Source organism: Coptis chinensis, chromosome 8 (genome assembly GCF_015680905.1).
Source record: "Coptis chinensis isolate HL-2020 chromosome 8, ASM1568090v1, whole genome shotgun sequence".
Classification (NCBI taxonomy): Eukaryota; Viridiplantae; Streptophyta; class Magnoliopsida; order Ranunculales; family Ranunculaceae; genus Coptis; species Coptis chinensis.
Genome location: NC_141463.1, coordinates 55,851,842 through 55,923,930, shown reverse-complemented (window position 1 = coordinate 55,923,930; position 72,089 = coordinate 55,851,842). Strand labels below are relative to the sequence as shown.

At 38.0% G+C, this 72,089-nt stretch overlaps 3 protein-coding genes and 1 pseudogene across 4 annotated transcripts; 3 read left to right on the top strand and 1 right to left on the bottom strand.

Moving 5' to 3' along the window:
- Positions 1-37,566: 37,566 nt before the first annotated feature.
- On the top strand, positions 37,567-39,787 carry TET6 (tetraspanin6). Its single transcript, XM_086579884.1, has 3 exons — positions 37,567-38,435; positions 38,768-39,084; positions 39,521-39,787. Exons 1-3 carry the CDS (start codon positions 37,944-37,946, stop codon positions 39,558-39,560), a joined length of 849 nt encoding a protein of 282 aa, XP_086436010.1. The 5' UTR covers positions 37,567-37,943; the 3' UTR covers positions 39,561-39,787.
- A 2,760-nt stretch (positions 39,788-42,547) lies between these two features.
- Positions 42,548-44,237, bottom strand: LOC147482028 (uncharacterized). Of its 2 annotated transcripts, XM_086580634.1 has the most exons (4): positions 44,025-44,237; positions 43,830-43,911; positions 43,225-43,756; positions 42,548-43,136 (listed from the first exon to the last, which is right to left on the bottom strand). In XM_086580634.1, exons 1-4 carry the CDS (start codon positions 44,050-44,052, stop codon positions 42,843-42,845), a joined length of 936 nt encoding a protein of 311 aa, XP_086436760.1. In that variant the 5' UTR covers positions 44,053-44,237; the 3' UTR covers positions 42,548-42,842. The 2 variants fall into 2 exon arrangements, with proteins under 2 accessions (XP_086436760.1, XP_086436759.1); XM_086580633.1 differs by lacking the exon at positions 44,025-44,237 and having other exon boundaries at positions 43,830-44,011.
- Positions 44,238-56,848: 12,611 nt separating this feature from the next.
- On the top strand, positions 56,849-57,856 carry LOC147482027 (indole-3-pyruvate monooxygenase YUCCA2 pseudogene; annotated as a pseudogene).
- A 5,324-nt stretch (positions 57,857-63,180) lies between these two features.
- LOC147482026 (uncharacterized) lies at positions 63,181-63,618 on the top strand. Its single transcript, XM_086579166.1, has one exon. The coding sequence runs from the start codon at positions 63,181-63,183 to the stop codon at positions 63,616-63,618; it is 438 nt and encodes a 145-aa protein (XP_086435292.1).
- Positions 63,619-72,089: the final 8,471 nt, after the last annotated feature.

Here is a 72,089-nt window from a genome sequence, read left to right as displayed (position 1 = left end):
TCTCTGGCCCGAAACATGGATCCAAGCCCATGCACGATTTTTGGATCTGAACATATAAAAACCAAAGCTTAGCTTTTTGTTAATGGTAGATAGTTAGGTTAGAAAATAAATTAGGTTAGGATAAGAACAGTAGCCATTAAACCTTAGTTCTAGATCTAGTTTTTTACAGTCATTCAATTAGTAGTTTAGAATCATATTTAGTTTTTAGAATAAAGTATTAGTTCTTCATTTCAATTTAGATTATTGCTTAAATTCTTATTTAGATTTAGTTGTCTTAAATTTATAATTAGTTATTCACAATCTTACTTCTAAATTAGTTTTAATTTCAGTTTAATTTAATTATGTCTTATTGTTATTATTGTTCTTGTGTTGGGAATCGTAGAATAGAAATTTCACATAACACATTACTCTCACACATTGTTCTTTGTGTCGAGTAGTTGAATTCCAATTAAGTCTTGAGGGTTTAAGAGTGGAACGAATCCTGACTCTCTTATATTACTTCATTATTGAGAGTAGGAATATTGATATAAATACGTATTTACGTAAATTGATTATTTGTGTTTACGCATAGATAGTTAGAATACGTAAAATCACTTTTATCAAATGGCGCCGCTGCAATCTTAATCTCGTTCAAGACAAGAATTCAATTGCTTGAATCCAAGGGGCAATCCCCCATTCTCTACCCACCCACCCTTTTAATTTTTTATTCTTATTTCTTGAATTTTCGAACCGCTTTGTTTGCTTCGCATAGGGGCATGGATTCACAGAGAAAAACACTGTGGTGAAGGTATTTCTAAATTTTTGAAAATTCTGAAAATTTTCATACATAATATTTAATGTGTTTTTGATTTACTGAAATATTTTCAGATTTTTCAAAGTTGTTTTACCTTGTGAAAAAAATACGATCTTTACAGTGCTGCATTTCAGTTTTCACACCGTATGTTCTTGACAAACAGACGAGTAAGATTACTTAGGGAGTTCTAAAAATTCTATAATTTTTACAGGAGTATCTATCCTAAGTCAGGAGTTTGTAGTAAAAATTTGACGAGTTTTTGATTTGTTTTGACCTCCTAAATAGTAGAGTATTTCCAGTGTGTTTCTGCAGTGTTGCAAACACTTAATATCTAGAACACCAGCCAATAAGGAGAGGTTGTAGAACTCCAATTGCTCTAAATTTTTTACAGGAACAAGTAGGATCTGTCAGGAGTCTCCAGTAAAAATTTGGAAATTTTTGGCTTTGTTTTGATGGGTTAACCATTCGGTTGTTTGTATTGTGTCCGAAAACTGTTTCGCAAACTTTGCAGGGCAGTAGAGGGACTTTCATAGCTCCGATTGATCTGAAATTTTACAGGCTACTTGATCGTCTTAGCAACTTACTGTAAAAATTTCAAATTTTTTGGAGTACGATAAAAGGCCTAAAATTAAAAACCCGAGTGACCCGGCCCCAAAACACTAGACATTCGAAAACCCCGAGCGACTCGCTGCTTCAAACAGAGGGCACCCAAGGCCCGAAGGAAAATTCAAAGATGAACAACCCAATTTTCACAGGTTAGTTCAAATTTCTATTTCTTCAAGTTACTCAGTGTTTCTAACTTTTAAATACACCGAGATCGCTGCAGATACAAGACGCTTATTCAAACGCCAGTAGCAAGGAGGCATTCAGTACTCCTTCTTCCTTCCACGCCTCTTTTGTTAGAGGAGTTTTAATTCTAGTATAATCAGGCCTATCTAGAATTTCACACACTACACTTGCATCAATGGCTAAAGAACAAGAGACTCCTCTCTCGATTTTTATAAAGCCCTAAACGATGGCCCTAAGTCGCATCGTTCTTTGCATCTAATTAGGGGATTTTTGAATCTCCCCTAATATATTTAACTTGTTACCGGTTTTCATGGTTTAGACCACGAGAAGCCTTACCAAAGACACGCGTAGGATAAACCAAGTTCTCACTACATTCCATCATCCTAGTGTAAGTCCAGATCAAGTTAAACTTAGGGTGTTTCCTTTCACCCTAGCCGACAAAGGCGGCGTCTTGGTTAACGCCCAAACGCCAAACTCGTGGACTCATGGGCTCAACTTGTTCAATTGTTCATGGAACAGTTTTACCCACCATGAAGACAGATGAAATGCTTCACAAGATTCATTTCTTCCACTATAATCCTCATGAATCCTTTTCGAGGCCGGAATCATTTCATCGATCTTCTCATTGAATGCCCAAGATCATAATCTTGCGAAAAGACACGCTTTGTTCGTGCTTTCTTCAAGGGGCTTTCACATTATCATAAGGAGGTTCTAGATATCATGGTAGGGGTAGTTTTCTTAGTAAAGGAGCCTTGGAAGCTTATAAATTCTTAGAAGATCAATCTAAGAAGAACAACAATTGGGGAGGAAACGATTCCTCCCGCTCCTCTCTTCTTCTCTTGAGGTTAAACATGATCCCGAAGCTTAAAACTCTTTATCGATGCCCTCACTAAAAGGTAGATGCCATCTCTGTTCAACAACAACCCACTCTAGTCATGAACATTAACTTTACTCGTTGTAATGTCTGTTGTAGTCTTGAGCATTCCGACTTCTATTGTCCTCTTGTTTATGCACAAACACCACCACAACCATCACACTTCAACCAGTTAACTCAACATCAAGGACAAGGGAACTTAGGTGACAGAGAATAGAGGTTTAGTACCCATAACCCTTAACTATCAACATCAAGACATGAACGCCAACAAGCTTTTAATTCCAATACAACCATCTACGGACAAAGTAGTAGTGACCTTGTTGGAGAAACAAAATCAAATTATGCAACAAAACTCCAACTTGATGAAAGATCAGCATGATCAAAACTCAAATATGATGAAACAAACGATGCAAATGATGCAGTCTTTGTGCCAAAAGGTTATTGACATGTCTTCTAACCAAAATAATAACCAAACCGGCGTGTTTCCAAGTCAAGCAAAGGCCTAATCCTAAGTTAACAAACACCGCCGAAAATAAAAAGTATTCAGTGTAATGGTAATATAAACCAAGGGGACCTACAGCAAATACTACCCTTCGTTCAGGTAAAGTAGTTGATAACCAAGTGACTATGCCTAAAGATCACCCGCAAACTATAAATGATACCATACCAAATACTGTCATAGAAATTGAAGACCCTACACCTGTAGAGGTCCAATATGGAAACCTAGTTGGAAAGTGATAAAAGATAAAGCAACGGTTAACAAATATATTCCCCCCCATATTAGGTATATGGATAAAACACCGCATGAACAACTAGATTTTCCTGTAGAAGGTGAAGTTAAGTCTATTGAGAGTTTTGTATATCACATTAGTGCTTCAACGATGTCGTCCCTACACTAGTACATATCCCTCTTATGGAAGAAGACAAAGATCACAATTTTGACTCTTTAAACATAACTGAACTAGAGAAAGAATTTTCAACCCTGCCTTCTGACCATAGAAGAGATAGACTAAACCTCACAATAGACGAGATAGAAGAATTCCTCAAAGATGGAGATGAATACCATAATTATATGGATGCGAACAACCTAGATGAGGAATTTGACGAGTTTCTAAGAGCCTGTGATGATCCACCTTCTCAAGCACTACCTAGAGCACCACCCTACCACCATCCACCTGAGTTAATCCCTCATAAAATCCAATCATTCTTTCCACCCTTTTCTTCTAACACTTATCCACATTCCAAGTATTTTCCAAAACCATTCATTTACTCACGATCATTCACTTGGACACCTTCTTATTCAACTAAGTTGCATCGTAGAAAGTTTTGGAGCTTGATTCTGTTTGGTGGTGCATTCCATGTTTACTATTTATGGAAAGATGCACAATTTTTTAGATTATTGATATATGGGAAACTGCATGTAAATACATATATATCACTTTAAGTCTGAATCTGACTTTTAAAGACCCACGTTTTAAAACAAATTTTTACAAACCTGTTTTCAAAAATTTGTTTGGGGGTGGGGTGTTTGGTTTTTCCATGCTTGATCACTAAACTTCCTATTCTTATCCCCACCTTGCTCCCTTTAAGAGTAGCTAGATTTCTCCTTGTTTGTTGTTTTGATGTTGTTTTTTATTATTTTTAGTAGATAGGATGTTACGTTGTTAAATTCCGTAGTTAACTTTGAATTTGGTAGTTAAATGTTGTTTGAATTTCAATTTTAATATAATGTTGTTCTTTTCAAATTGTGCATGGATTTTATTGTTAATCCCACCTTCCCGAATTGTTTGGGGGTGGTATTATTTATTCTATCATGATTTGTAGAAGATCCTCCATTTTAGAGTTTGTTTTGCAGTGAAGGTTAAGAATATTGTCATAATTGGCATACCTATGATTAGATGTGGTGGTAGGATGAAATCTAAGAGAGTTTAGAAGTTATTAGTCTAAATCCAAAGATAAAAGATATTAGGGTTGTTATAGAATCAAGAATATGAGTTGTTTCCGTTTTGGTTCGAAAATTTTATTGTTTTCGAAATTGCCTTTAAAGCTTTTTGGCAACCTACCGATTCGTTTTAACAATTCAAAACCTATAAAAACTTCATTCATTCTACACTCACAACCCGCACTACACCTAACTTCCATATCTCACCTTTCACTCCCACGTTTCCCGTTATTCTTCACCATTTTCACAAATCAGCACCTCGGAGCGCACCTGCGCCCTAGCCATTTTCTGAAATTTTACACCGGCGCACACCTAAGTTTAAGTTGAGCGACCGCGCCCAAAACACTGTAAGTCAAAACACCGAGGTGCACTGCGCTTCAAGTGGAGCGACTGGCATACCGACTTCCGTAGACCAGGAAATTTCCAGTTTTTTGCGGGTTGTTCCCGGGTGATTTTCAGCTGTTCCAGAGCGTAGTTTTGAGATGACGTCTCCTACAATAATACCGGAACAGTCTTTCGAAGATTTGTTTCAAAGCACTAGTTATGGTGCTTGGTTTCGCGAGGTGATCACACACGTAGGCTAGGAACCGCTTATGGTTCTTGCTAGCATTTGTTCTTGGACTTGCCATGCCCGCTGAAATACAAGACCCATGATACTATTGGGTAGATAATATGCATGTCTACACTTATGACTTTTTGCATGAGGCTTATGGGGCAGGCATTTTCCGTATCGAGGACCAAGGGGAATATAACGTCGCCCTTGGTAGCCTGTCCATGAACATAGGAACTGTTATGTTTTGGATCATGCTAAACATTTTAGGGGAATGACGTTTTTTCTTCTGTGAATGATGCCACTTGCAGTGTCTTCCTTGCTTTAGCCACGGGATGTATGTGCCATGACCTTCCCAGAACCTTGATGTCTAGTTTAGCACGAGCCCATAGCATGAGGCATAAGTATCTTCTTATGCCTGTTTTTAGTTTGTCAGATTATGCTATGTTTCTTCCCTATTTTTTGTGCCCATTTCACGGATTGGGCTGGAGTCGAAATTGTGAGACCCACCAATTGTATTATCCGATCTTTCCGTGCAATGACTTGGCAAGGGTGGAGGATACAACCTCATCAGGTTGCACCTTACACCCCATCCGACCAAGTGGCGCTTAATAGGTTAGCAATCATAGATGATAAATGGCGTGAAGCATGGCAAATTATCATGGCATGGCAGGACGCGAAGGAACCTCACTTCTTTATGGAAGAGGAGGATGACGAGTAAACGCTGGAGTGCAGGTAAGTTTTTAGTTTCAGTTAGTGTCTGTTTATGTCCCAAGCAATTTTTTTCTTGTTAACCCCATAATGGATGAAACTCTTATAGAGTTGCGTCAGTTTTCTTTTCTATATTAGTATGTTATAACCTTGTTTTGCAGATGTTCCAGAATTTCACGTGTTTCCATGGTATTTTTCCTACCCTCTCTATTTAAATACTTTGAGGACAAAGCATGTTTCTTGTTTGGGGGTGGGCATAGAAACACGTGTAATTAAGGCATCTGTTAAGATATAGATATGTATAATATGCATTTGTTTTCAAGTTAAAAATTTTAAAAATATAAATAAATAAATTTATGCTATACACTTAGGAATATTGGTATTGTTTTCTTTCTCTATGCTCTTAACAATCTAGAAGTCTCACGTAGCTTTTGCATCAGAATAATTGTTAGAAACTTAGGTTAATATGTAGGTAATAATCTTTGCATCTATCTATAAATATATTACATGAGTATCTATGATTGTTAGCAGTAAGTTTCTGAAATCTAGGCTAGAGTACTTATTCTACAAATCTGTGTGAGAATATAGCCTAAAAGCCTTATATGAGTTTAAACATTTGAGAAATGACACAAGGGAGAAGTCAAAACGGATAGAGAAATCACCGCCCACTTGCTTGATCACTATGCCATATCCTAAGCGAGAATTTAGGCCCTCTTTAGATCGATATAGCCAGAAATTCAAACCAATGAATTATTTTCCGCTAGTAAGCCCCTCCGAGCCTTTCTTTAGCCTTCCATAAACCACAATTCCTTTACCCCTGTTACAAAAACAAAACAAAATAAAAAATTCAACTTACCCAATCTAGAATAAGTCTAAGAATAGAATGAGTGAAGAAAGAAGAAGAGAAAACCCGTGTAAACAAAAATTAGTTAGTTGCTTGAGGAAAAGAAAAGAAGTTCCATCCAAGGAAAAAAAAAATAGAAATAAATAAAAACTCCAAAAAATAGAATAAAAGGGAGTCAAAAGCCAAAGAAAAGAAAAAGAAAAATATGGCTAAGGATGGAAACAAAGTATAGAAGCAAAAAGAAAATAACAAGGTTTTTCTAAGTTACATAATATGAAGACTCTATTATCTCGGACTTGTCCTTTTGAATATCCATTTCCTTCCTTCTTAAACCATCTCCTAATCCCCAGAACACCTAATAAAGACCTCTAGCTCAATTAGGAATAGGTTAGTGTGATAGTAAGTGGCAGATGTGTTTGATCGACTCCGGCTTCCTTGTTTGTCATTGAGATTGTAAGGTAAAGTGTGCCCACTGCTCACTGGAGTAGCAAAACTTGAGCGGAAAAATCAGAGTGATTTTTGTCTTGACTTTTATGTGAGGACCTACTTAAGGACACTATTCCGAGTTTTCAGAAACGGACCTGCTAAGCATTTCATAGCATTACTCATTGTATATATGTTTATTCGTAGATGATTGATTATTATGCATATATTAGCTTAGGTTTCGACATGATTATTCTGTATTCATTGCTAGTGAGATGTATAGATAATTGGGACATAAATAAGGAAATAATAATTTTATTTCTTAGTCGTTGTAGTATAGATGAAGTTTGTGAGTACCTTCACTGGAAAACTCTCACGAGACTATAACTCGTCCACTAGAGAATTCCTAGTGGTTTAAGGCCTTGTTGCAAATGGTCAATGCAATCGCACTCAGCGAAACGAGAGTAGTTAGAACTCCATTTTTGGTCACTTATTCTAATTTCTCATATTTGCTTGAGGACAAGCAAAATGCTGTTTGAGGGTGGTTTGATAAGAGCCTAAAACTGTAGTTTTAACCCCTTAACAATTGTACTTTTAGACCAATTATGTGAATAATAAGTAAGAGTTAATACTGATTACGTATTTTTATGCATTCCAGGCTTCAAAGTCCATTATGTGCAGAAATGTGTCACTTTAGCGAGATAAAGGAGCAAAGGTCGGTTGCTAAGGAGTTCTGTGATTAAAGGCCAATTTTCAAGAAGACAAAGCCTTTGTAAAGCCCGGTCAAAAGATGAAAAGTCAAAGTCCACGCGGGCAGAAACAGTGCACAAAGTCAACAGAACTTCCGAAGACCATATCTTTGGACTTAGACCTTGGAATTGGGCCTACCTTACGTCAAAACGACTGGCTCAGAAAGAGCTTTCCAATGGTCTAAGCCTTGGCCCAATCAGAGGAGCAGAAATGGACGAAAAGTCTATCGAAGTCAACTGCAGCTGAAGAGGCCTTTTTGGACTGAAAGTATTAGGTATTGGGCCTGATTCTCTGGCCCGAAACATGGATCCAAGCCCATGCACGATTTTTGGATTTGAACATATAAAAACCAAAGCTTAGCTTTTTGTTAATGGTAGATAGTTAGGTTAGAAAATAAATTAGGTTAGGATAAGAAAACTAGCCATTAAACCTTAGTTCTAGATCTTGTTTTTGACATTCATTCAATTAGTAGTTTAGAATCATATTTAGTTTTTAGAATAAAGTATTAGTTCTTCATTTCAATTTAGATTATTGCTTAAATTCTTATTTAGATTTAGTTGTCTTAAATTCATAATTAGTTATTCACAATCTTACTTCTAAATTAGTTTTAATTTCAGTTTAATTTAATTATGTCTTATTGTTATTATTGTTCTTGTGTTGGGAATCGTAGAATAGAAATTTCACATAACACATTACTCTCACACATTGTTCTTTGTGTCGAGTAGTTGAATTCTAATTAAGTCTTGAGGGTTTAAGAGTGGAACGAATCCTGACTCTCTTATATTACTTCATTATTGAGAGTAGGAATATTGATATAAACACGTATTTACGTAAATTGATTGTTTGTGTTTACGCATAGATAGTTAGAATACGTAAAATCACTTTTATCAGTATGCCAAACCGACAGACAATGTTGTTCCAAATGAACTTTCTGACGTCCGGCCAGTTCTCGAATGAAGATAAGGGGAACTACCTCTATCCACTTGGCGAAGTAATCCGTCACGACAAATAAGAATCTGACATTGTCGAGGGCGGGTGGCAAGGGTCCTACAATGTTAGTTCCTCACTGCGTAAATAGCCAGGGGTTGGCCAATGGATGCAGCTCTATCGCGGGAGCATGGAAAAGCGGAGCATGTCGCTGACACTTTTCACATTTACGAACAAAAACTTGTGCATCCTTTTGTATGTATGGCCAAAAGTATCCTTGGCTTAGGATCTTGAAAGCGAGTGTTCTGCCCCAAGCGTGGTTGCCACAAATTCCTTTGTGAACCTCTCGCATGACCTGTTCAGCGAGGTCTGGGGAGAGACATCATAGGTGAGGTCCCAAGAATGACTTATTGTAAAGATCATCCCCAATGAGGGTGAATCTTGGTACCTTTGCAAGCAAGTGTCTAGCCATGTTCCTATCCTCTGGAAGTGTCCCGTCCTTGAGGTAAGACTTGTATGGATCCATCCAGCTTGGTGTGGTGACTGGAATAACACAACCTGTTGTAACAGTGGGTGCATGGATGCATGCTAGGTTTGTCTTGGAACTCTATAGGGATGGAGCAAGACTCATTGTTGCCCAACATTGAGGCAATATATGCCAGCATATCTGCGTGTCGATTTTCTGATCGAGGCAGCTGATAAAATTGAATATTCTCAAACTTACTCTGGAGACCCCTTACCAGTTCCAGGTATTTAGCCATTCGTTCATCTCTGGCCTCGTAACCTCCATCAACTTGAAACACAACTAGCTATGAGTTACTAAAAACTGTGAGGTGTGTTAAGCCCAGGTCGAGAGCCATTGTGAGGCCAGCAAGAGTCACCTCATACTCTGCTTCATTGTTAGAGGCATTCAAACCTAACCGAATGGATTTCTCCAGTCGCATATTGTTAGGAGTAACTAACACAGCTCCAACTCCTGCGCCTCTATCATTTAAAGATACATCCACAAATAGTCGCCACCTGGAGCATGGCTCCCAAAGGTCTGGACGCATACTTGGGGATTCTGGTAGGATACCATCATCTGAACTGGGGATTGTTAAGTCGTACCCAGTGTAGGTTATTGGGAAATCTCCCAAGAATTCTGCTAGTGCCTGACCCTTCTCTGAGATTCATGGGACGTAGATTATATTATACTCTGACAGTTGCACGGACCACTTAGCTTTCGTTCTTGATCTGTTTGGTCTTTCCAGAACTGATCGTAACTGGTATTTTGAGATTACTCTGATTGTGTGGGACTGGAAATATGGTCGTAATTTCTCTGCCACAAAAACGGGGCTAAAGCGACTTGTTCGAGTTTAAGGTACCTTGTTTCTGCCGGTAGGAGCGCTCAACTCAAGAAATATACAAGCTTTTCAACCTTCTTTTCATCCACACGTATTAGTATAGAATTGATACCATAGTCAGATGAAGAGAGATAAAGGCCTAAAACTTCTCCCTCAACTGGTTTGGAAAGTATCGGTGGTGACCCCAGGTACGTTTTGAGCTAATCAAATACTTTTTGGCAATCTTATGTCCATGCAAATGAGGTATTTTTTCGTAGTAATTGGAACAGAGGTATGCATTTATCTGAACTCTTGGAAATGAACCTGTTCAGAGCTGCTAACCTGCTTGTGACTTTTTGAACATTTTTCATGTTTTTAGGTGAATGCATTTCTATAAGCCCCCGGATCTGATCTAGGCTTGCCTCGATTCCTCGCTTAGTTACCATATACCCTCAAAACTTCCCTGATGAGACAGCAAAAGCGTATTTTGCTGGGTTGAGTTTCATGTGATACTTTCACAAAATATCAAAAGCACGTTTCAGGTGGGAGAGGTGATCTCCACGTCTCAGGATTTTGATCAAGAGATCATCTACATACACTTCTACAATATCGCTTATCAATCCCTCGAACATCTTGTTTACCAAACATTGGTACATGGCACCCGCATTTCTCAGTTCGAACAACATGACCTGATAATAGTACAGGCCATCCTCGGTTGTGAAACTAGCATGCTTGTGGTCTTCCTTATGCAATGGGATCTGGTTGTAGCCAGATGACCCATCTGTGAAGGATAACAATTCATGTCCAGCCGTTGTATCCACTAACATGTCAATTCGTGGCAGAGGGTAACTGTCTTTTAGACACACGCACTTCAGATTCGAAAAGTTGATACATATTCTCCATGATTCATTTTTTTTACATACTAGGACAATGTTAGAAATCCAGGTGGGAAAATAGATTTCCCTAACAAAATTAGTTGTTTTACGCTTTTCAACTTCGGCTTTCACTGCTTTGGATCTGTCAGCACCTATTTTTCTTGGTTTCTGTTTGACTACTACTGTGTCACTACAGACATTTAGCCGGTGGCATGCCACATGGGGGTAAATTCCTGGTATTTCTTTGAATGGCCAAGAAAATACGTCCTTGTGCTCTCAAAGGAAATGTATTAGAGCCTGGTGCTCTTCAAAACTCAACAAGGTGCTGATGAAAGTGGGTTTAGTTGAGCTTCCTCCCACAATTTCCACTTATTCTAACGGCTCCAGTGAGGGGGGGATCCTCCCTCTCTCTTGGGACTGGGTCCGGGAGAGGGGGATCCATCTATAATTGCTATTTGGCGAGTTGCCTCACCTCCATTGGTTCGGAAGGGAGTAGGGACTGCTTTGTCACCAGAACGTAACAAGTTTTGGTAGCCACCTGATCTCCTTGGATTGTCTCAATTTTCCCATTATGAGGGAATTTTAGACATTGGTGATAGGTGATAGGAACAGCATGGAGTCTATACAGCCAGGTCCTGCCCAGGATCATATGATAAGGTGTGTTAGCTTTTACCACAACAAAATTTATGATGAGGGTTACCAGACAAGTAGCTACGGGTAGCTAGACCTCCCCAACTATTAGGGCTTTGTCTCAGTTGAATCCATACAGGTTGGAGTTGGTGGGGACCATCTCTGAGTCAGGAATCTGCAAATTTTTGAATGCGTCATAGTATAACACATCTGCTGAACTTCCTGGATCAACCAATATGAGATGCAAATCTCAGTCTCCAAAAGAAAGTGTAAGAACCAGAGCGTCCTCATGAGGACTCTAGATACTGAGACAGTCTGCTTTAGTGAACAAAATGAGTGGATCTTTGTGGGGTAACGCATTGACTTGAGCACAATGCGTAGTTAATTCATTGTTCATGATCCTCATTTGCTTGGCAATGCGCACTTAATATTGTGCGCTTTGTTCTGTAACCTGTCCACTTCGCTTGCTTGCTTTTCCTAAAATCATGTTTATCTGGACACGACCATTGAGTGGTCCAGTATTTGGGGGATCCTGAATTGACGTGTTGATCTCCTCAGGTTGTACTGCATTCGCCTGCTCGTGTGCTACAAATTGCTTCAAGTACCCCCTCTCAATCAGATAATGTAGTTCATTTTTTCAGGGTTCTACGTATAGGCCCTGGTACTGTGACCCTTACTCTTGTGGAACTTGCAGTAAGTCCGCTGGTCTCTAGTACCCAAGGAGCCTGGCTTAAGAGGAGTTGGCTATTTGAGGTAGCTCTGGTTTTTGATCGAGTCCAGGACCTCGCCTGGCATTTTGTTTAGAGGAGCGAAGTTTTTGTCCATCAAGGGAAGATGTCACACCCCGATTTTCGACAAAATCGGAAAAACAATATTTGCTCCCGACTTTTAAACTTTCGAGGGGTGCAACCATTCCTAACTTTTTCTCATAACACACACTACCGTTTTAAATTCAAAACATTGTAAACCAATAATAATTTTTCATTAAAATAAAAACTCTTATTACAATAATTCATATCTATGAGTAAATTACAAACTTCCTTCAATAATTCTTCACTGAACGCAAACCACCATCCACACAGCAAGCAACTTTCCTCAACATTAATCCCGTAAAGACTTATCGACTACGTTCATATATAGGAACGCATCCGATAAGCAAACATGCAAATTGGATCAGCATTATAAAAATGCTGGTGTGGGTAGTCTAAAAACATACCGCATATATATAGTCCATACGACATTTAGTTCCTCAACTGAGGTGCTTTAACTCCCAATAATAAAAATCATATCGATATGTACATACAACATGTAAGGCAGTTAGTTCCTCCACTGAGGCACCTTAACTTCCCACTAACCACACAACAAACCATACACATAATAAATAAGGCATGTAGTTCCTCCATTGAGGCGCCTTAGCTTCCCAACAATAATACAAAGGCATTTAGTTTCTCCACCGAGGCGCCTTAGGTTCTAACTAAACTAATAACCAGCCAAGCATATTCTATACTTACCGCATTGCATGCTCAATTACAGAGTGGGTCGTCTCTACACAAGTAATTAGTTTGACACACCCTTCTACAAAACCATATACAATCATATATTTAAAGATATATCATTAACTAACATATTACCATAATTATATTATTTGATGCTTTCTTTGCGTGTCCCTAGAATCACGTCGTATCTATGTCTTACCTAGTTTCCCTGGCTACAACAATCGCTACCCAACGCTGAACATGTACATCCACATGCCTCCCCTCACATAGTGGACCACTCCATGCGCAATTACCCTGAGCGGGATGCCGCACACCAGGTAACCCTCACACGGACTCATTACGTGAGTAATGCCACTATTTGGCATAAAATATCGCACGTCTCATTTTGAATTTGCGAACAAGATAATCAAGCCATTATTCGACTACACCAGAAGGGCCATTCAGATTCACTGAAACGCTAGAAGGGCCAATCAAATTACTTATGCCAGAAGGGCCATTCAGATTTACTGAAACGCCAGAAGGGCCAATCAAATTACTTACTCCACAAGGGTCATTCACATGAGTTGTGGTAACGAGGTTCCAGGATTTTCGTTACGTAATTTATTTGAGTATCATACGTTCATGTCTCAAAATAATTCTTGTTCTATCTCATGCCAGTATACTTAATTGTACTGAAGCTCAACATTTCTCGTTATAATAAAATCCACATTATCATGTGCCAATACTATTCATTGCACGATATCCAAGCATCTCTATATTAAATCTCAAAACTTATTATTTTACGTGCCAATCATATATTGCACTACACCATATGGAATATCTCAAGCCTTCATAAATGCTACAACTCATTTAAGTAAACTCATAATAGTAATCAATAATATAATGTATTCGTTCAATATATTTATGTGAACTCAATTCCCCATCAAAGGCACGCATTATTTCCATTTGTGCACAATATAAATAGTAAATAAATAATCAAAATATATGTCCATTCTACCAATGTCAAAATGAAATGACTTTAAAAAGAAAGAACAACTCAAGTCCAAATATCATGCATAATTACTCGAGTCCAAATCACAAGTCAAGTCAAACTGATCAACCGTCAAAAGCCCAGTACTAAAGTCCATGAATCTAAGTCCTGTATGTAGTTTAATTATCATAAAAACGTATATATCTAAGTCTTATAAGAATTCCCATCTTGTTACGTGCCAATATTTATATACTTTACACACTACTCACGTCAAATCTTAATTAGATAATGACAAACAAGGTTATACAATTTTCGACAACATTTTATTATTACATTTGTCCATAAAATTAAATATGCGAAAATCTATAAAAAGTCAACATTCCATAGTCAACGGTCAATGGTCAACGATCAATGTCAAAGTCAACATGCCATTTCCATGTTCAACAGGTTCATGGTCATAGCCATGGTTTATGGCTAAGGTAAAGGTGCATGGCTCATGGGCTCATGGCTAAGGTCATGGTTCGGACCCAACTAGCCAAGCGCATGACTCAAACAAAAGATTCAAATAATGTTAACCGGATCCACATAACTAAACATAAAAGCCAAACCAGAAACCGGCCTAAAAACAGATTTAGCCCAACTAGAAATATCTAATAGAAACAGATCCACTTAAAACAATAATGACCCAGCCCACAAAAATAAAAGGAAACCGGCCCATGTAAACAAAATTAGAAGTGGCCCCAACAAACAATTCAAAAAAATAGAACCGGCCCAAACTCAAAAGAAAAAAGAACTGGCCCAACAACAAACTAATGTTTAGGCCTAAAAACAAAAGAATAGATTTTTGGCCCAAAGCCCAACTAAGGGCACAAAGTTGTTGTCTTCCTCACCAGCGCTCTCCTCCTCTACCAGCTCGAGTTCCGACCACCAACTCTCCTCTTCCTTCCCCTCTCTTCCCTGCAGTTTTGATCCTGATGAAAAACCCCGCCACTTTAATACACACAAAACTCTAATACATAAACTTCGAAAATCACTCCCCAACCAATATCCGACCGCCATTAATGCCTCCTTCCAGCTTTCAATCAACACTCAAACCTTCACCACCACCAATCATCCATCAACCAACCCATAACACAATACAATAGTTCAAATATACTATACACATACAGCAATAATATCACAGTTCAAAATAGTATACAGGGACAGGACGATGTTTGGGGCTCACACCTCCATTGACACTCCTTCAAGCTTCAACAGCCCCATCCAATCGACTAACAACCAATATCAAATGTTTAACCCAAGACATTAACCAACAAATTCAAAACCATAACCAATAAGAGTTCAAACAAAACATGCAGGGGACGATTTCTTTATTTTGGGCTCGTGACACCATTAACACACATATCCGAGTTTCAGCAGTTCAAAGTTCAGAGTTTCAACAGTTTCGTTCAACAAATCAATATAGCAACAGTGAACCATTTTTAATTATTCGATAGTACAGCACAATAACTACAAAAGAAATAAACAGAGAAAAATACAAAGCAAAAACCTTTGACAATAAAGCTATTTCTGGACACACGTGAAATAGAAAAACAAAATAACTACTCACATTAATTAAAAGCTCCACGAATCCCTCATAGTCCAAATCGTTGCGCTCCCACTCTCTAGCAAGCGAGCTTTTATCTCCGCCTCCATTTTATTTTATTTTTATCCAAAAATCCCTATTCTCTGGAAAAATATGAATATATATACCTGGGTTTGAAACCTAAGCCCAACACAGACTCGGGCCCAGAAATCAGGTCCACATATCCCAAATCCAATCCAACAAATTTTAAATAAAAAATAAATAAATTTAATAAATAAATACATATTAAAAATACGGGCGTTATAGAAAAGCTTCTTCAGCTCCTTCCGTCCGTGGCTTCTTTTGTGGTTTTCCATCCCCATTGCTGGCTAAATTTTGGTACTGCCCTCTTGGCGTTCATCCCTTTGATAGGGATTCAACCCTTTGGCGACCACGATGGTGGTCTCTCTTTGGCTTTTGAGGTGAAGAGTTCCCGGTCCCCTTTGGTGGGACCAGAGGGGTTGCCCGATTAGCCTTCTTTGCTACCTAACATCTGTTTAGGACATTCTCCTCCCACCCTACATGAGTTTCAACCCTGTCTAGGAGTTCTTCCAAATCACGGGGTGGTTTCTGGAGAGAGACCCGAATAAGGCGTTGTTTTCGTCCAACCCTTGTTTAAAAGCTATTATAGCAGTCTGTTTGTCACAAGACTCTATTTGGATTGAAATTTCCATAAACCACTGCATGTAGGATCTCAATGCCTCTCCGTCCTTTTGCTTGATGTTGAACAATGCATCAATCCGTTTCACTTGGTGCTTATTGCACAAGTATCTGTCGATAAATGTTCTAAACAGCTCTTCTGAGGACTTGACCTGCTGCTCAGGTAACTTGTGGTACCATTGGAGCGTGGATCCAGACAGGAAAGCTTTGAACTCTTGACACATGACATGGTTATACCTTTCATACTGTCCCATGGTGGCATGATATCTGAATATGTGGTCCATCGGATCGACTTGCTTGCCGAAGATCTTGAACCGGTTGTCGTAGAATGGGGATAGGGCTTTCTCATTACTCGTGATGAGAAAGGAAATCTGCCTGCCCCCATTATAGCGGATTGAATAAGGGAGTCTTGCATTTTTTTTTCCTTTACCTGTCATCCTATGCATCTGACGGATCAGGTCATTTTTCTCAGTCTCCCATGCACTTTTTTTGGTAGAAAGTCTCTTGTTCTGGATTCTTTTTCGGTGTCGGGGGATGACATCAAAATCCGAGTCAGTTGACTCTGACTCTGATGTCGTATCTGAGTTCTCATCCGAATTAGTGTACTCTAATTCTGATGGTTTGTGTTGAACTAGATCCCAACACCTTGGGTTCCTAGCTTGACCACCCTCTGAAAGGTCGTCTCCATCAAGATCGATGAGCAACTCCTTCTCTATATCAGATTGATACAAATGCATCAGCACCTGTACCTCGTGCTCAAGGTTGCTTCTTTGCTGTTATAGAGCCTGTACCGCCTGACTTACCTGAACAGACTATGGGTTGGTAAGAATAGCATTCTCACCATTTTGGTGTTCTCCTTGAGCATCATTTTGCCGGGGGCCCCGGGTCCTTTCAGGTCCGTGAAGGGGATTACTCACATCATCATGATCGACACTCTCCCCCCTCCTTTCAGGCATCTCATGCTCTTCTTCTCTAATAGCGATGTGATAAATGTAAAAATAAATAGTCTACCTACGAAATGAACGATGAACTCAAAACGTAAGTAAACTACAACTATTTACGATGCTAGATTGCTTATCAAAGTTTCTACTCTCAATTCTATCGAAATAGAGTGGAGTAACAAATTCGTTCCACTCCTAGTGCTCTAGCATGGAATGTTTTCTAGTCTAATTAGTCGGTCTTAAGTCTAATGAGAGCTTTACGAAGGGGAATTATACTACGATGCAATATGAAAAGCAATATGTTGAATGTAATTACGAAATATATGAAAATACTAATGTTCTTGAATCTAGATAAAGAATTAGAGGGGAATTGAATCCACCTCGAATCCAACTTAATCACCTAGAATAGACTGTTGTAATCCAATTCTTACGTTCTTACGGTAAGAATTGCTCGTTCTAATCCCTAATTAACATGGCATTTCTACCAATTATAACTAGCATGTGAGGTCTTCCACCCATTCTCATGGCGAAACACGACCTTCTAGAATGGAATAGACTCTACAACGCTTCTACACTATACAACTAAGTTTTCATCAAGGCTTCATCAACCCCTCTAATGGAGGTTTTAGCCTTGATTCATCAAACCATCATTTCCCATTGAAATTGAATACAACATATTACAAAGATTCTAACTTTATGAAATTTAACTAAACAATAATCAAAATCTAATTAATAACTAAGAATTGAATGATAACAAGAATTGAAATTAGATCTAATAAATTGAAAATGACAAAAATCGAAATTGACAAGAATAACTATTTTATTTATCTAATCAATAAAGAACAATGATTTAAAGTTTTAATCTAAAACAGGGAATGAAATTCTAAAACTGAGATCTAAAACTAATTAATGGAGGCTACTAATCTAATTTCTAATCTAGGTCTAACTATCTACCATTAACAAAGAGTGAAGCTTTGGTTTTTATACATTCAGATCCAAAAGTCGTGCATGGGCTTGGAGCCACATTTTGGGCCAGAGAATCAGGCCCAAAACCCAATACTTTCAGTCCAAAAAGGCCTCTTCAGCTGCAGTTGACTTTGACAGATTTTTCATCTACTTCTTCTCCTCTGATTGGGCCAAGGGTTAGACCATTGGAAAGCTCTTTCCGAGCCGGTCGTTTTGACGTAAGGTAGGCCCAATTCCGAGGTCTGAGTCCAAAGATATAGTCTTCGGAAGTTCTATTGACTTTGTGCACTGTTTCTGCCCGCGTGGACTTTGACTTTTCATCTTTTGACCGGGCTTTACAGAGGCTTTGTCTTCTTGAAAATTGGCCTTTAATCACAGAACTCCTTAGCAACCGACCTTTGCTCCTTTATCTCGCTAAAGTGGCACATTTGCACATAATGGACTTTGAAGCCCGAAATGCATAAAACACGTGAATCGAGATTAACTCTTACTTATTATTCACATAATTGGTCTAAAAGTATGATTGTTAAGGGGTTAAAACTACAGTTTTGGGCTCTTATCAAACCACCTCCAAACAGCATTTTGCTTGTCCTCAAGCAAAGATGAGAAATTAGAATAAGTGACCAAAATGGAGTTCTAACTACTCTCGCTTTTATTTGAGAGCGATTGCATTGACCATATACAACAAGGCCTTAAACCACTAGGGAATTCCCTAGTGGACGAAGTTATAGCCCCTCGTGAGAGTTTTCCAGTGAAGGTACTCACAAACTTCATCTATACTACAGCGACTAAGAAAGAAAACTATTGTTTCCTTATTCATGCTCTAAATTAACTATACCTCTCACTAGCAATACATATAGAGTAATCAAGTCTAAAACCTAAGCTAATATATGCATAATAATCAATCATCTACTTAATAAACATATATACAATGAGTAATGCTATGAAATGCAAGAACAGTCCGTTCTGAAAAACTTTGGAATAAGCGCCCTTAAGTAGGTTCTCACATAAAAGTCAAGACAAAAATCACTCGATTTTTCCACTCAAGTTTTTCCTACTCTAGTGTGCAGTGGGCATACTTTACCTTACAATCTCAATGACACACAAGGAAGCCGAAGTTGATCAAACACATCTGCCACTTACTATCCCACTAACCTATTCCTAATTGAGCTAGAGGTCTTTATTAGGTGTTGCGGGGATTAGGAGATGGTTTAAGAAGGAAGGAAATGGATATTCAAAAGGGACAAGTCTGAGAGAATAGAGTCTTCATATTATGTAACTAGAGAAAACATTGTTATTTACTTTTGCTTCTACACTTTGTTTCCATCTTTAGCCATTTTTTTTTTCTTTTTCTTTGGCTTTTGACTCCTTTTATTCTATTTTTTTTTTTTTTTTTGGAGTTTTTATTTTATTTTTATTTTTATTTTTCTTTTCTTTGGATGGAAACTTCTTTTCTTTATTTTTTTGAAGCAATTAACTAACTTTTGTTTACACAGGTTTTTCTCTTCTTCTTTCTTCCTTATTCTATTCTCAGACTTATCTAAATTGGGTAGGTTGAATTTTTTTTATTTTGTTCTGTTTTGTAACAGGGTAAAGGATTTATGGTTTATGAAAGGGCTAATGAAAGGCTCAATGGGGCGACTAGTGGAAAATATACTTAGGTCGGAATTTCTAGCTATATCGATCCAAAAAGGGCCTAAATTCTCTCTTAGGACATGGTATAGTGGTCAAGCAAGTGGACGTGTGATTTCTCTATTCGGAATATACTTCTCCCTTGTGTCATTTCTCAAATGTTTCACTCATATAAGGCTTTAGGCTATATTCTCACAGGATTTGTAGAATAAGTACTCTAGCCTAGATTTTGAAACTTTCTTGCCCAACAATCATAGATACTCATGTAATATATTTATAGATAGATGCAAAGATTATTACCTACATATTAACCTAAGTTTCTAAAAACTATTCTAATGCAAAAGCTACGTGAGACTTCTAGATTATTAAGAACATAGAGAAAGAAACAATACCAATATTCCTAAGTGTATAGCATAAACTTTTTATTTTTAGTTTTATTTTTATTATTTTTAAGACAAATAATACGTAATATACAACCTAATATGTGCTTAACATTTACATCGTGTTTCTATACCACCCCCAAACAATTTGGGAGAAGGGGTTCATGAAACAATTCAATAGCACAATTAAATTATGTAACTAACTAATTTTTATAATTTTTAACATTTTATAAATAAAAGTGCGTAATTTACATCCTAAAAGTGTCTAATTTTTGCAAATGTTTCTATCCCACCCCCAAACAATCGAACGCTTTGTCCTCAAAGTGTAAAGAGATAAGGAAAGAATTTACCATAGAAGCGTGGCAAAAATTGGCGCAAGACCTGTAACAAAAATATTGTAAAGATGATATGATAATATGAAGCACAATTAAACTGGTAATGCATTTAACTAACACAAACTCTCTTTGGAGTAAACATGACAGCTTAGGGTGGCAACATGATTTGAAATGGATACCAAAATCGCCACCCCAAACAAAATTGGAAAACTCTTTTTAAGTTTGAAAATTTTGTTTGGCCTATATACCTTAAAGTTGGTATTGTACTTAAAAACTTGGGTCTTTTAAAGTCGATTCCCTAGACTTATCTAAACATATGTATGAATATGCAATTTATCATATATCAACAACCTAAATAGTTGTGGATCGTTCCATAAATAAATATCGAGAAAACATATCCAAACACAATCAAGCACCAAGATTTCCTACGACGCGACGCACCCTAGTGGAATGAAAGCGAAGTCGGATAGACCTATAACATAACCGAGCATGCACCTTATGTTTCATCTTTGAACGAGAGGGTGTCCTAGTGAATAAGTGTGGAAAAGTGAATGGTTGTGGAAAATATGGTGGATTGGGATAAGTTTTAGAGGAAAAGCATGGAAAAAATGAGGATGTGGGTTTAGCACAAAACTCATTCATAGTGTAGTTAGGGACTGTCTCAAGTCTGAAAATGAAGGTGTCAAGTGGTTTATCGTTGGGAAGTATTTGTTTATTAGGTGGATTTAAAAAATCATGAAGCACAGGAGAAACTAAAGGATCGAGTGCAAACTCGAGGTTCTTTTGAAAAGGTGGAGGGTGGGGAATATTGGTGATGGAAGGTGAATGATTCTCAGCTAGAGCTCTCAAGTCCATATCATCAGAAATCTTGATATATGCAAGACATTCCTCAATAGGTGGGTCAAAAGGATCACTAGGATAGAGATTGAAAAATTCATCTTCCGTCATAGCATCAAGGGATGAATGGTTGTTGGCAAAGGGGGACTCGCGAAGTGGTAAATAAGCGGTGCAAAAGAGTTGCAGGAATTCTTCTTCGATTTCGTCTACTACCAGGGAGTCATTGTTAAAGTCGGAATTTCTGAAGGAAAGGAATTTGTTAATCTGTTTCTCTGGAAACATGTTTTTGAAGTAATCTTGAGCTAAGCTCTCGATCATGCTAACCTCTCCATTTGTAGATGAATCGGGATATTGTGTCCTCGTTTTGAAAACATTTACCTCAACAGAAAGATGGCCAAAAGGACAAGGACATCGAACCATCGCAGTTTATGAGCGCTGGCGTTAGCCAAGAAAGGACACCCTAAAATGATAGGTACAGAGTCGTTAGTGACTTTCGCGGTCGAGGATAACTAAGTCGGTTGGGTAGTAAAAATTTTGGACTTTAACCAAAGACATTTTCAACCACACCCTTAGGATACTTAATAGACCGATCGCCTAATTGCAATGTCATTTTAGTAGGTTGCATCTCGTCTAGACCTATTTGTTTATACAAATAAAACGGAGTAAGTTAACACTAGCCCCCGTGTCTAGTAGCCGCTCGTCGTGTGAGAATCTCCTAAGGTGCATTGTCAACAAACAGATCTACCAGTGGTCCTTGTACTTAACAATTCCATTATTTTAGGATAAAGTTGGGAACCTGCTCAGTTAGAAAGGCATCTTTAGGTATGTTGGTCTTACGCCTAGCGGCACAACTCCTTAAGAAACTTAGCGTGGTTAGGTAGCTTTTTGATAGCTTCGAGAAAAGGAAGGTTTATCGTTAGATTTTTGAAAACGCGTTCCTAATCTCCTCAAAGTTAGTATCCCCGTTAGCATGGCTAATTTCTCGAGGGAACGGTGGTTTCGCTTCTATATTTAGCGTATGGCTCGAACTTGATGTGTAACCTTGGCTTTCTGTTTCTTAGGTTGTGGGTTTAACCGGTACCTCTACGGTGGTAGGTTCTTCGGTTTCTATTTCGTATCTAGTTCGACATCCGTGTAGGAGTATCTTGATGGGGTAACTATAGGCATAGTTACTTTGTTATCAACCACTCTTCCGTAACGGAGAGTGGTGATGGCATTTAGCTCACCTACGGTTGTAGTTTCCGTACTAGTATTACCGTTTACCTCAAAGGTCGTGGTTTGCCGCTCTAGGGTTGGGTATCGCTTGGCCCGGAAACACGCCTTTTGGTTGGGCTTTCTCTTGGGCTAACCGTTGGTTTAAATTATTAACGGATTGTAGAATGTGTTGGTTAGATTGAGCCATGGTTTGGAAAAGTTGTTGGCTCACTTGTATGAAGGTGTCAAGACGATCCGGTTGTGTGGGTGCAGTAGTCACGGTGGTGTATTTCGAACTATCTCGCATTGATTATTTATTTATGGATTGTGATAGTTATTATTTACTCGAACGATACCTCTAATAGCATTATAATTATTATAACTACATTGACCTTGTGCTTGACTTTGTCGAGGTTAAGCTTTGGTTGTTATAATTATTATAATTACCCCGATCCCGCCCTTGTTGTGGTGGAGCTTGGTTATAACCGCGGCGTTGGCCTAACATATTGATTATTGTACCCGTGAGGTGTGACTTGTTGGTTATTTCTCCAACTGAAGTTGGGATTTTGTCTCAAAGGCGTTAGGTTCACTATTAATGGAACAAGAATGTTCATAGGCTATAGGACGATGGGAGTCGAGATGCTCGGGACTCCAATGTAAACTACATGGATTTGAATTTACATTCATGACGGGGATAGGCTTTTGTTGTATTGAAATGGCCTCTACCTTTTTTGTGAGGGATTCAATTAGAGTTTTAAGCTCGATTTGATTTAACCTCAAACATCCCCGGGTAGCCTTAACCGCTGTTGAATAAGAACTAGCGGAGCCGGAGTAATCGCCACTACCCCCATTATTATTATGCTTAGTCCGATCTTCCCAAAAATTTATATGCCTCCGAGACTCCTTTACTTAGGAAACTACCCTCATTCATTATGTCTAGGACTTCTTTATGGTGGTGTAGAAGTCCTTTGAAAAAGGCAATTTAACTAACGCGGTCTTTTGCTAGGTGATGGTGTGGACACTCTATAAGGAGATCGGTGAACGATTCCAAGCCTCGAAAATGATTCATGAGGATTCGTGGCCGAAAAGAAGTGAATCTTGGAAAGCATTTCATCCGCCTGGGGGGTGGGTAAAATGTTCCATAAATAGTGAACAAGTTTGACCCACGAGTCCATTTAATTAGGCTTTGGGCATTAACCAAGACGCCTTTATCGCCTAAGGTGAAAGGGAATACCCTCAATTTAATTTGTTCCGCACCAACCGTAGGATGGTGGAATGTTGTAAGGACTTGTTCAATCCTACGCGATGCGGCCGATAAGGTAAACCATGAAAAACGGGTAACAAATTAAAAATATTTGGGGATGCGGAAATCCCTAATCGGTCCGCTAGAACGATGCAAGATTTAGGGCTATCGCCAAGGCTTTATAAAAGTCGAGAGAGGAGTCTCGCTCTTCACCATAATATTAGGTGGTGTGTGTGAAATAGTAGCTAGAGGTGTAGTGGGTGGAAAACTAGATAGACTTGTTTGTTGACGAGGCGTGTAATTATGTTAGTTGTTTTTCTTCACCGCACTTTAATCTCATGCAAGACTAAGTCTAACTTAACTAAACATGCAACACTCCAAACAATTCTCGATATACTAGTAGAAACCTCTAACTGAAGATGCGAGGTGTAGAAGAAAGGAATACCTGATTACGTCCTTGCTTCGCTTATGAATAGCTTCTTGTTTACGCGTGTTCAATGTATATAACAAGTTAAAACACTGAAAAACTTGAAAATCGGTTGAAACAAACCCGCGTGGAAATCCGCAAATTTCATTTTTAGTGCGAGCGCCTTTGGCTATGGTCACGCTCCGTGTTCCAGTAACTTAGCGCGGGTCGCACTCGGTATGGGGCGGGTCGCGCTCTATGTTCCAGTAACTTAGCGCGGGTCGCGCTCTGATAGGGCGCGGTCGCACTCCGTGTATATTTTTGCGGAACTTTTCAATGCTGAAATGGACAACCACAGTATGAATCAAACAAGGGTGGGTGGGTTTAATGGGACTTAAAAGTGACTAATTATACTATGAAAACAATGCTAAAGGGAAACTAAGATGGCAGCGGCGCCATTTGATAAACGTAGAATTGAATAGTTTACCTACGAAATAAACGATGAACTCAAAACGTAAGTAAACTACAACTATTTACGATGCTAGATTGCTTATCAAAGTTTCTACTCTCAATTCTATCGAAATAGAGTGGAGTAACAAATTCGTTCTACTCCTAGTGCTCTAGCATGGAATGTTTTCTAGTCTAATTAGTCGGTCTTAAGTCTAATGAGAGCTTTACGAAGGGGAATTATACTACGATGCAATATGAAAAGCAATATGTTGAATGTCACTACGAAATATATGGAAATACTAATGTTCTTGAATCTAGATAAAGAATTAGAGGGGAATTGAATCCACCTCGAATCCAACTTAATCACCTAGAATAGATCTGTTGTAATCCAATTCTTACGCTTTACGGTAAGAATTGCTCGCTCTAATCCCTAATTAGCATGGCATTTCTACCAATTATAACTAGCATGTGAGGTCGTCTACCCATTCTCATGGCTTAAACACGAACCTTCTAGAATGGAATAGACTCTACAACGCTTCTACACTATACAACTAAGTTTTCATCAAGGCTTCATCAACCCCTCTAATGGAGGTTTTAGCCTTGATTCATCAAACCATCATTTCCCATTGAAATTGAATACAACATATTACAAAGATTCTAACTTTATGAAATTTAACTAAACAATAATCTAAATCTAATTAATAACTAAGAATTGAATGATAACAAGAATTGAAATTAGATCTAATAAATTGTAAATGACAAAAATCGAAATTGACAAGAATAACTATTTTATTTATCTAATCAATAAAGAACAATGATTTAAAGTTTTAATCTAAAACAGGGAATGAAATTCTAAAACTGAGATCTAAAACTAATTAATGGAGGCTACTAATCTAATTTCTAATCTATGTCTAACTATCTACCATTAACAAAGAGTGAAGCTTTGGTTTTTATACATTCAGATCCAAAAATCGTGCATGGGCTTGGAGCCACATTTTGGGCCAGAGGATCAGGCCCAAAACCCAATACTTTCAGTCTAAAAAGGCCTCTTCAGCTGCAGTTGACGTTGACAGACTTTTCATCCACTTCTGCTCCTCTGATTGGGCCAAGGCTTGGACCATTGGAAAGCTCTTTCCGAGCCGGTCGTTTTGACGTAAGGTAGGCCCAATTCCGAGGTCTGAGTCCAAAGATATGGTCTTCGGAAGTTCTGTTGACTTTGTGCACTGTTTATGCCCGCGTGGACTTTGACTTTTCATCTTTTGACCAGGCTTTACAGAGGCTTTGTCTTCTTGAAAATTGGCCTTTAATCACAGAACTCCTTAGCAACCGACCTTTGCTCCTTTATCTCGCTAAAGTGGCACATTTCTGCACATAATGGACTTTGAAGCCTGAAATGCATAAAAACACGTAATCAGTATTAACTCTTACTTATTATTCACATAATTGGTCTAAAAGTATGATTGTTAAGGGGTTAAAACTACAGTTTTGGGCTCTTATCACGATGCTGCGGGTGGTAGCACCACCTTTTGTTTTTTTAGTTTCTTCCATCACAATGGTAAGAGTTTTTAAACTAATTCAGTCGTCGAAACGAATGTTTACCTACTTTTGTCCCCACAGACGGCGCCAAAAGTTGTAGGGGGTTTTCTGAGTATCCCTTGATCCTCCTCTGTGCCTTGTGATTCAGAACCTTTTTCTCGATCGAGAAGGGATGAGATGATTTAGTGTTCAGGGTTGAACCGCCTGGCGGCTGCCTACGTATCTCCTTGTTTATTCAGAAGAATTAAACCCTATTTTGCGTAGTTCCTAAGAGCGAATTCCTATGGTTTATATAGGAAGAGCCTTGGGAGTCCTAGGGTTAGGGTTAACTTCACTGCTTGTGAGTTCCCTTCTATATTTGGACTCTGCCTTCCTATTAGGAATCCTCTCCTTATGGAAGTCTGAATCTGGATCATATCTTATTAGAGGTTAGGTTTTCTTGTTGGTCATAATATCCCATTGCATATGGGAAGATTAGATCTAAAAGGTAACTTTTAATTAAAACCAGGATGGCTATGATATGTTGTTATATTTATTTCTCTGAAGCTGCTACTTGCTCTTAAAATCGTACTACTATAAACCCCAAATTACAGTATTTTGATTAGTTCAATTTCTTTTCGTCCGTACGTTTGATTTCTGAAAATTTCGGTTCTTTTCAACTTGGGGATTCCATACAAAAGCGGTGAGTTGCATTCTAGCATGCATGATTGCATGTAGGGCTGTCAATGATTTCGATCCTTGTTAGCAATTCGGGATATGGGAAAAATACAATACCAAATAATTCAAGAATTATTCGGTGACTCAAAAAAACGGTACGGTCAAAAATTTGCAATATGGTAATTATGCGGTGTTTAATTAATACGCGTTTTAAACGTTTGGTTACAAAAATTCGTGATATTATGTTAGTAAATATTAATAATAGTTGTCATTCTCTACAACATAATAAACATATTCAAACAATTTAGCTACGAAAACATTGAAACCAATTGAACGATCCACATAGGTATCTCCATTTATTTGTTTTTGGATTAAAATTACATTTCAAACTTCAAAATACACACACCATGACATAACAATTTAAATATTGCCCAAAAAGTATAAAAGCAAAATATTTGGATTAATTTATTACTAAGAATGTAAGAGTGGGGGATTTAAAGTAAAAGTGAGGACATAAAGTACATAAAAAATAACAAAAGTGCGACCGAATTTTCATTTATTTATTTTTACAACCAACGAATTTTTTAGCCGAATTTATGAAAAATTTGTCAAAACCCGTATTATACTTTCAAGGCAAAAAATCGTAGATTATTCCGAATCTTTCAAACATTTGGAAGTATTAAACGTATGACTCTTCAAAAATTCGATTCGCGAATAATTCGTCGAATTGCTAGGAAGGGTTTCAATAACTCAATAACCGACCCGAACCAAGCCGATAAAAAACGGTTTGGGTTTTGGTAATTTGGTTTGCTCTCCACCAACCCAAAACTGAACCGAACCAATAAGATATTGGTTTGGTTTTGAGTTTACCCTCCACCGAACCAATATGAACCCGAACTGATACGATGACATTTTAGTAATATTTATAATTAATTTTGTATATATTTATCAATTGTGTGGCTGAAATTAATCGATTTAATTTATGATTTAATTTATTTTATAGTTTCGGTTCGGTTTCATGTTCCTAATTTTCTTATCGGTTCGGTTCTGTTCGATTTCGGATTTTCAATTTTCTTATCACTTCAGATTGGGATTCTCCATACTCCAACCCAAACCAATCCATTGACAGCCCTAATTGCCGTGTAGGCTATCTGCCTATCTCACTAAATTACAAAAAAGGCAATTTTGTTAACCTTAAACAGTTAAACAAACAAAAGAGCGGTTGGGGTTTCACTCTTGGACTATAGGAACTAGGGACTAGGGACTCAGGCACCCACTAATCATTGAATTCCAAGAAGCTGAATTCCTCTCTGGCAGCACAATTGCACAAGCAAATACTTCGCCGCTTTCAAAATCCCCTGCTTGTGCATACCCCGAAATTCTCGAAGTCCAAAAAACTACATTCTTACCTTGCATTTCATTAAACACTTTTTCTGTAGTTTGAAAGTTTTGAGCGTGGATTTGTTTGAAAGTTTGGTATTTCAGGAACAGTGTTTTGAGTTTTGAGACCAACTTTTTAAGTTTGGAGGGAAAAAAAAGTTGTTATAACTGTTTTAAAAGGAATTTTGGGCCTATTTGTATTTTAGGCCTAGGCCCATGCAAAGTTGCTTTATTTAGTAAACCAAAACATGGCCCATTAATCTTAGCTTCTTTGCTCCTGAAATCCGTGACGGTAAACACGTGACGACTTGGAAAATGTCTTGGTGCGGGAAAGAAATGGTACATGAAACAATTTTGGAGTTTGCATGTCCTTTGTGCATGAAACGTCTTCTCGTGTTGTTTTTTTTCGTTACTGGAATCATAATCCAATGTCCTAACCGTTAGACCATGGGATGAAACGTCTTCTTGTGTCACCATCACAATTTGTAGAAGTTTGTATATTTTGGGGTCTACGACCTGATGTTGTGGTTGGTAGGGAATGAGTGCACTCTTTCTTAGGATAAGAGTTGCTTACGTATCAAGTTCTTGGATAAAACTTGAATCAAGTCTTACGTAGTTCATCTCTCTCTATTTATAGATGTTTGAGCTGACCTTTTTTATTTGCTCTAGGCCGCTGTCAAGTGTAGATCCATCTTTTGTGCTATCTTGATGATTCGTCATTACTCTCGATGTTACAAACTAAATGTCTCCTTGATTGGTGCGTTGACTGAGCTCTAGGATCACATTAGATAATTTGCTTCCATATATGGCTGTAACTGATATTTGGGATGACCTGAGTTTGGATCATTGTTACGTCATGGTGGTGTGGTACGAGCTGGTGATGTACGAGCTGTGAAAATATAACCTAGATTGTGGACACGTGTGTTGTAGTGATATACTTGAGAACATAGGGTACTTACACAGCCCCCTTTATTTTATTTATTTCTTTAGACAGCTGTGGTGTGAAAAGAAAAGAAATGGAATAAAATTTTTAACACGTGTCGCACAGCTTGTTTTGTTTGAACGGTTTGAAAAATGTGCGGGAACTGTTGGATCTGATCAATGGGTCCAAAATCGAGGTGGTTTGTGGGCGAGATTATGATTACGTTTTCGGGAAGACAAAACGTTTTGTCTGCTTTCGAGATTTGTGCAGCTGAAGGGTTTTCGCGTGTGAAGTTTTTTCATTTCTTCACTCTATCAACAAAGGAAGAAAAACATAGTGAAAGAAAAAAGAAAAAAAAAACTTCTCCAACCTTTCTTCTTCAGGTGCATCTTTTTGAACTTCAAAAATGTGATCTTTTGCTTCTTTTGCTTTTGTAATGTCGATTACTAGTGATAGTTTGGGTAGTGAAGTGGAGTTGAATCAGTGAAGAGAGAGAACAGTAAGTGATGGAGATGATAGTGTTAGGGCACGTAGTGGTGGTGAAGCATCATCGTCCTCTTCATTGGAGATGATGACTGAGATAGCAGTGTCTAGGTCGGTGTTTGATAACTTTGGGAACTTGAGAAGGGAGTTTGGGATTGATAGCCTTGATCTGATGATATACTACCTGAGTGGTACGTAGAACGTTTTTGGTTCTGATTATGTGCCTCGAGATGGTGGGGTTGTAATTACGTATGGTCAACTAAAGTCGGATTTGAGGTTGCCGTTATCACGTCTGACTTTGGACGTTCTGAACTTTTGTGGGAAGGCACCTTTGCAATTTGTAGGTAACAGTTGGAGGGTGTTGCACGTTCTGGATCTATTGAGACAGAGAGGTTACAATATTTGTTTGTCTGACGTGCTGGAGCACTTTACTGTGAAAATATCTTCTGCTATGAGCTTTAGTTTCCAAATGATGAGGGGTAAATCACCGGTGATAGTTGGGGTGAGTAAGGAAGGAGTGGTGGCGTAGGCCTTTGTTGATTGTGGGGAGTTATTGTCCTCCTAGATGTGAGGTGGAGAACCGTAGTATGAGGACTGATGGTAGGTCGTTATTTAATGTGGATTGTGGTCCCTTTAGGGGACAATGGGTTGGATTTGATTGATAATTAATGTTGTAATCAGTGGATTCTTCACTCTCACTCTCACCAACACCTTCTCCGATCCATATGAATCACTACAGTGAAAACAAAACAAAAATAAGACTCCTACATATATATAATATAATACAAGAAGCCAAAAATAATTACAATCACACACTACAATTTCATACTACTCGCAACGTATACCTTTCATCATCATATTCATCAAATTGGCAGCTTTATCAAGATAATAACCCACAAGGTGAACGCTTCTTGGACCAATAACAGAGAAAGTCACAACATCCTCCGCGAACTCGAAATTCAACGGAAAAGTGTAAAAACGTTTGATTTTAAACTCAGACGTCACTTCAAGTGCCGCCTGAGTTTAAAATTTTCAAATTGTGACTTTAGAAATAGATAGGAACGTTTATTTTGTTGAGATGTGTGTTCAAGTGTCGCCCGGGCTATTTATCAACTAATAGTGAGATGGGGAATTCCCCATTGTAGGGGGTTTTCTGAGTATCCCCTGATCCTCTTCTGTGATTTGTGATTCAGAACCTTTTTCTTGATCGAGAAGGGATGAGATGATTTAGTGTTTAGGGTTGAACCACCTGGTGCGGCTGCCTACGTATTTCCTTATTTATTCAGAAGAATCAAACCCTATTTTGCGTAGTTCCTAAGAGCGAATTCCTATGGTTTATATAGGAAGAGCCGTGGGAGTCCTAGGGTTAGGGTTAACCTCACCGCTTGTGAGTTCCCTTCCATCTTTGGACTCTGCCTTCCTATTAGGAATCCTCTTCTTATGGAAGTCTGAATCTGGATCATATCTTATTAGAGGTAGGTTTCCTTGTTAGTCATAATATCCCATCGCATATGGGAAGATTAGATCTAAAAGGTAACTCTTAAAGATATGTTATTCTCATTCCTTCCTTATCATCAAAGATTGCCCTCTCCAGTTTCCTTCTATTCAGGAACTATCTTTATCAGTTCTTAACGACTTGGAGAACTGGTATATTCAGAGGCGAATCGTCACATGACTAGCACATGCTTACGACACACTTGTCATAAACACGAGATGACTTATTTCCAGAACTAATCTGATGGTTCTCGTCTTATTCCAGGTATCCATAGTCCTAGGTCATTTCCCATACACATGTTATCTAATCAATAATGGAAATCCCCCTTACAGATGCCCCCTCTCATGCCATCTAGCACGTGGGGGCTTGAAGCGACACTGTTTTTGGGCGCGAGAATCTTTCTCATAAACAGTTGTTGGAATTGCTTATGGACTCACCTAATTAAGCCTCTGAAAAGATGGCTCAAGCAGACACGCCGTTTCTCGAAAAAAGTAATGATGGCAGTTCCATCCCGGAAAGGTGCAATGCTTGGGTTAATCGTAACCGTCCATCGCATTTGTATATAAGGGGCTTGGAGAGAAAATCTTCCTTATCTCTTCTGTTATCTTTCTCATCACTTTGGAGGACACTTTATTTGTGGAGTACACTTGGGATGGAGGAAATCTTGAAGTAATCATCTACCGGCTATTTTATTTGTTCTTTTGTGTTAGGTTTTCCAAAACCTTGCTTTTGATTTATATACTGCCCCTTTCAAATTTGCGGTTACTGTAGCGAATTAGAAATTGCAAATATAGGCATGGGCGCGGGCGCGCTCTCGGCAAGGCCAACTCCGAGCACGCGCGCCCTCAAGTGCCTGTTCGTGACTTCTAGTAACAAGGGCGCTGGCGCGCCTTGGGCTAGACCAATCTGAGTGCGCGCGTGCTTAGACCTCTTCATGCGAACAACACTTCTTTCTCATCCTCATGTGAGGGATAACTCCAACAATATCCCTCTCCCGAACAGTGAAGGGAGCTACCTCCATGCAATTTCCAAATCAACAGGAAGAGTTTGCTACCATTCCGGCAGTAGCACAACAAACATCAAATTTACCTTCCGGTAATACTTTGGTCATCATATCTGACCCGTTCTTGTCGGTATGGATCTTCTCAATGTACAAATGCTTGTCTTCAAGTACTTCCCTAATCCAATGATAACGCACATGTATGTGCTTGGATCTATAATGGAAGCTTGGATTCTTGCTCAAATGGATGGTGCTCTGACTGTCACATAGAACTACAAACTGTTTCTGCTTTAGCCCTAGTTCATTGAAGAACTTCTTCATCTATAACATCTTTTTGTAACACTCAGTGGCTACAATATACTCGACTTCTGTAGTGGAGAAGGCAACACACTTCTGCAACTTAGATTGCCAAGAAACTGCTCCCCCTGCAAAAGTAAACAGATAACCGGAGGTGGACTTCATCGAGTCAACATCACCTGCCATGTCTACATCAGTGTAACCTTCAAGTAAGGGCTTACTTCCACCAAAACACAAACATGCTTTGGAAGTGCCCTTGAGATATCTCAATATCCACTTAACACCTTTCCAATGCTCCTTACCCGGATTTGATAGAAAATGGCTTACAACACCAACGGCGAAAGCAATATCCGGTCTTGTACACACCATTGCATACATCAAGCTACCTACTGCGGATGCATAAAGAATCTTTTCTATCTGACTCTGCTCATGCTCACCCTTTGGACACATCTCTTTGGTCATACGGAAATGTCCACCAAGCGGACAACTGATTGGCTTCGCTTGATCCATGTTGAATCTCTTCAACACCTTCTCAATGTAGCTTTCTTGAGAAAGCCACAACTTCCCACTCTTTTTATCATGAGTGATCCACATCCCAAGTATCTACTTTGCTTGACCCAAATCCTTTATCTCAAAGGACTTACTCAAGTCTTTCTTCAGCTTGGATATCTTGTTGATGTTCGGGCCAACTATCAATATATTATCCACATACAACAAGAGCACTATCAAATCCCTGTCTGGAAATTTCTGAACAAATACACAATGATCGGAAGCAGACTTCTTATATCATTGCTTCACCATAAAAGAATCAAACTTTATGTACCACTGTCTCGGTGCTTGCTTCAACCCATACAAACTCTTTATCAGCTTGCATTCTAGGTGCTCTTTGCCTTTGACCTCAAACCCCTCTGGCTGGTCCATGTAGTCATCTTCTTCAAGGTATCCATGAAGAAAAGTTATTTTGACATCTAGTTGCTCAACCTCTAGGTTCATACTTGCGGTCAGACCCAATACGACTTTGATAGAAGTCATCTTAACTGCAGGAGAGAAAATTTCATCAAAGTCAATACCTTTCCTTTGACCGAAACCCATCATAACAAGGAGAGCTTTATGCCTTGGGTGTGGATTATTCTCCTCATGCTTGACTTTGTAGATCCACTTATTCTTAAGAATTTTTCTTCCTTTCGATTTCTCAACTAACTCATAAGTATGATTTTTATGCAAAGAATTCATCTCATCATGCATGGGCTTCAACCACCTTCTCTTTGTATGTACCTTCAAGAGTCTCTTGATAGTAGATAGGATCTCCACCATCAGATAGTAAAACATACGTATGAGGTGGATACCTGGTTGAAACTTGTCTCTCTCTGTCAGACCTCCTTACCCCATCTTCTTGTGACTCAGGAGGATGCACTTCTGCTTGCTCAGGTGATGGTTCATGCACTTCATCCACATCTTATATATCAATAGGTTATATCCCATAATGAGCAATAGGATCATCATCATGAGCTTCAAACCCATGGTTCTCTGCATTCTCAATGCTTTCTGCACATTCCATAGTAGGAACTTCTAGTTCTGAATCAATAAGATCATTAGTGAAAGCTTCTAACTTCTCACTATCCTCAAAGTCTGCTATGGTTTGGTCTTCCAAGAACACAACATCTCGACTTCAGATCACCTTATTGTTAATCGGATCATAAAGTTTGTAGCCAAACTTCTCATCCCCATAACCCAGAAAAATACGCTGCTTGGTTTTGTCATCAAGCTTGGATCTCTCATCCTTGGGAATATGAACAAATATTATGCACCCAAATACCCTCAAGTATCCATAATCAACATCTCTGCCTGACCATACTCTCTCTGGATAATCACTATTCAGAGGCTTTGACGGCGATAGGTTGATCACATGTACGGCTGTCCACATTGCTTCTACACAGTAACTTCTCGATAACTTAGAGTGAGACAGCATGCATCTCATCTTCTCTACAATGGTACGATTCATCCTCTGGGCTATACTATTGTGTTGCGGAGTCTTGGTAACGGTTTTCTCATGACGAATCCCATGACTTTGGCAATACTCTTCAAATGGCCCTATGTACTCATCCCCATTATCTGAGAGAATACACTTCAAAGGCTTCCCTGTCTCTCTTTCCACCATGCTATGGAAAATCTTGAACACGCCAAGTACTTCATCCTTGGTCTTCAGACTATATGCTCATATCTTTCTTGATGCATCATCAATAAAAGTCAAGAAGTACAAAGCTCCCCCATGGGATTTTACTTTCATAGGACCATATAAGTCAGTGTGAACTAGCTCAAGGACATTATCCTTTCTGTGAGACAGGAATCTTTGGAAAGACACCCTGTGTTGCTTTCCTACCAAACAATGAGTGCATCTATTTAAATGCGTACCTTTGATATCTAACAAGGCCTTTTTCTTGGCAAGAACTTCCATGCCTTTTTCTCCCATATGACATAGTCTCTTGTGTCATAGTTCGGAGGAAGCTTCTTTTTCTGTTGCATTTACTTCTGCTTTATACAAACTAGCCTGTGTCTTGTAAAGAGATCAAGTTTTCTTCCCTTTGGCTGCTACAATGGAACCTCTGCTCAGTTTCCATACCCCGTTACCAAACGAGTTTAGAAAGACATCATCATCTAACTTTCCAACGGAAATTAGGTTTAACCGAATGTCAGGGACATGTCTTACATCCTTGAGTGTCAAGGTGTAGCCGACATTGGTTTCTATATGAACATCACCAATGCCTACAATCTTTGAGACTCCACTGTTATCCATCTTTACCTCACCAAATTCACTATAGCTATAGGTAGTGAAAAATCCTCTGTGTGGTGTAACGTGATAGGATGCTCCTGTATCTATCACCCACTCTGTATCCTGGCATGAGGTACTAAGACAGCACATACCATAATCTAACACAATTCTCACTAGATCATCGTCTATACCCCTACTAGTGTGGTAGTATCTCTGCCTGTGTTTCTGTTCCTCTTACCATGTCTTCATGTACACAGTTATTCTTCTTATCCCTCTTCAATGTTTTACACTCATACCTGAAGTGACCCTTGGTGGCACAATAGTAACATTGTCTCTCTGTCTTAGGAGTTCTAGCTTCACCCCTAGATTTCCTTATGCCATCACCTCTAAAATGAGATGGTTTTCTGGTTTTACCTCTCCCTCGCTTCTCTGTGACAAGTATCTCTGAGTGAGAGGAGCTGCTTCGTGAACCCCTTCTGGTCTCCTCATTCAACAATGCCCTGGTAGCCATCTCCATGGAAATAACTCCATCCTTAGCAACTCCGTTAAGAGAAACTGCTAAAGTCTCCCAACTGTCGGGTAAAGAGTTTAATAGTAACAAAGCCTCAACTTCGTCACCCATATCAATCTTCATCAAGTGCAACTGATTGATGGTATTTTGTACTTCATTAAGATGCTCAGACATTGAAGAACTTTCTTTGTACTTCGTGTTGGTAAACTTCTTAATGAGTAGCACTTTGTTTCTGGCCGACTTCCTCTCATAGAGGTCTTTGAGTTTCTTCCACAAGCCAAAGCAGTAGTCTCTTTGGATACATGGTGGAAGACACTGTCGTCAATCCACTGTCGAATGTACCCTATTGCTTTTCTGTCAAGCTTGCTCCACTCAGCCGCACCAATCATTTCTGATTTTTCTCCTCCATTTTCAATGGGTTGTGCCAAGTCCTTACAATAGAGCAAGTCTTCCATCTTGGCTTTCCAAATGGTGTAGTTTACTCTATTTAGACTAGTCATGTGAGTGTTCACAGAATAGTCCATCTCTACAAACTATTTCAACTCAAACCTTCTCTCAGGAATTTTGTCAAACACCTTCCGAGCAAAATTTGGATAACACCATAGGTTAATTGAACCTAGCTCTGATACCACTTGTTGGGGAATAACGATACCAATCGATCCCCACTACACATATAACTTGCAATTTGAACCAACTACTACTTTAGACAAATTCTAAATATCAACTACAACCAACCTAGTATGCCCAACTCTCTAAACAACTATTAACAACAAATAATAATGCAAAGAAAATATAAAGCATACCACAACACAAAGATGTACCGTGGTTCGGCCAATGATGCTTACTTCCACAAGAGCTAATCCTTTTATAACGTGGGAAGGAATATTACATTCACTCCTCTCAAGTCTCTCCACCTTACTAGATCACACCTCTCTCTTTACAGGCTTTTCTCTCTGCAAAGATTTTTTCTCAATCTTGGTTGCTCTCAAAATTGGGTTTCTTTTGTGTTAGGTTTTCTAAAACCTTGTTTTTGGTTTATATACGGCCCCTTTCAAATTCGCGGTTACTATAGCGAGTTAGAAACTGCAAATATAGGCATGGGCACTGGCGCACTCTCGGCAAGGCCAACTCCGAGCGCGCACCGTCAAGTGCTTGTTTGTGACTTCTAGTAACAAGGGTGCGGGCGCGCCTTAGGCTAGACCAATATGAGCGCGCACGCTCAGACCTCTTCATGCGAACAACACTTCTTTCTCGTCCTGATGTGAGTGATAACTCCAACACAAAGTTAAAACAATACAATGATGATTCAAACTTTTAAGACCAGTCCAATACTTTCTGACTAAATAAATCAAAACAATAACAAAAAATAAGTCTCTCTTTTAAAACCCGTTTCGATAATATAGTTTGCCTACCTTCCCACTCATAAAGCATGTATTTTAGAACGCACAAATACTGAAATGTATATAAAAGATACATCTTTATCTTATAGCTTAGTGCAAGATTAGAATGGATAAATTAAACAAGTGTTGCCGCAAAGGAGATCAAACAAAGACATAATGCAGTCACTTTGGAATAAAAGAATATAAAGAATTAAGCATCAAGATATTCCACTCCAACAAAAAATAATTTAGTGGATTCATATTATCCTTTGAAATTAAAAGAAGCTTAACGAAGTCTCAAAGTAGAATATAGCCATCCATTTGTATTTATCTATAATATGCTAAGATACAACTTCCATATTCTTTGCTTGCCTTGAGAACCTGCTATTCCACTATTATTCTTCATCCTGTTTTTCATGGACAGTAAGCCTGGTTTGGTCATTTTGAAAATGATTTTCCAGTATAGCTTTGTGTCAAAATTGTCACGTCTTTTTTTTTCAAATAACATAATATTTTCTTTTGAAAAGAGATTCTTTTCGCTAAAGTATTCCACACAGTATGAAATAAATTTCGCTAAAATTTGGACACTCACCATAAAATAGTTTAAGAAAATGGTGATAATTAATGAAATATAAGGTTTTCTTGGACTGAGGGATGCTACTGAATTTTCCTTTAAAACAAGCCTTGAAAAGTGATAATTCATTAAAAAAAATAAAAAGAGTATGCAGCAATAAAGTTTAGAAACATTCTGAATTTTGAGGCCTTCAAGAAAAAAGAAGCAAAGAAAAAGAAAAAGACTAGTTAGTGCTGTGTTCTAATAAAACCACGCCCATGCCCATTAAAAGGAAAAATAAGTGATATAGCAGTCTGCTTAAGCGCAAAGGAAGCAAAGTAAAGAAACAGAACAAGACACACAAGTTGTAGAGTAACGAAGAAGAGAGAAGAAAACATGTATAGGTTTAGTAACACAGTGATAGGTTTCTTGAACCTCTTCACCCTTCTAGCATCAATACCCATCATAGGTGGTGGTTTATGGATGGCAAAGAGCAGTACTACTTGTGAAGGGTTCTTACAAACCCCACTTCTCGTCGTCGGTTTTGTTGTTCTTATAGTCTCTCTTGCTGGTTTTATTGGTGCTTGTTTTAATGTGCCTTGGGCTCTATGGGTCTACTTGCTAGTGATGTTAGTCCTAATAGGGACTTTACTTTCCCTAACTATATTTGGGTTTGTAGTTACTAGTCAAGGTGGAGGAGTGGATGTACCTGGCAGGGTTTATAAGGAGTACAGGCTTCAAGATTTCTCTGAATGGCTGAAGAACAGAGTTAAGGACCCCCAATATTGGAGGACTATTAGGAGTTGTATTTTGGGTTCCAAGACTTGTTCAAAGCTTGCTTCATGGACTCCTCTTGATTATCTTGAGAAAGACATGTCTCCTGTACAGGTACCTCTAGCCTCTACTGAATTATTGCAAGCTTAAGTTCACATAGATATGATTTCTGCTGCAGACTATTATAGGGTATGCCTATTGTTTAGCATATTATAATCAAGTCCTTCATTTTTCTTTTAAAAAATTGGTATAATTTGGTCAGGTTTATACATGTAAGGAAGACCGGCATAACGCTAACAATTGTGGCTCATTTAACTGTAAAACTTTCTTTTATGAATAGTTGATTATATCAGATTTTACCCATCACTACATGAATACAGTAGAAATCACTTTCCCTAGCACTACTATTTTTATATGTCAAGAACTTGTTTATGTTGTTGGTACAGTCTGGTTGCTGCAAGCCACCTACTTCTTGCAACTACGCAATGGCAACAATGATGTCACAGGACCCTGACTGCTACAAATGGAACAATGCAATGCCATTCCTGTGTTACGAGTGTGATTCATGCAAGGCAGGTGTACTGGAAGATGTAAGAAGGGATTGGCGCAAGCTCTCTGTCCTCAACGTCGTAATACTAGTCTTCCTCATTTCCATCTATTCCATAGGATGTTGCGCATTCCGCAACAGCAGGAGGTCCGAAACTGACCACCCCTATGGTGAGAACAGGATGAGCAAAGTCCGGCCTCGGTGGGATTACTACTGGTAAGTATCAACCTTCATGACCTTCCATTACTGGCAGCAAAATACTAACAAGCTCTTCGTAAAATTAACATATGATTCTTAACAACCACACTGTAAAGAGTTTTTTGTCATTAGAATTCTTTCCATGTGATTATTTCACAACAATTCTCATTATATAAGTTTCTTTTGTTCTCTGAAATAATACCCAAGCAAAAGCACACACCTCCAGGGTTAGTCCCTTTCAGCTAGGATTTAAAGAGACTAGCTTGTAACTTGTAAGCAGTCAGACCGACATTGTTTGTTCAAACAGTCAGCTGCTCATATGGTCTGAATCCTTTGGGATTGTTCACATTCATCTCTATTTCTGCTTTAAAGATTTCAGAATAATATTTGATTCTCTTTGTTTCTCATTCACTTTTTACTGCTGAAAGATGCCTCTTGTTTGGATTTTTGGCAGGTGGAGATGGTTGCATGACAGAAGAGAGCAGCTTTATTAGCTGTAGCTTATCTTGTTGTTCTCGGTAATCTAGTGTTGGAACCAATCATACATATGGGATGTTGGACGTTTAATGGCCATTGTTTCGAGTTAGTTACATTTCCCTGTAAGAAGTGTTCTGCTTTCTTTCACAGTTGTACTCAGGCTGTTCTTTTTCTCCTCTTTTTAACTTAGTGGACGCCTAATGTATCTTGAAAGATATGTGAATATGACCAATTCGGTACAAAATGTCCACTCCTCACCTCCAAAATCTCTATGGATTTTATGCTTTTCACTTGAAAGTCGAAATAAATAATTTCAGATACGAGGTTTAATCTTCTAAAATCCAAATAGTAAGATGTTTTAACCACCTCGACAAAAAACTTGCTTCATCAACAATGCTAGTTTTATGTGGTAAACCACATAATAGATAATTTAACTATGTTCTTCTTACCTATATTTTCCTTTTCTCTACTACTCTACTAACAAATATTAAACATTTTCATCGTAATTGTTAAATTTCATGTTAGTGGTGATGCTAGGAAAGTTGTAACTTAACATTGATATATTAAGAGATTCCAAGAATAAGAACAATGGATTGAGAGATTGGAGATTGATTAGGATTAGAGTGATTGAGTTCTCTACCCAGAGTTACATATTTATAATAACCTACCTTGGGTGTGAAGTAACCCAAAACATGAGAATAGAAACTACTAGATATGAATGTCCACACTTATAGAAACGTGGGACTTCACATATATGACATATTCTAATACTCCCCCTTAAGTAGTAATGCTGCAAACTTGCAAATTACAGCTTGAATGGAAGAAAGAAAATATAATAATACAGCTCCCCTTTCGCATAGAACTGCCTTTAGTTGAAGAACTCAAACAACTGTTGAGACGAGACGTATTGGAAAATGAAACTGTCGGTGTAGACAATGGCCTAACTTGAATACTGAAGTTGTACCACAGGCACAAACTGGAAATAGAACACCTGTGTGATAACTACAACTTGAGAGATGAATCTGAATAGTGCAGTGCAAAGACCAAAATATCGATATCAGTTAATATATCGGTGTACCCAAAAACCGATATATAAAAACCGATATTATCGGATATATCCATTTTTTTGTGACTAGTCCAAACTATTTAAAATATTGAAAATATAATATCAGAAATATCAGAAATATATTGGAAATATCGGATTTATATTAAAAAATGGTCAAAAAGTCAAACGATATATATAGTAAATATCGGATATATCGATTATCTCGGCGATATAAAGTTTTATATCGGAAATTTTGATATATATCGGGAAAAAAAGGGTTCTATATTCGGTGGATATATATTGGAAATATCGATGTCGGTGTACCAAAATACCGATATATATTGGCGATATATCAGATATATCGGCGATAATTTGGTCCATGGTGCAGTGATGATGTGACTGCAACCTAAGAGATCGATGAACACTAAATAGGGCCATGATGATGTGACTGCAACCTGAGAGATTTATAGAAAGCTAGTGCTTTTCAGCCAAGGAGCTCAACAAGAAATAGTAAGAGTCAATGAAACACCTGAGTATTTGGCACCACTGCGGCATGAAATGAATCAAAACCTGAAAAGCTGAACCATCAACGACAGCAGCATATGAGAAACTCCTCAATAAGAAGGCTAAAACATAAAGCCAGTGAAAACACCATAAAACTCATAACCATGACATGAAAGGGAGTCAAACCCTTATAAATAAAAGAATTTATCAACCAACCAATAATCAGGAATTCTACCAAATTATATTAGTTGAGACGAGAATAAACTACTGTGAACAGTACCAGTGAACAGTGCGATGAACAAAGGAAGATAGAAAGAATAATTCCTCGCGAGATAGAGGACGTATGCCCCTATAATACTTCAAACAAACAACTTGAAACATATAACAAATATTTTGAACTGAAGAAAATGCAAACTTAGGTTACTGGAGGTCAGGGCGCGGGCGCACCTATGAAGAATAATGACAGCAACTACGAGATATAGAGATGAGGGCGTGCGTGCCTAGCAGAAGGCTTAGACTGAGCGCGTGCGCGCCTTCCACTAGAAACAAAAGGCGTGCACACCTGTACAAAGACAATCTTGAGCGCGTGCGCGTGCGCGCCTTGATCAATACAGAGACAGAGAGATTACATGGTTTTTGAACCATGGAGAAAATGAGACGAGAGATTGCGGAACCTTGAACATGACAATGAACAGTATCGGTGAATAGTAGTTATGAACAGTGACGATGAACAATATTGTGAATAGGAGTAATCCATCTAGAGAAAGATTGAAACTTGAATCGAGATAGAAGAACTTCTTCTTGTGAGAAAGATTGAAACTTGATTTGAATTCAATACTGAAAATTGAAAAAAATTGATTTTGATTTTGATTGATGGTGATGTATTCCTTTCCTAGTATACCACTAAACTTTGATTTGAACCTGACGCTCTTATATAATGTTAAATTCCATGTTAGTGGTGATGCTATGAGAATTGTGACATTGATATATTGAGAGATTCCAAGAAGAAGAACAATGGATTGAGAAATTGGAAATTGATTAGGGTTAGAGTGATTGAGTGTTGAGTTTTCTACCCAGAGTTACATAGTTATACTAACCTATCTTGAGTGTGAAATAACCAAAACATAAAAATAGAAACTACTAGATATGGATGTCCACACTTATAGAAACGTGGGACTTTACATATATCACATATTCTAATAATAATCCTTTGCTCAATTGGTACAAATTGTACCGTCGCCATCTGTATGCACTTGCCTTATAGAAAAATAAATTGAAGTGCAAATCTTGATTGATTTCGATATATAAAACAAAATCCTTGGGATAAAGGTGATATCATGGATTCATGGAGGCCAAATTCAAATAATATAATCGTGTGATTGGAAAGTGGCAGTGAAAATTTAGTTCAATCTGTGCCACTACCAAAGCTTTTAAACACCTTATTCACAATCCCTGTTTACAACCAAAGAAGTGCTCGCTCACTTCCTCGTCCATAATTAACTTCATAACATTGAGTCATTGAGATATTCATTGAAGTTCTAGTTAACTTCCAGAATAAATTGCAAACAAAACAAGTACAAAGACAATAGACAAACACACCAAATACTTTAACAAGGAAGAAAAGAAACCAAATCATCTCAGATAACTGAGAAGGCAATTTAGATACTTCTACTTAGTCTACTTCACTGACCCTTCCAACCATTGTAAACATTTCCTCAAAAAAAATCTGGAACACCATTTCTGAGTAATCTTATTCTACATCGTCCGAAGGTTCAACGCAGCAAGGGTAATTGCCCTCTTGTTGTTCATTTTTATGATTTTTCTGTTCTTTATCTGTGCCATCATCATTCTTTCTGTTTGTATCCTCAGAATTCTTAGTAGTAGTAACCAAACTTGCAGCATTGCTCTCTTCGATCCTTGGCACATTGCTTTCACCTTTCAACAATCCATAATTGATTGAAACGCTTTTCCACTCCGCCACTGTGGACAACGAAGTATGCCTTGCCAAATAACGTCTGAGTTCCATACGAAGACCCCTAACCGGCTAAAACATATACAGGATATCCCAATCAATTATCCAGCAAAAGAACAAAAAACAGAACAAATGTACTAGTGCTAAAACAAACACTTACCTCAGCTTTGCATTCTTGGGCTAGACGGAAAAAAGTTTCTGCTACAAAGTGCTTCTCAACTGACTCCGCTAATTTAATTTGTGCAAGCCAATAAGATGAAGATTCAAGCCTATGTAGTCTACATTTGCTGCAATTCTCTGCACTGTGGTAAGGTGTCCCCAACACCCGCGGCTTACTCAATGCACTTGAAGTCGTTCGCACTGGTGTATGCACCTCAACATTCGTTGTTTTACCAACACTTCCTAGTAAAGGTTCTTGAAAACACACATTTTTCTTGGATCTACTCTTAGTTTCCCCTGAAGAATTTTTCCCACGAGCATTAACTGCCGGACTTGAAACATTCTCATTTGCTATTTTTCCTTCCACCACTGGTTTCCCTTCACTCGGTGTATCTCTGGGCTTCGACAAGGCTTCTCGTGAAGCTTTTTGTCGTGGCCGACAAACCTTATCTGTTGGTTTTGTGACAGGCTTTTCTGCAATCGTCTTCACGGGTACGTTTGTGCATCGAATAGTCCCAAAGACACGTTTTCCCCTGAAGAAAAGAGAAAGACCAAAGAACATAAATATGTTGAAAGATATAAACGGAAGTGGATCAAAGTTCTTACCTGTTCAATGAGGCTTCCTTTACATTGGTTTTATTTTCTAAGACAGGTTTCTTTTGCATCTTCGCCTTCGAGCGTGATTTACCTGGTTTTACATATACATTAGATCTAGAAGTATCCATTCTGGTTAAGAGAATTGTGATTTGTGAATTAACAGTGAATATCAAAAGATTATTGAAACTAAAGAAGTGATATTACCAGGAAAAGGAGTAGATTGAATATCCATTTCCTCAAGTGAATTGGAAGTCTCCTACAACTGTTTTATTTTAACAACTTCTTCTTATCAAGGTGGTTATTAACATTGTACAGTTTGAACTTTGAAATTGAAAAGCGGGAACAGGTATAATTTGAACTTGCCCACGCTCCTAAGTCCACTTGGCCAGTAGAACCGTTTTTTTAATAAACTGCTGTGGCCAATCAAGGAATAAAAAACTCAAAAAGTAGCCCAGTTGGTAGTTGCGCGTTGCTCCTAAGTCGACTTGGCCAGTAGAACTGTTTTTTTAATAAACTGCTGTGGCCAATCAAAGAATAAAAAACTCAAAAAGTAGCCCAGTTGGTAGTTGCGCGTTGCTACTCAAGCCATAGTTCAAAATGCGAACATAAACTGAAGATTACACCAACACTGTAATCAATTACATCAACACTGAATCCAATCGTGCACTCTTTCAATCTTCGTAATAGTGATAGCATGGTTGCACAGTTTAAGAAGCAGTTACTTGCCTATAGTGCTGTGCAGGAATGGCATACAACTAAGGCTAAACTCATGGCAACGTGGAGTGTTTGCGACAATTTTGCCCAATCCAGCCTGGTTAGAAGTGGACCCATGCATGTATTCCAAGACCAAGGACTATATCGGTAGCTGCTTCTAATTCATCTCAATTAATTTCCAAAAGCCCCATGGAGGTTTCGCCGTTTCGGGCCAATTCGGCGTCAAACAATGAAATATCATCCTACTGATTTCTTAAAACTTTATATTTGGTTTTTGTTAAATAGATACCTGCTGAGACTCTGATCGGGTCTGAGAAGATCAATCAATTAAGCATAATAGATTCTTAGAAAATACAGTGTAGTTATGGAAATACCAATCACCCAAAGAAGATCCAAATCGGTTCCTGGCTTGTTAAAGAATAAAGAGTGCTAAGGCGGACTTGGGCCCATGTGCCATTTCTAGCTAGATCAGTCTGGTGAGCCCGACCGATTTTGTGCACTTCATCCTTTATGCGAAAGATGACATTCTCTAGGTGTTTTGTATTCATAACATGCTGACATGCATATCATATCATGTTGTGCCGCAGATGACAAACGCACTACAAGTTGTGCCACTAGTTCGTTTTTTTTTAATAAGTTTTTGATCAATCACAAAAGGTTTACATACCATCCCTAAGAATATAGTAGCTAGAGGAAATTTCGACATAACAGAAGTTTTACGACTTCAAAGCTACCTAGAACGGGATCTATTCAAAGTACAAGATTGCAATAGGAGTACCTCACTTCCTCATACTTTACTTTCTAGAATTGTTTCACTAAGGGTGGGTTATCTTTCAAAATGTGTATTTGGACCGTACCTTCTCAAACTCTCGGAAAAAAACTACCACTATGGATGCAAGCAAATGTCAATCCCATTCGCTCGTCCCAAATCTCCTTAATGTAATCATCAAAGTGCTTTAATCTTTTCTCCAGGCACAAAAAGAAATTTTCTTTATCATGGACAGTATTCACCAGGAGAACATTGAACACGCTTCCTAGCTTTCTTTGGTCTCTCACCCGTCCTCCAGTTTCTCCATGAATAAGAAATGATACTGCCATTATTTCATAAACAACCTCAACGAAATCTTGAGGACTAATGCTTTTAATTTGGTGTAAGGAGATAATCCTCACTTCCAATAACAAGGCGTCATGTGGCAAGAGTTAGAAAGTCAAACGGTTACTTAATTGAAAGGTTGCCACTTACAAGAGTTATTATAGAAGGTGATTCCATCGGGCACTCATCAAATTGGATTGGGCAACCCATAAAAAAAAAAGAAATTTTACAAGTTTGCCATATTACAAGTTTGCCATCAAAGCTCAAGCACATCAACCAATTCAACCGGTATCGCCAAAACGAACCCTCTGAGTCGTTTCTGTTTACACTCAAACGACATGGTCACGTAGTTTGAGTGTACACTCAAACGACTTGGCCAAGTCGTTTGAGTATACACACAAATGATATGGCCACGTCGTTTGAGTACACACTCAAACTACGTGACCATATCGTTTGAGTGTACACTCAAACTACGTGACCACATCGTTTGAGTGTATACTCAAACTACAAGGTCACATCGTTTGAGTGTTAGTTTGAGTTTGAGTTACACTCAAACTACATGGGCAAGTCGTTTGAGTGTATACTCAAACGATATGGACAAGTCGTTTGAGTGTTACTCACACTAACACTCAAACTACGTGACCATATTGTTTGAGTGTACACTCAAACGACATGTACACGTCGTTCAAACTACGTGACCATATCGTTTGAGTGTATACTCAAACTACATGACCAAGTCGTTTGAGTATACACTCAAACGATATGGCCACGTAGTTTGAGTTCAAGTGTATAACACTCAAACGACTTGCCTATGTAGTTTGAGTATACACTCAAACGACTTGGTCATGTAGTTTAAGTATACACTCAAATGATATGATCACGTAGTTCAAGTGTATACTCAAACTACATAACCAAGTCGTTTGAGTATACACTCAAATGATATGCCCGCGTAGTTTGAGTGTTAGTGTGAGTAACACTCAAACGACTTGTCCATGTAGTTTGAGTATACACTCAAACGACGTGGACATGTAGTTTGAGTATACACTCAAACGACATGGACATGCACTCAAACGATTCCAAACGCACTCAAACGCACCCAAACGCACTCAAACAATTTCAATTGAATTAGAAAAATTGAAATCCGATTTAAAAAATTGGGTTAGAAACAACACAATTACACCAATAAAACTACATGCACTCTGCACTCTTTATCTGTTATGACATAGTATCTTTATAACCAAGTTAAAACATGTAATCAAACATTCTAAAATCTAAAATAATAATTTGTTTTATATCTAAACTTGTTATTATTATTATTTTTTCAATTGTGAATCATAAACTAGTTTGGGGTTTGGAGTTCAGGGTTCAGGGTTTAGAAATTTCGTACCAACATATTTCATTTAATTATTTGAAATAATAATTTGTTTTATATCTAAACTTGTTATTTTTTTATTTTATTTTTAAAATTGTGAATCATAAACTAGGTTGGGGGTTTAGGGTTTAGAGTTGTTTACAAATTTTATACTAACATATTTTATTTAATTATTGAAAATAATAATTTGTTTTATTTATAAACTTATTATTTATTATTTTCTTTTTCAAATTATGAATCATAAGTTTAGTTTGGGGGTTGGGGTTTGGGTTTAGGGTTTACAAATTTCGTACCGACATAAAAAAAAATTTAATTTCAAACATATTTCACTCAATTATCCAAATAAAAAATAATAATTTGTTTTATATCTAAACTTGTTATTTTCCATTTTTTTTTATTCAATTGTAAATAATAAACTAGTTTAGGGGGTTTAGAGTTTAGGGTTTACAAATATATTTCACTCAATTATTCGAAATATATCAAAATTTCAAATATATATAGAATACTCATTCACTCAGTTTAGAGTTTAGGGTTTACGTAGAATACTCAAGTTTCTCTACATACTCAATTTTCTCTACATATTAGAATACTTAAGTTTCTCTAAATGGAACATGAAGATGAAGAAGAAGCATTTGAGGTAATGTTTGAGGTACAACAACAAATTAGAGAAGAACAACAAATTAGAGAAGGAGAAAATAGAAGATATGTTGAAAGTGAAGAAGTGAAACAAAATGTTGAAGGTCAAGGTGAAGAATTTGAAGATGCGACAAGTTGAGCAAATGAGATGCCGAGAAATCGTCGACGACAAAGTACAAACCTAAATAATGAGTTAACACTTGATTAAAATGAATACAAAACACTTGATTGATTGAATGAATGAATGGATGCAAAATACTTGAATGAATGCAAAACCCGAGCCCAAACGACATGGCTAGGTCGTTTGGGAACACTATAGAACGACATGGCGGTGTAGTTTGAGAACACTATAGAACGACATGTCCGGGTCGTTTGGTTACACTATAGGACTACATGGCTGGGTCGTTTGGTAACACTATAGAACGACATGTCCGGGTCATTTGGGGACACTATAGAACTACATGGCCGGGTTGTTTGGACCCTCTATGAAACTACATGGCTGGGTCATTTGGACTAAATTTAATTAAAAGTTTTTTTTGTGACTATGAAACTAAATGCAAATTGTTTGAGACTTTTGTTTTATTCTTCTATATGTAGAATTCTTTGCCGTTATCTAGGAACCGATCCTCTACAAACTCGAATGATGTGGATTGTCAACCGATTTTAAGTGATACAACAGAAATTTTTACTACGGAAGAGATATGATTGAGTAGGCATTGATTTCATTTTTTTTTTTAAAATTTTCTAAATATAATTTTATTAGTGTATTAATAATTGTTGTTGTTTTTTATGTGTTTAGGTCTTTCATACACATAGCGAGGCAATCGGTTGGGCAACCGCTAGAGGAAGACAAGTTAATGTTGTTGTGGTCATTGAAAAGTCGGAGTGTGCCAAAGGAAACTGAGTAGCAAAATTGAATTTGGCTTGCGAGTGCTCGGGTGTGTATCGGTCACACAAAAGGAAGGCGAAGAGAGGGCTAATAAGAGAAGGTTGGGAACTAAGAAATCGGGATGTCCATTTAAGTTAGAAGGTGTTTTCCAACACGGCACTGTCGATAGTTGGAAAATTGTCGCTCTTAATGGTGTTCACAACCATCCATTGGTGAAGACCCTTGAAGGACATGCATTTGCTACTCGACTAACCGTTCCAGAGTTCGAGTATTTGTCAGAGATGAGTAAGTGTGGAATAAAACCTAAACAAATTTTGGATTCCATCAATAATAGGTATCATGATAACATCTCTAGTATATCCCAAGTCTACACTGCAAGGCAAAAGGTGAGGAAATTGGATATGAACGGTCTCACACAATTGCAGAGATTGCGTGAGTTGTTAGCAAAAGAACATTATTTTGAGGAGTTGAGACAGGATGAGAATACCGAGGAGATAATTGGATTGTTATGGGCCCATCTAGAAGGTGTTAAGTTGGCTTGGACTTTTCCAACTGTTTTCATGTTAGACGCTACCTACAAAATTAACAGGTATCGGTGGCCTTTCGTACAGTTTGTTGGGGTGACTTCAACGTGGAAATCTTTCACCGTGTGTCAGGTGCTGCTTCAGTCTGAAACAATAGTCGACTATGAGTGGGTCCTACATCATTTTAGTGGCTTGCTTGGTGACATATGCCCATCTGTGATCATGTTTGATAGGGACTTGGCCCTAATGAGTGCCGCTGATAGAGTTTTCCCTAATGCACATAAGCATCTATGTAGATGGCATATCGCTACGTGCGTCCTTTCAAAATGTTACGATATTTTTCCAACTACAGAACTTGTAGAGAAGGCCTAGTTCTCATAGAAAACTGTAGTCAAATCGAAGACAGAGGTTATTTTCCAGCATAGATGAGATGCTTTGGAAAAATATTACAGGGTTGAGTACTCCAATTTTATTAGTTATTTGCGAGAGACTTGGTTTCCTCACGGGGATCGATTCGTATGTTGTTGGACTGACCAACACATTCACTTTGGGAGTACAACGACCAATAGAGTTGAAGGGTCTCATGCTCAAGGTGAAGCGTGTACTAGGAAATGCAAACTGTCATGATTTTTTGAGTATGTTTAGCTTAATCCACCTGATTCTAGAGATCCAGATATCCGAGATTAGAGCTACCTTCGAGAGAAGTATGATTGTAACTCAGCACCACCACCAGATTCCTTTGTTTCGTGAACTCAGAGGCCTTGTCTCACGCAAGTGTTTGAACTTGTTATTTGAAGAAATATATACCCGCGTGAAGCGTGTTAAAGATGGAGAGATAAGGTGTTGGTGTTATTTGTGCACGAGCCATGGACTGCCATGTGCTCATAAATTAATTGAGTTTGAAGAGCAAGAGCAGTCCATCCCTTTGACTGCTATCGACCCCTTTTGGAAAACATTGTCTGCTTCTCCCAATGTGTCAGTGGGTGTTGGTCCCGATGTTACACCTTCGATGGACTTGTTCATGAATATGTTTGCAATGGTTTTTGAAAAAGAGTAGAGGGTTATGATTAGGAAGCTTATGGAGATTGCCGTACCATAAAGTACAAGGCTAGTACCACCTAGTGAGGAAGCAAAAACCAAAGGTCGGCCGAAAGGTAGCTGCAGCAGAAAGCTTCCAACTGGAGATGATAACTCTTTAAAGCGAGATCCATCTCATTTTGAACATTCTCAACGTGACCATGAAGAGTGGGTCTCGTCACAACTAAACATTACGCCCACCCAAAACACCCACACCACACCAAGAAAGAAGTCTTCTCCAAAAATACCAACCCAAAACATCCACACCACACCAACAAATAAGCCTTCTCCAAAAACAACCACACCAAGAAATAAACCTTCTCCAAAAACACCAAAAACAACCACACTAAGAAATAAGCCTCTCCAAAAACAGTCACACCACGAAATGTGAGAGATGGCTTAGACTTTGGAAAGACGAGGGGTCCTAAGGATTACGGGTTGGATATTCCTGAAGAAATGCATAAATACATTGTTAGAGTCCATGACCCTGTTGGCGATGGCAACTGTGGTTATAGAGCTTTCTGCATTGCATTAGGAAGAAGTCAAGAAGAATGGCCACGATGAGAAGGGAGTTGTTATGCGAAGAGCTTTATCGACAACCTCCCCTTTTTATTGTACTTTGTACAATCAAAGTGAGGTTTTTTATTCGATGAAGGAAATCCTACATGAAGAAGGTTACGCACCTTTAAATAAGTGGATGAGCATGCCCTTTGATGGATACTTATTTGCTTCAAGATTTAATGTTGTCCTTCTACATTTAGGACCTCGTTAGTGCTTCCTTTTCATGCCGCTGAGAACCCAAGCAAATCCTGAGAGAGTGACCCAAGTGTTGGGTAGCGCACATGTTGGTGAAAATCATTTTGTCAATGTTGAACTTGTTGAAGATTGTCCGGTTCCTCCAGTAATGCGCCAATAACTTAGAGCTCGATATGATATTGCTGAAAGTTGGAATTTGGTCTTGACAGCAAAGCAATTGCAATTTATGGCATTGAACATTCCCAATTTAATATGGGAAAATGAGCTCGTTGAAGACCCAACAGTACATGTTATCGACTAAGTTGTTTGTATGTTGTCGATATGATATTTTGATGTAATTTGGAACAAGTGTAATTTGATTTGATTTTTATGTTATCAATGTTAAGGCTTTGATTTGATTTGATTTGATTTGATTTGGAAATCAAGTATTCAACTAAGTTGATTCGGACGGCAATCGAGTGATTTGGAAATCGAGCAATCGACTAAGTAATATATTGACGTAATTTGATATTTTGATGTAATTTGGAACAAGTGTAATTTGATTTGATTTTTATGTTATTTGGAAATAATGTTAGGGCTTTTATTTGATTTGATTTGGAAATCGAGTGATCAACTAAGTTAATTCAGACGGCAATCGAGTGATTTGGAAATTGAGCGATCGACCAAGTTGATTCGGATGGCAATTCGAGTGATTTGGAAATCGAATGATCAACTAAGTTGATTCGGATGGCAATCGAGTGATCGACTAGTTGATTCGGACTGCAATCGAGTGATTTGAAATAATGTTCGTATGTTGTCAATAATGACCGAAACTACACGGTCAAGTCGTTTGGCTTTAATCCCAAACGACCCAGCCACATCATTTGGGATTAAAGAAAAATGACATGAACAAGTCATTTGTATTTTATACCCAACGATGTGACCATGTCGTTTGGTATAAAAGTCAAACGATCTGGCGAAGTCGTTTGGCCTTTAGACCAAATGATGTGACCATGTCGTTCGGTACAAAGGTTAAACGACTTGACCATGTCGTTTGACTTTAATCCCAAACGATGTGGCTAGGTCGTTTGGGATTAAAAGAGAATGATCTGCCCAAGTCGTTTGGTATAAAGGGAAAATGATCTGATGAGGTCGTTTGGCCTTTATGCCAAACAATGCTAAAGGCCAAACGATGCGGCTGGGTCGTTTGGAAAAAAAAAAATTTCAAAATTCATTTTGTTTTTACAGCACTTTCATATTCATCAAATTCCACTTAATTCCATTCAAACATCAAATATCAAACACCCATTCATATTCATCAAATTCCATTCAAACATTAAACATCATTCATCCATTCAAACATCATATCCATCCATTCATTCGAAGTTAACAAAATTACAAACCCTAAACTGAAACAAATTACATCCATCAAACTAAAACTGAAACAAAGTTAACAAAGTTTCAAATAATCCATCCATCAAACAAATTACAAAGTTACAAACCCTAAACTGAAACAAATCATGAACTATAGCGCCCACCAATGTACTTGCACCTAGTCAAGTTGTACGCCTGTTCGAAGGAGGACCTTGCTTCCTCTGGCATATCATTCCCAGCCAATTGTAGACCTCTCCCTAGAAAACGACTGGTTCCATTGATGACGGCGTTCTGTCAAAAAAAGGAAAACCAAGATAAGTTACCAATCGAATGCAAAAAATCACAGTTAGAGAAACTTAATTAAAAATCACAATACTTACAATCGGTGAATAGTTAGGCAATGTCTCCAGGGAGGGATGAATAGGAAGAAGCTCAGGGTTCACCAAAACTACATAAAAATTCCTCGCATACCAAGTCATGTAGTTTTGATGACACTCCCATGGATAAGACGAGATAGGTCCTCGGTTGCAGGGTTGGATCACGTGATTCTGCCACGACTCCCAGTAAAGTGGCCCAATATTGGTCCAGTTCACCTCATACCCGCGTCCTGCCATAGTTCTTGTTCTCCAATTTGGTATTAGAGGATCTTTAGGTACAAGCTGCACATGACCCAACTGACGCACCACCCTTGCGACAGCGTAAAGCTCGACAATGTTGAAAAAACATAGCAATCCCTAAAAAAATGCAATGTCATCGATCGGGTTTGTATCTCTGACATTTTTGTAGGGATGCCAAACAACCTGAAACAAAATCAAATGTGTCATTAACAACTCCAATGATTAATTACTAAAAAAAAAAATATAAACAAACTTAAACTTTTTTTGATAAAAAAAACAAACTTAAACTTAAATACTTACATTGAACTCATTCAAATCATCAATTATATCTCGATAAAACTGCAATGCATACGTTTTATCGTAATAGTGTGGAGCGACTAGGATGTGTCTATGAGCACGCGGCTGAGACGAAGTATAGTTGAAGTTTGGGACTGTTATGAATACCGGAAAATACTCATAGATCCACGCCTAGATATACACAAATAGTTAACATATTGATAGAGTAATAAAATTAATATTAAAAAAAATAAACTCTAAAATACTCAAGTTTTACCTGTAGAAGAGTCATATAGCCTGTAACCCTTTTCACCTTCACACATGTGGCAGCCCCGAGACCTCTATACAAAAACGCCAAAATTGCTGCACCCCATGCATACTCTTCTATCTCACTGAATTTCAACAATGGCCTCAGATAACATATAGGCACTCCAGTCCCGTCAGTAAAAATGGCACATCCAAAGAAAAATAGGATAAAAGCTCTAACAGTCCGTTGAACATCCTGGAAACTCGAGGCCTTCTCCACCACTTTCCCAGCAGCGTCACATATAGGGCTATCATGAACCTTGTTCGCAAAATGCTTCCGGATGAATTCTAGCCTTACTTTTGAAGTGAACCTGCTAGATTCCATCTCCGCCCTAATCAAATCAATAGAGAGATTTATCGATTGTTGTAAGTTCAGCTCACTGTCCCCTTGCATCGCTCTTCCTCTAACTGTGACTCCACAGATTTGGACAACATCGTCCAAAGTCACAATCATCTCCCCAACTGGCATATGGATAGTGTTGGTCTCCGGATGCCATCTCTCCACAAATGCAGAGATCAATGGTGGATCCATATGCTCGTGATAACCTTCCACGAGATCAAACAACCCAGTCCTTCTCAACTGCACGACAAATCTCGGAGACCTTTCACATTCATTTTTGAAATCCCATTGGGATAACTTCGCTAAGTGTGAAACACACTTCAACGCTCCGTGATCCTCCTGAAACAACCGAGCACGCATTAGATATATATGAATAGAAACAAAAGATTTTGTAAAAGAAAATCAAAGTACACAAGAAAAACAAAATATTACCCTTCTCTCCCAAACATCGCGAGCGACATGCACCACATAGTTATACAACAACTCTGACTCATACGGGCCTCCCCCATATACACCTCTTTGAAACTCCAAATCATCATTGGATTTTCTTACGAAATCTAATACTGGAGGTGCTTCTTCCACTGGTGGTACGTCTTCTACCATATATTCTTCCACATCATCATCCTGCTCATCCTCCTCCTCATCCCTCTCCTCACCCTCTTCCTCACTCTCCTCCTCTACTATACTCTTCCCTTTGTCCATATTAACATCTAAACCTACATTAGTATCACTATCTATACTATCTACACTATCTTCACTAGACGAATCAACCTCAGGAACCTCTTTTTCTAAATGGTCCCTTCTACGCGCTGATGTCGTTAAGCCGTCTGCCCTTTGTCTTTTTCTTCCAACTGCGTCACCACTAGAGGAACCACCACCAAACAATTTTTTAACACCCTTGAATGTAGTTTTCGCTACATTCTTCACATTCTTTGATCGAGGACCCATCGCTACAAAGAAAAATAAAACAAGTATTAGTAAACCATATTTAAATAAACAATGTACAAAGAAAACCACTAGAAAAAAGAGATCATCCCAGTCGTAAAACTAATATACTTATAAGTATGCTATGATAACTCCAAGTATATATGAAAAAATAGAATGAGGCGTTACACTATCCAAATTCTATCGAATTTTGGGCAGAGTTTTATTTGTTTAGTCAACATTTCGTATACTTAAACCTGTCATAACCTGGAAATCAATAATGACATCTTTCCAACAACCATATGTACATAACACCCTATAAAATATTCAACCCACAATACAATTTCTAGCCGCATAATAGGTGGACGCAAGTAGAAGGAAAAGATAGACTTCCAAAAGAAAAGTTTTTGTTCTTTCAAAACGCCATGGTTATATGTCTTGTACCTTGTTAACAATATTAACAGTATTAAGAAAGGACAACCACTACAAGTTACAAGAAACTATTAACAGATGTCAAAGAGTAAATATTAGGAATACATTGATCGAACAACTGATTCTTTACTGACATGTGAGATCGAACAACCATATGTACATATAACCTAATTTTTACACGACAGTGAAAATGTATATATATACAAGACTGTTTCTGTATGAACCGTCATTTATGTACATCAAGTATTACAACAAAATAACTGGACTCTCTCTACCACAAAATGAACTTGACTCTGTCCCTCGTCAAGCATAGAGGAAACCACCCAAAAAAACTACCTTGATTGTACATTCAGTAAATTTGATAACCAAAGAAAGTGCTTCTCACCTATAATGCTTTACCGCTTCAGTTTTGTTCCCCTGTATCCAGACCTTAAGAAAGTACTTTTAAAAGCTACATGTGATCAAGGTCATTACTCATTAGTCAAGACTCAAGAACATAAGCAGTATGAAAGGGAGTAACAGAATGTATAGAAACACTAATCATAAAATGGTAAAAGTATCTTCTCTTATAACATCAGGCCCTAAAGGAAAATACTAGGTATGAAAGATGAGCACTATGAAAGTTTAGCAACAAGATGTAAAGCAACTCATTTTTTAATTTTCAAACGGGGCCCTAAATCACATGTTTGGGGGTAGCATCGCTAGTATTTCTCTAAGCGTATTATTACTAAAATGGAGAACTTTATAGAATGTAAAATAATCTCTAACAAAAGTAGCTTCAAGTCTTCAGCTTATGCAAATTAAATGCAGTCCAAGTCATGTTACTAGTAGCTAGCACTTCTTCATGGTAGTTACTTGTTCCAAGATGTCATGGGAAATATGAACTGAGGAAAATTCCGTTCGCACAAATATAGTTCAAGATTACAACAAGGGATCAGACCATCTACATCAAAGAGTTGCTGCAATATGCTAGGTCTTCTATTTATTCTGTTAATTGACTTGACTAAATGAGTGATAGATGTCGGTAATGGCACTGAAAGTATACCCGGAGTCGTGCTACAACCTAGCATAGTTCTTACAACAAAAGTTGTAAAATCACAAATATATATGTAGGATATGGTCATTATCCATATTAGCCAATTTGTTTAGCATATTAATAATCCTACCTCTAGCCATTGATTTGCCCACGCTCTTCTGATAGATATAGTGACGTTATTTTATTGGTTGGTTTAATATATGGGAGGTAATCATTGGTTAATACCATTTATATAATATAGTTGAAGTGTCTATATATATATATATATATATATATATATATATATATATATATATATATATATATATATACTCAACGAATTTATATTTATCACATCAATTTTTTTTTTGGGTATTATATCATATCACACTACCCTTCCCTTTCTATAGTTTAACTTCATTCTTTTTTGATCCTTCGTTTCAAAAAGCAACTCTCCTCCAACTCTTCCTTCATCCAAATATCTATACATTTATTTCCAAGTTGATAAAACCATCTCAATCGAAACCATCTCGCTTAGCTTATGGTTGAAGTTTCTCTTGAACTTTGGCTCTGTCCTTGAAATGGTAGAAAGGAATGAGTCCGGCCTTAAGCGTGCTCTACTCATAGGGATTCTCTCCTTTTATAATAGCACCCACGGCCAACTAGACAGTTAGTTAATTAGTTAGTTGACAACTGTTCTTCTCATGCTATTCGTGGACTGCTTGAGAGAAGTGGAAAGCAAAAGAGTTCATGATCCTTTTGATGAGACCATGAAGAAAAATGGAAGGTGTGTTTTGGTGCAAAGTCTAATCATTGTTGGTGCCGGCCCATCAGGTCTTGCTGTAGCTCCCTGCCTTAAAGAAAAAGGAGTTCCTAGTGTGATTGTAGAGAGGGCTAACTGTATAGCTTCATTGTGGAAGAGCAAGGCTTATGATCGACTACATTTTCACCTTCCGAAAAAATTCTGTGAGCTACCCCTCATGCCATTCCCGGCGAAGTTCCCTACTTACCCAACTAAAGAGCACTTTGTGGACTATTTAGATGCTTATTATGTGAGTAAATTCGGTTTAGAGCCACAGTTCAACCAAAACAAGTAGAAAGTCTTTGCCTATGATCACACTCTTGGATCATGGAGAGTGAAAACTGTGGGATTGGAGGAGATTAGTTACCTTAGTCGGTGGTTAGTTGTAGCAACTGGAGAGAACTCAGAGGCTGTGGTTTCAGCGATTGAAGGAATGAATGACTTTGAAGGTCCAGTTCTACATACGAGTTCGTATAAAAATGGTGAAGAGTTTTCTGGAAAGAATGTTTTGGTTGTGGGATGTGGAAATTCTGGTATGGAGATATGAACCTCCAGCTATAAAGGGAAGCTCAATTGATTACTCCTCAATCACATGGTTCTATGATGATTCCTCGAGAAATTATAAGGTAAGAAAAAAAAGCCTTCAAGAGTCAGCTGGGGCAATTTGAATACTTTAGGCAGTCTAGAGTCTGTTGAACTCAAAGCAATGAATTTTTCAATCATTTGAGCTACGGTGTTACGGATGTGACCAAGACTAGTTTCTATACTCAGTCTCTGGAGAAGAATTTCCAGTGTTCCCTTTAAGTTTATAGTGGAAATATAGTTTTCCACCTATATAAGGAGTTCAGACAAGCAATATATTGATGGCACAAAGACCAAGCCAATATGCATAGCGTGAAACGCTAGAACTTTGTCTTAGGAAACCTCTTTACCCCAACAGATCCAAGTAGTCAGGCTCCAACTGAGCTATGTCCAAGACCTGTCCTAAAGTCGTTGGGAACCCATGATGCACCCTGGCCCTGGTATTGCATCAAGAAAGTTTCTTGATCTCTCATTCAATACTTTCAAATGCTACACTTGATCTCTCATTCAATATTCTCATTACTTACACATGTGCGTGTCATCCTTGCCCATGCGCAAGGATGACACGCACAAATCGAGAAATGGTCCAAATTTTTTTCCTTAAAAATTACAAAAACGATCGACTTCTTTCATCAAGTAAGTTTTCTCTAAATTAATGATTTTTAACATTTATTTGTCATTTTCATAAGCTTTTGAGCAGGCAATAATCTGTAAGTGATGATGACTATTATATACCGATATATTTTTTTCTTGTTTTAAGTTAGCTCAAGTTATTACATATCAAATAAACATGGGTTTCTCTTCTAGTTGGGATGGTACACTCTCGCCAAATGACTTTAACATCAGTGCAAGATCACTCTGTGAGAAATGGAAAGTAATTTATCCTGTGTTTCCTCCATGGGCATGGGTTCCTTGTCCAAGGCCATTTGGGGCTGCTTCACATCAGGTGGAAGGTTATTTATCTTTGGAGGGTTTCTGTTGTCCTAAATCTATTGAGGTTAGTTATAATTCCTTTTTTGAAAATTTTACTTCTTCTTTTTCTCTTTGTTGCAAGTAAGGGCCTCTTCAGGTGAGATTGACAATGGAAGCTCTAGCAAAGAAGAGGCTACTTGTCCTACAGAGGAAGAAGCTGTTGATGATGCAACATTAGTATACCTTTCAATTCCTTTATGATTATTTTGTTTGTAAGAAATCTAATAGTTTATATGCCATTATTGAAGGACGCAAAAGAAACTCTGTGCTCTACAAATGTTGTATAAACTAGAGAACAACTACAGGATCATTTTTAGTTGAATTGTATGCCAATTCATCTTTTTGGTCCTCTTTTTAATTGATGGCATAACCAAGTTTTTTCTGTTTATAAGGTTCAAAGAAATGATTGGGCACTCATCAAATTGGATTGGGCAACCCCTAAAAATAAAAAGAAATATACCGAGCTAATGTTGCTATAACTTGTCAATAAAGTCAATAGAATTTGACAAAAGGAGATAGACATGAAGTGCTTGTCTACCAACTCAAAGTGTATGAAGATCAAGACCTGAAGACCAACAAATTGGATGGAAATCTAAACAGAAGTATAAATCCACACTAGAAATAAAAAATGGCAGACGAAACAATATTCTCTACCAATAAAAAATGCCAGACCACTACTAATAGTTTTATTGTTTATCGTTTATAGTCTGCTACTCTGTTTAGAGGTAAAAACCTAAAAGTTCCAAGCAAATGCTCATTGCTCAAACAAAGGATAGGAAAAAAAAAGGTTGAGAATTTCTACCTCCAAATATTCAAAAAGCTCGACTACGTCCTCCCTAAAGCTGAACAAGACCTCCTTCTCGCCACCTCATACACCTTCTTCTGATAACTACAAAACCATTAAAAATATTTCAATTAATAATCTTTTTAACAATATAGAATGATAAAAAAGAATCTAAAAACAAACCAAACCTTCTGGGATCAAAACTTTTAACAGAATGAGAACCATTTTGTTTCTTAAAAACTGGTTCTTAACTAACAACAACCATCTTGGTTTGTGATTGCATGTCTTCAAAACTCCTTTTATTTTTACTATTATTATTTTCTGCCATTATGGAAGAAATCTTTTAGAACTAAAACAAGACCAAGGAATAAAGCAAGGAATGTGTGATAACCCGTAAAAAAAATCTTTTGCTGTTCACTTTCAATGCATTGATTCTCTTTTTCAGTTTCTCTCGAAGAAAAAAAATATATAGGAAATTCAAGCGCTCATTTTCTCAGACTATATAAAGCTGAACAAGACAAACATCACATTCCCATAACTCATCAAATTAAAATTAAGAAGAACTAACCTGAATTAATTAAAACACCACATTCCCATGAGGAGAGACTTGCTGGTCGGGGTGTTCGACGATCGTGGTTTCTGCATGTAGGCGAGTAGCTGGAGCCAAAAAACATGAGCGCCCCTTTCCGCTTCTTTCTACTTATTTCTCAAAGTAAAGCAAGCACCCTTTCTACAAACCTTTCGGGTTCAATTTTGCTATTGTTTATGGAACTGAACTGTTTTAATTGGATTGTTTCAATTTCGCGATTGGATTGCTTCAATTCGGATTTTGGATTTTTTTGGTTAGGGTTTCGCGATAATTTGTCGAAGGGTTTTGCGGGAGAGAGATGACTGAAGGAATAGGTTTTTCCAGTTTGCGATTTGGTGGGGGGGGGGGGGGTGTACTAGGCATTGTTGTTTGGACTTTGTTGTTTGGGCTTGGGCTGGAGGCTGCCCGATCTAATTTTAGTGGCGCCCAATACAACACCCTTCTAGAATGAGTCATACAACATATAATGACTTATTAAAGGTTGGAGTTGCATATCAAGAGCTTATAAATAAGAAATCAATCTTTGCAATGGAGGACTAGACACGAAAGGAGAAGTCTATTAGTAAACTGTAACGCCCTACCACGCACTCACTACATGTTGATATTGTCCCCACTTATGTCACTGAAAGGCCTAGGTCCAAAATCTATCCATACATGGGTGTGAAGTTCTAAATCAAAAACTTTTGACATTAATAAGTGGGAGTAATCCAATATATATTGAGGATCCAAGACTGGTGATAAACAAAAAAACAGTACATAGAATACTTAATATCAATGTAAAAGAGAACACTAACACATAATCCTACCGTTCTTACGTTTAAATAAATTCTTCTTACTCTCTAAACATAAACATGCAATATAAGGAGTAAGGATTCGTTCCACTCTTAATAATTCAAGAACAGTAAGAATTCAAACCAATTAATTCAAAAGGAAAACAAGAGAGTAATTATATGATGTGGATTATAAATTTATAATATATAAATACTGTTGGAAATTATGATTTAACTAATAAACTACTCAAATTAACAATTAATTTGATGAATAAAGGAGGTATAGAGGAAGCTAATCCACTAATATGAATCATACAACTATTTATCTGAGTTATTGAATTAAATTTTAAGCCTTTACAATAAAACACAAGGTTTCATTATAAAGACTCAAGTTTGAAGATCCATAAAATTAAATCCTAGTTATCTCTAAGCAATGAATTAACTAGCATAAGAGATTATTGCCTCCACCAATCTCTTGAATGGAGTTCTAATCTCTAGTTTGCTTCCTATGATTCTAGCTATATATATCACAAGAAACAAACTTGAAGCACAAACACAATAAACTAAATAAATAATTATAACCCTCACATAGGCTTCATAAAACTCCCTCTATTTTATTTTGGGGGTTTAGCCTAGTTTCATCAGATTCAATGAAACAAAACAATAATAGAGAGACATAATTAAAGGAATAAATTGAATTGAAATGAACTTAAGGTTGTTTTAATGGAGTTGAAGGCTAAAGTATAAAACCTAAATTATACTAAACTAATTGGGGAAGAAGAAGTTCTTTTGTTTTTGCCCTAATCCCTTTTATAATAGAGGTTTAGGTTAAAATTTCGTGCATGGGCTTGGGAGTTGTGTTTTGGGGCACAAAATCAAGCCCAAAACTCAAGTACTTAAATCTAAAATAGTCCAAACTTCTAGAATTTACTGCTCTGGTTGGGTCGAGGCCTAAACTATTAGAAATCTATTTCTGAGCCGGTCGTTTTGATATAAAATGGGCCTAGTTCCAAGTTATGAGTCCAAAGATATGATCTATTGAAGTTCTGTTGACTTTTTGTTCTTTTTGTGCTCGAGTTGACTTTGACTAGGCTTTAAAAGACTTTTTCTCCTTAAAATTTAGGCTTTAACCACATAACTTTTTTAGCAATCATCTTAGCTATTTTTTCATATAAAAGTGACGTCTTTATACACATATTCAGCTCTAATACCTGTAATACACAAAAACAAGTAGATAATGATAAACTCACATTATGTAACAACCAATTTTCTACCTATATAATATAATGCTTTGGGCCTATTGTATATCTTTAGTGTTCTTTTAAGGCCCAAGCTGATGTGATAGTTTAGAGGTCACAAGGAAATAACATAGTCGGTGAACTGCTAGCTAGTCTCCAAACCTAGTAGAACTCTTATATGGATAAAATCAATTTGAATATTAGGGTTTAGAGTGGATATAAAACAAAACAATAAAATGAAGAACATAAGAAGTGTTAATCAGGAGTGGGGCAAGTAAGATTTAACTTTGAGTAGGCAAAGAGATATATAATACTTCTTTTTTTTGCTTCTAGTAGTCTGACGAATTTTCCGACTGTCGACGCACACGTGAGCAAAGTTTAGCCCATGAAGCGCGCCCTTAAAGTTTCAACATGATATGGGTTTCGAGTTCTTTAATTTAGTTGGAAGATTTATTTCAATGTCGAGTATTATTCATGATTATTATTTTAATATTTTATTATTTATTAATGGGACTACGGATGTAATAAATTTCTTTGGAACAAATTTTCAATTTCGAGGTTTTAAATGTTGGTTTATTTATTTCTCTTTTGGTATGTTTTTGATCTCATCATTGAGACCCTGGATATTTCTAGAAATTAGACCGACCAGCAAATGAACAGAGATTTTTGGGTGTTACAGTTAGTATCAAAGCACAAGGTTCAAGGTTTTTTGGGGAGTCTGTTGGTTAAGGTTGTCCACCTGATTGGTATTAGTTATTATCTTTTGTACATGTTTTTGGTTGAGAGTCCAGATCATGCCATAGGGTTAATGTTTTATTAAGTACATGCGAGAACGAGTAAGATAGTGTTTGTGTTATAATTCAGGATAAGAGTTACTTGGTAAAATTTGGTTAGGTTTAGTAGTTCGATGACTGATGTTCTCTTTTATTAAAATATAACAGAACATTATGATGATGAATAGAGGTACCTGAACATGACAGGGTAGAGGCACCAATGCACCTGGCGTTGGTAGAGGCGGTGCAGTACCAAAACCTAATGCTGAGCAGCCACCAAGTGGGAACAAAATTTGATTACGTCAGTTGCTCAGTTGACTCAGAGAGTTGTTGGTTTTGAGAGAGTTGGTGTTCCACTTGTTGGTGCGGCACCTATGGGCTAGCATAGGATTAGGGTAGTGGCTCCAGGAGGTAAGGGGCCCGATGATGAAACATGGCAGAAAATGGTTAAGTGGTTTATAAAACTTAAGCCAGAGAAATTTTTGGTACTAATGATTCGAGAGATGTTGATATTTGGAGAGAAGATATGAAAAAGATATTTAATGTACTTAACTGCAATGAAGTACACAAACATAAGCTAGCTGTTTATAGTCTATCTGGAGATGCATCTAAGTGGTGGGAATCCGTCTCAGCAGGAGAAGACCATAATACTATTACTTGGATTAAATTCTGCATAAGGTTTGATGCGCAATATTTTCCAGAGAGTATTAGGTCTGTGAAAGTGACAGATTTCATGACATTAGAACAGAGTAGTATGACAGTGACTGAATATGACATAAAATTCAGACAACTCCTTCGATTCGCGTCAAATATGTATTTTTCAGATGAAAGTACAGCTAGGAAGTTCGAGGATGGTTTTGTTCGTCCACTTAGAAAGGCAGTGAAGGGTCGACAGTTGAAGACCTATAATAATGTTGTCGAGTGTGCTCGCACTATGGAATTGGATCACATACTTCATGACTGACCGAAGGACGCTAGTAATACAGATTCGAAAAACGAAAATAAGGACAGGTATGATAACAATAGTAAATGATTTAAAACTCAAAACCAACAAGGTTAGAACTCTCAGCCATGGAAGAAGCAGAGAACAGGATGGCAAAATCATGGACAAACACGAAAAGGAGACAAATTTATTTCTCATGAAGAGCGACGTTGTTATCGATGTGGAGATCGAGGGCATATTGCTTATGATTGTAATAATCCTAGGAGAGAATTTCATAACCAGAACCAGAGACAAAACAAGGGCCAACAGAGGGGCTAGGGTGGTAGACATGATTAGCAGCAAGCACCATTTTGGGCTCAAGGTCACATGAACGCTATTGTTCAGGCCGAAGGGGGAACTATGGTTCCGGCAACTGTGCCATTGCCACATGCTGCACCACAGCCAAATGATGGGGTTGCTAATGGAGCAATGGTAGAAGGTATTTTTCTAGTACATTCTCAGCCTGCTAGAATACTTTTCGACTCTGGTGCTAGTCATTCATTTATTGCCGCTTCTTTTATGTTGAAATTGGATCTTAATTTTGATTTTTTGACAACACCTTTAGAGATAGTGACACCATTGGGTAGATCTATGATCCTAGATAGGGTATGTCGCTGTGTGACTGTTTCTCTTGACGACTTTAGATTGTTAGCAGACCTAATTGTGTTTGATATGTATGGATTTGATGTTCTTTTGGAGATGGATTGGTTAGCATCATTCCATGTTTCTTTGGATTATTTTTCCAAGACTGTGACCTTTCAGGTCGAGGGACAAGATTTGTGGTCATAGCTACTGCAAAAGAAAATTTCCTAGTAGAATCATACCTCACATTTGTTGAGGTTATGGAAAATGGAGGGGATGTGTCACTGGTTGATGGTATACAAGTAGTGTATGAATTTATGAATGTCTTTAGAGATATTCTTGATTTACCTCATGCTAGAGAGGTTGAGTTTTGTATTGATTTGGTCCCGAGCACTACTCCCATTTTTCTTCCTCCATACGTATGGCACCAAAAGAGTTGCAAGAGTTAAAGACCCAGATTGAGGACCTACTTGATCATCAGGCGTAGTATATCACCGTGGGGTTCACCAGTTTTGTTAAGGAAAAGGATGGATCACTACGTATGTGTATTGATTATAGGGAGTTGAACAAGAAAACTGTTTGAAATAAATATCTTCTTCCCAGGATTGATGATTTGTTTAATTTGATCAACTTCGGGGGGCAAAGTGGTTCTCCAAGATCGATTTGAGATCAGGGCTTTACTAATTTAGAATGAAAGCATCTGATGTTACAAAGACAACTTTTCTAACAAGATATGGTTCATATGAGTTTCTAGTCATGCCATTTGGGCTGACTAATGCTCCAGCTGCATTCATAATGGATCTCATGAACTGTGTCTTTAGAGATTACTTGGATTAGTTTGCATGTTATTGTTTTTACTGATGACATACTGATATACTCTTATAGTATAGAGGAGCATGCTGAACATTTGAGGATTGTTCTACAGACCTTGCAAGAGCATCAGTTATATGCTAAGTTTGAAAAATGTGACTTTTGGCTAAGAAAAGTTAATTTCTTAGGGCATGTGATAACGAGTGAGGGCATTTATGTTGATCCCTCTAAAGTCGAGTCAGTGCTCAATTGGGAGCAACCTACTTCAGTTACAGAGATTTATAGCTTTTTGGGTTTAGCAGGTTATTATCGCCAATTCATTAAGGGTTTCTCGCATATAACATCTCCATTAACCAATTTAACTACAAAAGGTGTGCCTTATATATGGGATGAGAAGTGTGAGCGAGCTTTTCGAGAATTGAAAGCTAAGCTAACTTCTGCGCCAGTTTTGATATGCCAGAGAGTGGAGTTATGTTCGTAATCTTTACTAATGCATCGTTGCTTGGATTGGGTTGTGTTTTAATGTAACAGGAAAGGGTAGTTGCTTATGCTTCACGATAGTTGAGAGTGCATGAACTGAACTACCCCACCCATGATTTAAAGTTGGTGGCAGTTGTATTTGCATTAACAATTTAGAGGCATTACTTGTATGGTGAGAGATTTGAACTCTATTCAGCTCACAAAAGCTTAAAGTATTTATTATCTCAGAGGGACCTTAATATGAGATAGAGACGGTGGATGGAATTGATAAAGGATTATGACTTTTCTCTTCAGTACCACCCAGGAAAAGCTAGTGTGGTTGCAGATGCCTTGAGTAGAAAGCCAAGGGGATTGATGGTATTATTGGCTACTTCGGAGTATAGAATGTTGGAAATCATGTCTGAATTTGACATATATCAAGATAGTGGGGGACAAGGGGTATTCATTAGTCAAATGACTGTTCGACCTAATCTTATAAGTAGGATTTTTGACGCATAAGAAACGGATGATTTTGTTATGACCAGAAAGGCTGAGATGACTAAAGACGTCGTGACAAATTGGACTGTTAGTCCAGATGGTGTTTTGAGACTTAGGGGTCGAATAGTAGTGCCTAATGTGATTGCATTGAAGAAATCTATCTTCGATGAAGCGTATCGTACCCGGTACACTGTCCATCTGGGGAGTACGAAGATGTATAAGGATTTGAAACTACACTTCTGGTGGGAAAAAAATGAAGTACGACATCGCAGACTATGTATCAAAGTGTTTGACTTGCCAACAAGTTCAAGGCGGAACATCAGAAAACTGCTGGGAGTTTACAACCTTTACTAGTGGCTGAATGGAAATGGGAACATATCACAATGGATTTCATAGAAGGCTTACCGAGATCACCTTGTGGAAATGACTATATGGGTCATTATAGATTGATTGACTAAGTTTGCACACTTTCTAGATATGAAGAAGACACATAGCAAGGATGACTTGTCTAAGTTATACATTAAATAAATTGTGAGGTTACATGGAGTTCTAGTTTCTATAGTGTCGGATAGAGACAGTCAGTTCACATATAGATTTTAGGGTAGTTTTCAGAAGGCTATGGGTACTCAACTTGATTTCAGCACCGTATTTCACCCCCAAACTAATGGACAAGCAAAAAGAGTTAACCAAATATTGGAATATATGCTAAGGGCTTCTCTTCTTGATTTTAAAGGGGCCTGGGAGGAACACTTACCACTGATTGAGTTCGCTTATAATAATAGTTACCAAACCAGCATACGCATGGCACCATATATATGAGGCATTATACGGTAGACCGTGTAGGTCACCAGTTTGTTGGGCTTAAGTTGGATATAGTACTTTGCTTGGACCAGATGTAGTACGTGACACTAGTGAAATGGTAGCAGTGATCAGGGACAGGATACAGACCGCCGAAAATAGGCAAAAAAATTAGGCAGATAAGAGATGAAGACCTTTAGAATTCCAAAAAGATGACCTTGTGTTACTAAAAGTGCCTCCTATGAAGGGAGTGAGACGATTCGGAAAGAAAGGTAAATTGGCACCTAGATATGTCGGACCTTTCAAGGTACTTGACAAGATTGGAACTGTAGCCTATAGATTGGAGTTACCAAGAAGCTTGGCAGGGGTACACAACGTTTTCCATGTGTCAATGCTAAGGAAACACTTAAGAGATGAGGAATCATCTAGTGTGATCGACATTGACGGCCTTGATTTACAGCAAGATGCTACTTATGAAGAAAAATTAAACCTATTCGTATTTTAGATAGGAAAGAACGTGTTCTTCGCAGTAGAACCATACCAATGGTCAAAGTGCAATGAAATCACCATGACGAGAGGGAAGCTTTTTGGGAGCTTGAAACGGATGTTCGTGAAAAATATGCTCATATTTTCTAAACGATGTATGTTTAAATTTCGGGGCAAAATTTTGTTTTAGAGGGGAAGAATGTAGTTTGAAATTTTGTTTAAACGGATGTTCGTGAAAAATATGCTCATATAGTTTGAAATGATTTATTTTTGCTTGCTTGAATGAGAGTATTATATGTTTGATTGTTTATCTTCCTCTCATCTTGATGAATTATAGTTGCATGAAGTTGAGTTAGAGTTCCTTAATATTTTGTTTAATAATGCAAAGAAATAACATTTGTAGATACAATAAAATAATAAAATAAAAGGGTTTTTGAGAGCATGACTAAACTACATATAAAGTTTTATTGCTTGAGGTTGTTACTATCCTGTGACATTTCAATAAATTTCACATGCATAATAATTAGTGTAATTCATCCGTTCTCTATAACTTTTGTTGACTAATTAATTTTATTCTTGTGTGATTAAAATGTGTTAGTGTGTCGAAGTTTTCTTACACTTTTAGATCCATGGTTTATCATATATATATATATATATATATATATTTTTATTTTTTATTTATTATTATTATTATTATTATTATTATTTTTTGAATACGTGTTATATTTGATCTAGTTGCATTCCGGAATTAGGATTCGATGGTTGTTTTTATGTTCATAATTTATATAGTTTTAAATGATTTATTTTTGCTTGCTTGAATGAGAGTATTATATGTTTGATTGTTTATCTTCCTCTCATGTTGATGAATTATAGTTGCATGAAGTTGAGTTAGAGTTTCTTAATATTTTGTTTAATAATGCAAAGAAATAACATTTGTAGATACAATAAAATAATAAAATAAAAGGGTTTTTGAGAGCATGACTAAACTAAATATAAAGTTTTATTGCTTGAGGTTCTTACTATCCTGTGACATTTCAATAAATTTCACATGCATAATAATTAGTGTAATTCATCCGTTCTCTATAACTTTTGCCAACTAATTAATTTTATTTTTGTGTGATTAAAATGTGTTAGTGTGTCGAAGTTTTCTTACACTTTTAGATCCATGGTTTATCATAGTGAGTAGTCAGGAAATAAACTACAAATTATATGCATTTTGTTGTTTCATTTTCTTATGAAATACGTAGTATGTTCGTTGCTTAGATTGTCATCCCTGATCTTCCTTTGTGCCTTGTGATCTTGGAACCTTTGAATGAATGGAGATAGGATGAGATGATAGTGAGTTCAGGGTTGAACCGTCCGATGGCTGCCTATGTATATCCTTATTTATTATAGAGAATCAAACCCTATCTTGTGTAGTTCATAAGAGCGAAATCCCTATGGTTTATATAGGAAGAGCTTTGAGAGTCCTAGGGTTAGGGTTGTCTTCACCGCTTGTGAGTTCCCTTCCATCTTTGGACTCTATCTTTCTATTAGGAATTCCCTCTTTATGGAAGTCTGAATTTAGACCATATCTTGGTGAGAGGTAAGTTTCCTTGCTGAACATAATGTCCCATCGTGTATGGGAAGATTATATCTAAAAGGAAACTCCTAAGATATGTCTTCACGATTCCTTCTTTTTCATCAAAGATCGCCATCTTCAGTTCCCTTCTGTTCAGGAACTGTCTACATTAGTTCCTAACGACTGGGTAACTGTTATGTTGGAAGGCGGTCAGCCATGTGCCTGGCACATGTTCACTAAACACTCGTGCTACGCACGAGATTACTTACTCATAGAATTGATACAATGGCCCTTGTCTCATTATGAACATCTATAGTCTTAGGTTGTTTCCCATACACGTGTCATCTGTTTAGTGACGGGAAATCCCCCCTACAGATGCCCCCTCTCGTGCCACCTAGCACGTGGGCGCTTGAAGCGACGCTGCTTTTGGCACGAGAATCCTTTTTCCAAAACTGTTGTTGGGAACTGCTGACGTACCTAACTAATTATGGTGCTGAAAAGACAGCTCGAACAGACACGCCATTTCCCGAAAAAGGTAATGATACTTCAATCCTGAAAAGACGCACCGCTTGGGTTCATCCTAACCGTCCATCTTATCTGTATATAAGAGATCTGGTTAGAGAACTTGCATTACCTCTTCTGCTACTTTTTTCTGCATACTGAACCTTTTGATATCTCGTTAGGGTTTAACCAAAGCTTGAAACTTTTCATCTTTCTTGACCATGAATCCTAACTGGTCACTTGTAAACTTCAGAGATCTTTCCTCCCTGGAACTGATCCACACAAAATTTCACATCCCTGAAGATGTTGGCATGGAGTGGGTGAGATTGTCTGATGAGTTGGCCTACAAGGAGGTGGTGATTATCACCATTGGTCAACTTAGGGTCAGACTCACTCTTCCCCTCCACCCATTGCTACGAGAATGCCTAATTCACTTTAATCTTCCTCTTGGTCAGGCAAAACCCCTATTTTATAGAACTATGATGTACTCTACCCTTCTCGCTAAGAGACATGGATTTGCTTTCAACTGTTGGGTGTTAGGTTACTTTTATGAGGTCCGGCGTATTGGAGACCAATCCTTCTACTACCTCATGACAAGATACAAGAACTCTCTGATCGTATTTTTTGAGGGAAAATAGAGTGACGAAGGCTGGGCTAACCACCATCTCCGTGTGTTGGGTGATGAGTGGGACATTCGTCCTTCTGATGATGGTGGTGAGCTTGTGGGAATTCCTGTTCCCAGAAAACACACCCATGCACCAACCAGTAAGTCTTCCTACTTAGGTACTTTATAACTTGATATAGGAGTCTTTTGCCTGAATATGTTTTGCTATTATTCCTTAGATGACTCTTCCCCTGGAATCAACTAACTATAACTAATGATGCTACTATAGACATTATCAAGAAGATCCCCAAGGAACGGAGGATGCCTTGGGTGATAGTTCCTGATCCCACCCGTGTTTTTGAATATCTCAACATGTCTACTGAAGAATTGCTGCAACTTATGCCTGGCTCTTCCCCCTTTGGGATAAATACTATGAATTCTGGACGCACAACACTTCCTCCTCCTGTTGATCAGGATGCCGAACTTCTTCCTCCTCTAGTTCAGGATGAATCCTCTCTGATTAACTAGAAGAAGAGGAAACTGCAAGGAGAAGAGTTCTGTGGCTGCCTCTGGTGATACTGCGACATTGGGCCCAGTTCAGGAGCCTGCTGTCAATGATGATTGTGCGATCACTGGTGGGAAAGGCCCTGAACTGCCTCATGAACTGTTGGCTGCTAGTAATTTTAAAAGGGAAGTGTGTGCGTCCAATTGTCATAAGCAAAAAAGAGCTGATTCTACTTCTGTTGTTGCCCCATCCGGTAAGAAAATGAGATTTCATCCTCTTATTGTGAATGAAGAAACACCTTTTAAGATTCCTGCTACTATTCCCCCACCTGTTAAGTCTTGTAAGATTGTAGTTGTATCTCCACCAGTTCCAGTTCCCTCTATAGGTTCTGAACAAACTAGTGATAATGTCTGTCTGACCGTTGACCCTTACCTCCTTGATAATCGCAAGGGAAAGGGTATTGCCTAAACCACTGCTGTAACTGTCACTCTCCCTCCTCCTCAATCAAGTGATAGGAGGGGGGTGAGTGACGACATTCCCTATTCACCAAGATCTCTAGATTCCCCTGAGAGGGAGATGATTGTGGAGATGAGGCATTGGGGACAAACTGATGAACTGCCTGTTACCAACAAGCACTCTGTTAAAGATGTTGATATCGCGCTGGGAGTTTTGGAGGCTGCGCGACTTCCAGTTGATAAGGCTGAAGCCAATATAGCTGGGACCTTGGACCTGTCCTATTATCGCTCTGTTGTTCACCTTGCCAAGGTAAGACCTTTTTCTCTGGTCAATGTTGGGTTTCTCTCATTGTGGTACTTACACATCCTATGTTCTTCTCCAGTTAGTGAACAATTTCTTGGCTATGAAAGACCCCATCTTACACAGCCGATACATCTACTGGTGCCATGGCTACTGGTGAGTTGACCTGGGCAAAAGAAGCTGCTGAGAAGAGAACTGCTGAGCTATAGATCCAGGTTGACCAGCTCTTGGCGAAAAGAGAAAAATTTGATACTGGCTTTAGGAACATGAGAGATACTATCTCCAACCTTCGGAGTTCTCTGGAGAAAGCCCAAAAAGGAGCTGCTGATGTTGTCGTTTGGAAAGTGATTTTCTTGGAACTGCGTGCCTTCACTACCCTGCATGCACAACATGATCAAGTCCAAGGGGAACTCAACCCTAGGAACACTGAGATGAGGACACTTGGGGTGAGCCATTGGCCATGCAAATGAGGTAATGTCAGGTTGTGAGAGGGCTCTAAAAGAAAAGCGTCTTCGCTCTAATAAGAAGACTGGTGACCTCTGAGTTCTATTCTCAAGTGGTGAAGGACATGAGGAAGAGGTTAGCTGAAAATTTCGTTCACTTTGCTCTGAGAGTACTTGATGTTTCTCAATAGTCATTTGAGGCTGCCAGGCAAGTTAAGTTTGATGAGGCTATTGAGGCTACTAGATATGTCACTCAGTTGGATGCTCAGGGGCGAGTGACCAACCCTTTCATCTTGTTTCCTGATCTAGACACCAGCATCTCAGCTATCCAGGAAGAACTTATGCCTGATGCTTCCTCATCCTTTGAAGAAGACACCGATGACGACATGCCTCCCATTCAACTTCTTTTTCTGCCAGTTCTAGGTGAGTGTTATGTTTAGCCTTTAACCG

Excerpts from the sequence above, each read along its gene's own strand:
- TET6 (XM_086579884.1), top strand. The coding sequence starts at position 37,944 with ATGTATAGGTTTAGTAACACAGTGATAGGTTTCTTGAACCTCTTCACC. Across the intron at positions 38,436-38,767 it reads AAGACATGTCTCCTGTACAG|TCTGGTTGCTGCAAGCCACC; the intron begins GTACCTCTAGCC and ends TTGTTGGTACAG. Across the intron at positions 39,085-39,520 it reads CCTCGGTGGGATTACTACTG|GTGGAGATGGTTGCATGACA; the intron begins GTAAGTATCAAC and ends GATTTTTGGCAG.
- LOC147482028 (XM_086580633.1), bottom strand. The coding sequence starts at position 43,948 with ATGGATACTTCTAGATCTAATGTATATGTAAAACCAGGTAAATCACGC. Across the intron at positions 43,757-43,829 it reads AAGGAAGCCTCATTGAACAG|GGGAAAACGTGTCTTTGGGA; the intron begins GTAAGAACTTTG and ends TCTTTTCTTCAG. Across the intron at positions 43,137-43,224 it reads CCCAAGAATGCAAAGCTGAG|CCGGTTAGGGGTCTTCGTAT; the intron begins GTAAGTGTTTGT and ends TATATGTTTTAG.
- LOC147482026 (XM_086579166.1), top strand. The coding sequence starts at position 63,181 with ATGAAAAAGATATTTAATGTACTTAACTGCAATGAAGTACACAAACAT.